At 44.7% G+C, this 55,866-nt stretch overlaps 3 protein-coding genes and 1 non-coding gene across 7 annotated transcripts; 2 read left to right on the top strand and 2 right to left on the bottom strand.

Annotated features, from left to right (window-relative positions):
- Positions 1 to 316: 316 nt before the first annotated feature.
- Positions 317 to 40,305, bottom strand: LOC139413048 (CLIP-associating protein 1-B-like). 3 transcript variants are annotated; one of them, XM_071160061.1, is made up of 41 exons: positions 39,975 to 40,305; positions 38,641 to 39,227; positions 35,560 to 35,638; positions 35,314 to 35,417; positions 35,117 to 35,208; positions 34,934 to 35,009; positions 33,654 to 33,751; positions 33,421 to 33,491; positions 25,376 to 25,510; positions 24,357 to 24,442; positions 24,117 to 24,209; positions 23,722 to 23,867; positions 23,340 to 23,475; positions 22,934 to 23,004; positions 22,773 to 22,832; positions 22,060 to 22,137; positions 21,691 to 21,858; positions 21,351 to 21,397; positions 16,852 to 17,031; positions 15,680 to 15,709; positions 14,753 to 14,860; positions 14,284 to 14,439; positions 13,876 to 13,980; positions 13,108 to 13,170; positions 12,530 to 12,660; positions 12,000 to 12,244; positions 11,780 to 11,843; positions 11,290 to 11,453; positions 10,449 to 10,671; positions 10,081 to 10,182; positions 8,833 to 8,976; positions 8,145 to 8,257; positions 7,817 to 7,936; positions 7,321 to 7,462; positions 6,813 to 7,044; positions 6,362 to 6,435; positions 6,036 to 6,203; positions 5,724 to 5,852; positions 3,803 to 4,009; positions 3,494 to 3,610; positions 317 to 3,266 (listed from the first exon to the last, which is right to left on the bottom strand). In XM_071160061.1, the coding sequence occupies exons 2-41, from the start codon at positions 38,833 to 38,835 to the stop codon at positions 3,183 to 3,185; spliced, it is 4,836 nt and encodes a 1,611-aa protein (XP_071016162.1). In that variant the 5' UTR covers positions 38,836 to 39,227; positions 39,975 to 40,305; the 3' UTR covers positions 317 to 3,182. The 3 variants fall into 3 exon arrangements, with proteins under 3 accessions (XP_071016162.1, XP_071016163.1, XP_071016164.1); XM_071160062.1 differs by lacking the exon at positions 7,817 to 7,936; XM_071160063.1 differs by lacking the exons at positions 7,817 to 7,936; positions 10,081 to 10,182; positions 13,108 to 13,170; positions 13,876 to 13,980; positions 15,680 to 15,709.
- On the top strand, positions 36,000 to 36,125 carry LOC139414531 (U4atac minor spliceosomal RNA). The gene has a single exon (XR_011634907.1). It is a non-coding gene; the product is annotated as a U4atac minor spliceosomal RNA (small nuclear RNA).
- A 477-nt stretch (positions 40,306 to 40,782) lies between the features above and the next one.
- LOC139413046 (H(+)/Cl(-) exchange transporter 4-like) lies at positions 40,783 to 51,855 on the bottom strand. 2 transcript variants are annotated; one of them, XR_011634759.1, is made up of 15 exons: positions 51,705 to 51,855; positions 50,858 to 51,018; positions 50,513 to 50,612; positions 50,076 to 50,263; positions 49,713 to 49,835; positions 49,341 to 49,547; positions 49,141 to 49,221; positions 48,703 to 48,975; positions 48,168 to 48,440; positions 46,081 to 46,267; positions 45,740 to 45,941; positions 45,283 to 45,479; positions 44,363 to 44,582; positions 42,983 to 43,739; positions 40,783 to 41,503 (listed from the first exon to the last, which is right to left on the bottom strand). XR_011634759.1 is itself a non-coding variant. In XM_071160059.1 (14 exons), exons 1-14 carry the CDS (start codon positions 51,715 to 51,717, stop codon positions 43,649 to 43,651), a joined length of 2,316 nt encoding a protein of 771 aa, XP_071016160.1. In that variant the 5' UTR covers positions 51,718 to 51,855; the 3' UTR covers positions 40,783 to 43,648. The 2 variants fall into 2 exon arrangements, 1 of the variants encoding a protein (XP_071016160.1); XM_071160059.1 differs by having other exon boundaries at positions 40,783 to 43,739.
- A 1,875-nt stretch (positions 51,856 to 53,730) lies between these two features.
- LOC139413047 (putative claudin-24) lies at positions 53,731 to 54,570 on the top strand. Its single transcript, XM_071160060.1, has one exon. It carries the CDS (start codon positions 53,786 to 53,788, stop codon positions 54,467 to 54,469), a length of 684 nt encoding a protein of 227 aa, XP_071016161.1. The 5' UTR covers positions 53,731 to 53,785; the 3' UTR covers positions 54,470 to 54,570.
- Positions 54,571 to 55,866: the final 1,296 nt, after the last annotated feature.

Genomic DNA, 55,866 nt, shown 5'->3' with positions numbered 1-55,866 from the left:
TAAATGCCCCGTGTACAATGGCACGCGGTGCCGCGCGGTGAAACACCGCTTCCCATTCATTTTCAACGGAAGGAAAGCGGTGAGAAGCAGAGAGGGCGGGTAACGTGGTAGCCTACTTTTGCTGCTAAAATGATTTCCAAAATATATATTAAATACACAGAGGATGCTTTTTTCCTCTCAAGAAAATGCAAAGAGCGCCATCTGCTGCTATTCCCATGTCCTGCAGGAGATGTTTCCTCCCACATTCTCGAGAAGATACTGTATGTCTGCTCTCAATTTATACTTCAAATATACAACACATGTGATTACATGCTTCGGACAGGGACTGAAGTTGGTTTATTTCAAGTTTAAATTTCTACTAATTCTATCACGTGAGAAAGAAGTGAACAAAACATGAAATATGTACAGCTGTCATAATACACAGAAAATATAACAGACTGCATATAAATATAGGTACGGGAGGGATAAAACAATGACTGAAGCGAAACAAAAGAAGCATGCATTGTAAGTGGTTCACAAGGAATAGAACAGCTGTGGAGTAGTTACATCTGTGGAAAATACTGCCATTAAACTATTGGCTTTATTTACAGCAGCCTTGGGATGCATCCCAAATGGAACTTTATGCCCTATATAGGACACTACTTTTGACAGAGTCCCATAAGACTGGTCAGATGTAGGGCACTAGCTAGGGAATAGGGTGCAACTTGGGAAATAACCTTGGTCTTCAACGCAACACATTTCCTGTATAATTCATGACATATAATACAGTATTTCAAAATGTGGGCAAAAAGAACAATTCAAAAGCAGTATTCAGAAGCTATTAGTATTGATTAATATTGCCAGGTGTACTGTAAAAAAACAAACAAGGCACAAGCAAATACACGCTCAAGATACATGGCTTGAGGATAATAGGGTTTGGTTTTTGATACAGGCCAATGTGTGCACACAGCATACAGTTACAGTATAGTATACAATGTTTGGTCTGTTAAATCAGCCCTAGCTTGGTAGCTGTAATGGATATCAATAGTGTGTGTGTGTGTGTGTGTGTGTGTGTGATATAATACAAGCTGACCAGACATTCATAGATTAGAAGCAACGTTTCTTCAACATAAAGTCGCAGTTGGGAATGTTAGTTAATCATTGAGGTTGCTGGGTATAATATTGCATGTTCCCTAGCATGCAAATGAGGTCTCTCTCTGACTCTCTTTTAATAACAAGTTTGTGAATCAATGATTAAAAGTACTGTACAAAACACTAATTTTGAGTTTCATTTTTGATTCAATTGCAACAGGCAGGTCTAACAAAAGAAATACTGTGTTTTGTATTTGACAACATTTTGGACTTGGTCATAGCCAATGTTCCATCTAGTCTGTAGCTGATAAAATTGCTAAGAGTTCTCACATTTGAGAAAAAAATAAATCATTGTGCACTGTTACAGTACATTTTAACAGTCAATGTAGTGAAACTATACTACAGAAACAGTAAGGCCCGATAGTGTTCTCAGTAACACGCCACCTTGATCTGGACTTTTAACAAGGTTGGGCTCAATTCCTTTCAATCAAATCAGGAAGTAAACTGAAATTCCAATTTCATTTTTTTTATCCCCATTGACAAGCATTGAGGAAAATAGGGAAATTAAATTTCTGAATGGATTGAATTGAAATGGAATTGACCCAAACTCTGAATTCTAGTTCTAACTGAAACTGTAACCTTTAACATTCATAATAAGGAGAGTAAAATACATTAGGTTTAACGCCATGATTAGTATTTCTAAAGCAGCAGTAACATTTCATAGGAGCTAAAAAATGGCATCTATACATTTCAAACAAGGACGGTTAACTTACAATGGTCATTTACAGTGCTTTGACAAAAAAGGTTCATCCAAGTAGTTGGATTTTATGTTACTAATTCATTATTGCTGGATTCAATTCAAAAGACAATTTCTTTATTTTTTTGCCTCATATGTCTTTAAATGGTAAAGATTTTTTGTTGAGCACTGGCACTTACAATGTCCTTAGATTATCGACTAATATGTCAGATTGTCAAGGTCTTTATACTATATGACAAATAGGTATTGCCCATATTTTGTTCTTAGACAAAAATATTTCACATTTGAAAATTCTAGGACTCGTCATTACGGTTTTACATTGCAAGAATACTTCAGATCCCAGTAGTTTTGACTCATTACAACGTGCCCGAATGTTAAAGCACAAAAACCAGCAGACTCAAACCTCGACCAACTCTACCAATAACTCCCCTTTCATAATAACATATTGTAATCCTTGTGAAAATTGAAAATATTCCTTCACAAGTTGTTGGGGCCCAAACCACACAGTCAACACAGGTGTAACACATAGGCAGTTTACAGAGGCTTATTCAATACAGCTTTTCACTGCATGTACTAATCATTGGCCAGCCAAATGATCTTCTCCCTCTAACGGAAATGAACGTTTTTAGATTCTCACTAACTGAGAAATTCTACAAGGAGTATTCTTTAAATACAGGCTTAAAAACATAGCATCGTCACCAAGAACAAATTATTCAGGCGCCAAATACTATGGAATAATTACTATCAAAATCGCCATTTTTAAATTGCCCCTTTACAAATAACCAAACACGTTTCCAAATAAGCCTCTCTGTCCATTGCGAGAAGGAACACTAGAGGCAATGAGGCGGTCGTGTACAGAGCGACACTCGGCTTCCATCAACATTAAAACCTTTCAGACGGTTTAAAAAGGACTCAGGTTTCCTTCAAAGCTCTTTACATTCATTTGACTAGGTGTGAAGTAGTGTTGCATTCAAATCTTAATAAAATGTGGAATTAAAAGTATTTACAAGACGACAAAACAGAGGGAAATAAAACGTTGATTGCGACAGGCATAGGGTTTCCCAACCAGGAACAGCCTACAGCCTTTATTAGAATACATTAAAACCACAAGGAGGTCTGGAAAGAAAGATTGAGGCACAACTGTTTCCCTATCTGGGTCGCGTTCATTAGGGCACGCCATGGAAAATATTTCAAAACGGTAAAAATATAATACAATTAGTGTTTCTTTTTGGACCAGTAGTCCACGCAGTCCCTTCCTGTTTCAGTCTGTTTTGCACCGTTTGGTGCCCTATGAACACAACCCTGTACTGTATGTACCTGCACACACACGGATGGAGCTGGAGGGTAATGTTCATTAGTATGAGGAGATGTCTGAGGAGCTGCTACTGTTGCTGGTGGACGTCTGGGCTCTCTTTATGTACAGGTTCAGCAGCTTCATCTGGTGGGATAGTATAGACGCTGAATGAAACCAACCCATCCTAACACAACGTTTCAAGACATTGAAAAACATTCTGCAACCTGTAGATCTTGGAAAAAAACCAGAAGGGAATTAAAAGACATTGTCTGCATCCCAAATTGCGCCCTATTTCCTAGTGCACCACGTAGGGAATAGGGTGCCATTTGAGAGCGACCCAGACAGGGTGCTGAGATGAGACGGTAGTGTACCTTGCTTCCTGTGAGCTGGGCCAGGTAGGGCTTCAGCTCTTCACCAATGACAGAGTAGACAGCCACCAGACAGAACACACTGGCCTTCCTCACACTGCTCTCTGTGTTGTCATATCCCTGTACACAGAGAGACATCAGAACAATATTAGACAAACATTAGGAACACCTTCCTAATTTTGAGTAATTTTGAGCTTCTATTGGAAGTAGATACATTCCAAGTGATTCCACGTCAACCAATCAGTAAGTACATCAATAAATCAACCAATGGACTAACCAATCAGTCAACTTGATCTATAAAGCCCTTTTTACCTGCAGTAGTCCTGGTATGATGTCAGGCAGCAGCTGGTGCAGGGACTCCTTGGTGATGCGTTCGATCACCTTGGTCTGCATCTTGATGGAAGCCAGGTTGATGGGGTAGTCAGCCGTCTGGACGATGGGACACAGCACCTTGATACACTGTTCTGGGTGGATGGAGCCGGCCAGGGTGGAGGCGGACTCCTCTGCTGCCCGCACAACCTGGGTAGTGAGGGAAGGGTGGAGTGAGGGGGGTGAAATGTTTGATCATGGAATGGGATCATTTTGGTTTACTGACAGAGAAGGGTACATGTACAGTACCAGTCAAAAGTTTGGACACGGCTACTCATTCAAGGGTTTTTCTTTATTTTTTACTATTTTCTACATTGTAGAATAATACTGAAGGCATCAAAACTATGAAATCATGTAGTAACCAAGACAGTGTTAAACAAATCAAAATATGTTTTATGTTTGAGATTCTTCAAAGTAGCCACCTTTTGCCTTGATGACAGCTTTGTGCAAGGTTGGCATTCTCTCAACCAGCTTCCTGAGGTAGTCACCTGGAATGCATTTCAATTAACAGGTGTGCCTTGTTAAAAGTTCATTTATGGAATTTCTGTCCTTCTTCATGCATTTGAGCCAATCAGTTGTGTTGTGACAAGGTAGGGGTGGTATACAGAAGATAGACCTATTTGGTAAAACACCAAATAGGGCAGTCGCAAAAACCATCAAAGTGCTATGATGAAACTGTCTCTCATGAGGACCGCCACAGGAAAGGAAGACCCATAGTTACCTCTGCTGCAGAGGATAAGTTAATTAGAGTTAAATGCACCTAAGATTGCAGCCCAAAGAAATGCTTCACAGTTCAAGTAACAGACAGATCTCAACATCAACTGTTCAGAGGAGACTGCATGAATCAGGCCTTCATGGTCGAATTGCTGCAAAGAAACCACTACTAAAGGACACCAATACGAAGAAGAGACTTGCTTGGCCTAAGAAACACGAGCAATGGACATTAGACCAGTGGAACTCTGTCCTTTGGTCTGATGAGTACAAATTTCAGATTTTAGGTTCCAACCACCGTGTCTTTGTGAGACGCAGAGTAGAATGATCTCCACTTATGGTTCCCACTGTGATGCATGGAGGAGGTGTGAGTGTGCTTTGCTGGTGACACTGACTGTGATTTATTTAGAATTCAAGGCACACTTAACCAGCATGGCTACCACAGCATTCTGCAGCGATACGCCATCCCATCTGGTTTGCGCTTAGTGGGATTATCATTTGTTTTTCAATAGGACAATGACCCAAAACACACCTCCAGGCTGTGTAGGGGCTATTTGACCAAGGAGAGTGATGGAGTGCTGCAACAGATGACCTGGCCTCCACAATCACCAGACCGTAACCCAATTGAGATGGTTTGGGATGAGTTGGACCGCAGAGTGAAGGAAAAGCAGCCAACGAGTGCTCAGCATATGTGGGAACTCCTTCAAGACGGTTGGAAAAGCATTCCTCGTGAAGCTGGTTGAGAGAATGCCAAGTGTGTGCAAAGCTGTCATCAAGGCAAAGGGTGGCTACTTTGAAGAATCTCAAATATAAAAATATTTGATTTGTTTAACACTTTCTTGTTTACTACATGATTCCATACGTGTTATTTCATAGTTTTGATGTCTTCACTATTATTCTACAATGTAGAAAATAGTAAAAATAAAAACCCTTGAATGAGTTGGTGTCCAAATTTTTGACTGGTACTGTACATCCACAGGCAAGACTACACTTCATCCCAACAGTCTTTTCATAATTTTATTTCAAGAGCTATCATCTCCATAAAAAAACTAACACATCATCACAGATTTGAAAGCTGTTAATTCAAGAAGTGTAGACTTAGCATGTCCTCTAAAGCAGAGCCTCATAGACGGAGAGAGCCAGTGAGAGCTACCTCTTTGTGGGAGTCTTTGTGTAGCTCCAGGGTCTTCATGATGGTGAGTTCTGCGTAGTTCTTGAAGCGGGCCGGCTGGTTGCGTAAGATCTCCTTCAGCACTCGTAGCGCCAGTGCCCGAATGGTGTGCTGCAGGTTGGGGGAAAAGGACACGACATGCTCAGAGACAGTGGAAGGAAGAACAGTGGATTCAAGCATCAGATTGTGGCATTGCTCCTAAAACAGAGTTAACTTGGTTGATTGCCGTTTTTAAAGTCGTTTTTCTTCCTCTCTCTCTATCCATCCATTTATCCATTCATCCAGAGTCCTTACATCTTGGTCTGACAGAGTCTCTAGCAGCAGGAGCAGCATGGTTTTGAAGTGTTCCTCCCACACTGCCAGGCTGTCCTCCCGGGCTATCTTCAGCAGCTCCACCAGGGCTCCCCTCCTCTCCTCTGGCCTCTCACTGGGGTTAGACAGCTCCTTCAGCAGCTCACCCACCTTTCAACGACCACAATAGATATTAGTCAGTGTCCATAGAATTACATATAGATCACTAAATGGAATTTAATAGGACCTCCATGTCCGTGACTTCAAAGTGTTATTATGTAGCTATCATAAAACATAGAAAACATTGTCAAATTAATTCAGTCAATCACCAGTCCCAGCTGCTCCGCAGGGGAACTGTTCTTGGTGTGCAGCATCTTGTTTTCTCCACCACACTCTTGGCGGCCTGCGAGGAAGAGGGGGGGGTCTCCCTTACAGTTAATATATAGCTTATTATAAACAGGGTGGTTCAAGCCCCGAATGCTGATTGGCTGACAACCGTATACCACGGGTATGACAAAACGTGTATTTTTACAGCTCTAATTACGTTGGTAACCAGTTTATAACAGAAATAAGGCACCTCAGGTGTTTATGTTATATACCACACCTGGGCCTTATTGATTAAATGTATTATGACCATCCAAAATGGCTCACTACTTTTGACCAGAGCTATGAAAGGAATAGGGTGGTCAAAAGTAGTGCACTATATAGGGAATAAGGTGCCATTTCAGAAAAGTAGCATAGGGAACAGGGTGCCATTTCAGACCCTTGAGACAGCCTCACCATCTCGAAGCTGCTCCACGTCGTCCTCGTACACCGTCTCTCTCAGGGCAGCCTTGTCGTAGGCGCTGATGGTGTCAGAGTAGTTGTAGGGGTTGTAGTCGCGGGCCCGGGGGCCGGAGAAGGAACGGGGGGAGGGGGTGTTGAGTAGAGAGGTCTTGTTGTCCAGGGCCGTGCGACCCCCGGGCCCCTCCACCACGTCGGCACCAGAGAGTGATGCTGTTCCAACACCCGGCTGAGGAGAAACAAGACAATTGTTAAAACGTGACATAACAAACCTACAGTTTTATAAAAATAACTAAACGTATATCCATGTCCATTCTAGAGAAAATACATATATTGACCAGAGAACAGTTGCCAAACAAGTGCACTTGTTCAATCCCCCTCTGGATTTAAAATGAATGGGCTGTTGGAAGATACTCCCTCTAGTCCATTCTAACAATCCAAATCTTTTAAATCAACGAGGGAGGGAGTGAGTGGAGAATAGTAGGGAATTGCCCAAGCCTCTCACCGTGTCCTCTCTCTTGCCTCTGCCCGGCTCCATGAGGTCCTCCTGACTGCGGAAGCTGAAGTTCTGGATGGCCTCAGTGACGCCTCGCAGGGAGCTATAGATCTGATCGGTGTTCAGGTTCTCTGTGTCGTACTCCAACATGCTTCAGGTCACACCGGGAGGGGAGGGTTATTATTCAAGTAGGACACCAACACGGGACGAAGACGTCTACCCAGTGGGAAAAACTGGTTGAAACGACACCATTTTATTTACCTAGTATGTAAAGATGTCATTTCAAGCAGTTTATCCCGCTACACGACCATCCTTTTCATATAAAAGATCAACCGTGCTTAACAGTACGTGTTGACAGAGAGAGTGGAACAGGCTGGTGAGTCAAGGTGTTAATGTGGTGAACTGTTGCTGCAGAATGGAGGAAAAAAAAGGAAGTGAAAGGAAAAACAAACTAGACCGTGGGGTAGGGACAAACCAAGGGTGACACAGCTATGTGACATTGTACCTGGGAGAGTAAGCACTCCGTAGGGTCTTGAGGGAGGGGGCAGCAGGGGTGGAGGAGAGAGGAGAAGGGAAGGGAGGGGGGTACTTTGACAGGCCATCAGCACTCCAACCCCATAGCCGGCTGTAACGTACACAGAGCACGGCAAGGGAGGGTAAGAGGGAGGAAGGGAGGGAGGGAAAGAAAAGGGGGAATAGAGTCGCAAGGGAGAAAAAGAGAAACGTGAGGAGGGAACAGTGTGGAGAAGGGGGACTGCTTGTTGTCGTTGTTAGTAGCGATGTAACTAACTTCTATGGTGTGTTGGGGAACAGGTATTAAAGGTCAGACCTACCTGGGAGAGAGCCCCCCATGGGAGCAGTTGGTGGGAGAGGTGAGGGGGCTGCTGCGACTGCTGGGGTGGCGAGGTGGGGGAGGAGTACGTCCCATGGTGCTACTGGGAGAAGCCTGCGGATCACACAGAAATCGGAGAAAGTACAATACATTATAACCTGGGTGGTTCGAGCCCTGAATGGTGATTGGCTGACAGCTGTAGTACATCAGACCGTATACCACGGGTAAGACAAAACATGTATTTTTACTGCTCTAATTACGTTGGTAACCAATAGCAATAAGGCACCTCAGGGGTTTGTGGTATATGGCCAATATACCACGGCTAAGGGCTGCATCCAGGCACTCTAAGAACAGCCCATAACCGTGGTATATTGGCCATATAACACACCTCCTCTGTCTTTATTGCTTAATTATATAATGCTATCCCAGTATATTTAGATTACAATACAACTATTGTCCATGTGACAGCAAACAAAGTTCAGGTTGCTGGCTAACACTACCAGTGAGAAGATATTCAGCGTATTCGAGAGGACCTTCCTGAGCAAATGCGCTATTCAAGTTGCCCTGTGTAAATTCACTGCTCATCTTCTCATGGCGAGTAGATATTTGGGACACCGCCATTTTATCCCTGCTCAGTCTCATCCTCTCGACGACGTTGACTAGGCGTGAACGTCAGAGTCAGGTCTCACCACTCTGGTGTTGCTGGAGTTCCGCAGGTGGCTATGCAGCAGTTTAGTGGCTCCGTCCTGGAAGGTCTTGGGCAGGGCCCCCAGCAGCATGGTGAACTCTGGGGTGTTCAGCTCAAACAAGGCGATCAGAACCACCTGAGCCGCCTGGGGATTAAAGGGTCACAGAGAGGTCAATGGCTAGAGGTCATCAAAGAGGGCGTTCACTTTTTCCCATTAACATCGACATATGATATCACGCGATAATGTGCATTTCAAGGTAATATCTGACGCTTAGAGAAGCGACGGAACATTCGACAAGCCCATTCTGCTCTTACGGAACCATCAGTCAATGGATTTACAAATACATGAGCCAATAAACATTGCACAGAAATACAGTATCACATATTTGTTTAGGTTCCGTTAGCATTCAGTTAGTCAGGCGAGGTAAAACCATTGTCAGTTCTTGTAAAACAGTTAAAAACACGTATCAATGTTTCTCTCGTGTGAATCCCATGCAGGTCGGTCAACCAAACCTGGTCACCGCAGATAAACAAGACAAGAACCATGAGGAACAAGTAACAGCAGCACAGGCTACTATCAAAACGCAATATTACCACACATTCAGAGCCATTATGTTGCCCATTCCCACCCCGTCTCTTAAAGGGGCAATCTGCAGTTGCTAGATGAATGTTTTGACTTCTACGTGAATTGTATATGCACCCATTGATTCTTGAACTTATAAATGCCTCATGAGCTCAGCTCAACTGTCGTACCCCCATCAGAATCCTAAATGTAAACTTGTTCAACGCCTCCGTTTGTAAACAAAGTCAATGTAAACAAACCCGGTATAGCCTCAAAACATAGTTAAAACTATCATCTTGATATCATGCATGGCCAGTCCCTTGCATCCCTCGCTCTGTCTATGAATTGGAGAGTGGTTGCATTTCTCCAGCCCAATCGCTCAGCTTTTTAGCGAAACAGTGGTGGGGTCCACACCTTCGTTATCATTTCAACTGCTGATTGCCACTTTAACATTCACTCATTATGAAGAAACCTTTGAAAGTAGAAACAACTTATGGCTCATTCAGAGCCAATTCAGTCCCCAATCCCACCCCTGCACTGTCCTTTACATTCAGTTATAAAGCAGAAACAACTCTGTGTGCCAGCAAGGCGAAGTTGGGTTAGAGACAGAGAGCCCAGGCTTGAGGAAGTTATGTGAGGCAGACTGCAGACCGTGCAGCTGACTGATGGGTCGGGGGGCTCAACTACCTGCTTGCACCTCTCCTCCACGTTCCCCTCTCCAGGTAGAGAGGCTACGGTGGTGCTGGGCCTGCCTGACAACTCCTCACCTGCCCAGCTATGGTGGAAGCTCTGGGGTTGGGGGTTGACCGACAGGTAGGTTGGGGAAATTAGCAGTTTAAAATAAAAAAAATGTAAAAACAACCAAAAATGGATGAAGCCAGCAAACAATAGTTATTTTGGAGCTTTGGCTGATCAGTTGAAAATTGGCCGGCTGGTTAAATCTGGGACATTTACAGAAACGCTGATTAATGTGCATTGTCCCTGTGAAATATAAAGCCAATTAAAAGAAAAGTGCCTGACGCTGTTGCTATGGAAACAAACCCAACTCTGCCCACCTTCCGGACGTCGGAGCTCTTTGGTTCCGTGGTCCAGGTGATGATGCGGGAGACGGCCAGGCGCGTCTCGCTGGAGTTGACAAAGTCTGCGGGGTCCATTTGACGGGCCAGGCACTCAATGTACCTCAGGATGGCCACCTTGACCTTCAGGTTGGGGGTCTGGGTCTGGTCCACGATGAAACGCATCAGGATGTTAAACTGCTGGTCGAATGGGAACGAGTCCCTGGGAAAGAGAGAGGAAAATAAAGAGAAAAAGGCATGAGATGAGAGGGATTGATCCACTAGAACAAGGATCATCATCTAGATTCAGGCACGGGACGGTTTCTTTTGCTGAGTGGATTTTCAGGGGAGCCGATACATAATTACAAATCACTTGTAGACTGCAAATTGACTGCAAGAAGACCAAACAGATATAATATTTGACTAAAACATAATCATTTCAAACCTTGCTTACATTTGTATATGATCATGTATCATCTATTATGCGTGGAAATACTTGGGAACAAATTTACAAAAATAAAATCAGCTGGACCTGATTTCCTGGTGTTTAATTTGAACATTGAAAATGCAAAAAAAATGAAGATATTTTTGGTATTCTTATTTTTTTGCTCAGAAAACATGGGGGGTGTCAGTGGGCCGTCAGTTGGGGAACCCCGGACTAAAAACTCCACAAACAGCCAAAAGCAACATCTAAGGGCTTTTCACACTACCAAGCCGAGCCAAACCAAGCTGTACTGAGCTGCCCTGGTTATACATCCACCATAGTTGGTGGAATTGTGCTGAAAAGTGGGGAAAAAGACCTGTGTGAGAACAGGAACAGAGATGAAGCCTTAGTTCTGACCTGGTGACGTCCAGAGCCTTCTGGACCTTGGCCTGTACTGAACCCAGGAGGTCAGCTCCCATCTTCTTCAGCAGCTGGGTGAGCAGGACAAACAGCCAGTCCTGCACGTCCTCTCTGTGCAGGGTGATGAAGTCTACCAGGGTCTCCAGAAACATGCTGAACACCTGAGATCAGACACAGTGACCACCCAGTCAGTCACTCAATAATAGGCTATAGGTATTTACATCACTGTTAATGATTATTACAGTAGGACAACATACAGAACAACAATAATTAATCAATCAACTATCTGAATAGTCGGAATCGATTGCATTACTATTCAAAAAGGTGACGGACAAAACCAAAAACACTTACTCGCTGATGTTACAAGTCCACCGCAAAGACCACCATGCGACACAAAAACAGACAGTTAGTTAGTACAGTAACTACATTAGCTTCACGTCAGAACACAGGTTATATCAGACATGGGGTGTTTCTATTGTGGGCTCACCTTGCTGTGTGGGTCAGCAAACATCCTTGTGAAGATCTCACACAATCGCTTCAGCTCCACACGACTGAGAAACACGAGCGAGGGGAAGAAAGTAAGGCGATCAATCGTACAAAACACTTTTGGTTTCAGCCAGATTTTTCATCTAGAGGACAGTTGTCTCGGTGACGGCCTCAAATGCATCACATTACAAAAGTTCAAAAACAGATGGTCTCTATCCCACCTGAGAATTCTCTGGCTAACGAGCAGGTTCTGTAGTCCCAGCAGCCCCTCCTTCCTCTCAGACCAGTTGGAACTGGCACAGTGGTTCAGCACCTCGGCCACGTCCTCCGTCTGTCTCATGTAGTGGGGCGGGCCGCCGTTCCGCGAGCCATATGAGCGCTCAGAGCAGGCGCTGCTGGCATCGCTGTTAGCGTCGTCGTCTGAGTAGATCCCCGGGGACTCGTACCGCCGTCTGACTGGCCGCCGCTGGAGGGGTCAAGGGTTAAGAGGTCAAATGTTCGTGCGGGTACATACACAGCGTGCTCACTAAGTCATGCCACCGAGTGAAGAGAAATCGATGACACTTCCTGTTCAACAAGCTGCCATAAGACTGCATTCGAGAGGCAAATACGAGTCAACATAGACGTAAATCCAACAAAATGTCCCTCCGAGAGAAAAAGCCGTCAAAGCTATTATGGTCAGCATACGCTATGATTCAGATGGTAAAGAGGTTAGAGAATCTAAGTCGCACGTGACGAGGTAAACATCCACCTTGTTGTTCCTCGCGTCGCCTAGTAACAGGGCGTCGGCTACAGCTGCCTCCACCTCGGTACCGGTGTTGAGGATCCTCATGGCGTTGACAGAGGCTGAGATACGGGCCTGGTGGGCCAGACCTAGACGCTCTGGAGGAAACACAGAGATATTATAATACTTTTAGAATAGTATTGTAGTATTATTAGGAGCACAGTAATACAGTATTACAAAGGAAAAGCAGTCGACCTATAAACTAAAATGGGGAGTAAAAGTCATGGGGGGAAAACAAATGAAGCAAATTACATCAGCAGGTCATGAGAAACTCAAGAGAAGATACAGTGTATAGCACAAAATAATATGATGAATTTAAGTTTTATTTTACAGCACAGTATAAGGACCAATAAAAACAAACGCGTACTAACAAAAACAGTGAAACAAAACAACACAGATTGACTTGAAAAATAAGACGCATCCAAACTGAAATAAGGAGGATGCTCAGCTCTCCGTCGCCCCCTGTGGGTGATTGAGGTGAACTGCACCATGGAACACTGACATGCCATTTGTCTGGTCTAATAGAGACATGCAGGACAGGTCACCTGAGTGGCCCACAGACTCAGCCGAGTGGAGAGCACTGGTGGAGCGGGAGACACGTCTGGATGCTAGAGGAGGAACATGGGAGGGAGTGGGGGGGGGTGATACTTTATTTGGATAGTCCATCTACTAACCCTAACCCCTACCCTAACCCTTACCCTAACGCTTATTCTAAATCTAATCGTAACCTTAGCAACCAGTTGCTTATCAATAGATAGTATGACCATCTATAGAGCTACAGATGGAAAACCCGGACTATCCAAATAAAGTGTGACCAGGAAGTGAAGTTAGACACTTCTACAACTCATACAGTACATGCCTGTCAACCTGAGGAGGAGGTATTCTACCATGTGACAACGCTAACTGGCTTCATGCTAACATTGGCGCCAAGAATGCTGAGAGGCATCCCGGCATTGGACACAAAGGCTCTGATCGCAAGTCTATAAGCTGACAGCGGACAACAGTTTAGCGTCAACTCATCCCATGCCATGTCATCAATGACTCAGGCATGATTAGTAAAAAAAAAATGGTTGTTGAGGAAAATGTTGTTGTCACTCAGGAGTGAAAGAGGAAATTTGAAAGACACAAGTAAAAGGCATGCAGAAGATGGAAGCAGAAGAGGTTCGTTTCAGTTGGTTTTCTTGTGGTCTGATGATGGCCTTTGCGTTCTACTCTAGATAGGGCTAGTCAGGGTTCAGGCCCCCGGCAACCAGCCATTGAGGGTCATGGTGGCTATGGTCTCTGGGCTGGGCACGTTACTATACTGTACTCACCCAGAGGAGAGAATCCCCGAGCGGGGCTGGTATCTCGGCTGCTCTCTCTAGAGGTGTCCCTGCTGCAGCCCTGACTCATGCTGGGCCGGGGGATACGACTCCTCGCTAGCATAGTGGTGGTGGGGGGGGGGGGGGGGGACACAGCGAGAGAGAGCAGCAGGAGGAAGAAAGAGCTTTATAACACACAGCCAGATAGACAGTCCAACACACTCAGAGAGAGAGAGCTCAGCGGAGGTAGAGGAGGAGTTGAGTTAGCCAGGACAGAGGAGGAGACAAGGTTGCACTCAGTGACAGACAGGAGATTTAGGTGGTTCAGAGAGCAGAGAGGTTGGAGACTCGGAGTACAGCTGTAGAGGGCTGTTTTCTGTCTTCCGTGTGTCTGTGTGTGTCGTCCTTCCTGGTCCTTACCCAGGCCTGATCTGTCTGGACTGGTGTCTCGGCTGCAGCCATGGCTGCGGGGGACTTTAGGCCTCCTTTCTGCTGGCGTTGTCCCTGCAGTGGCCCTGGAGATCCTGCCGTATGTATGGCTCAGGAGACGACCAGGGGAGCCAGAACGACTGCCAGCTGCAACATGACATAGCATGGTGTACTTATAAAGGGAGAAGAATGCATACCCACACAATGCTGAAAAGGTGGTAAAAATGTCAAACAATTGCTCCAGATCAGTGTTTCTTGATCCCGGGGACCCATATGTGCACATATTTGTTTTTGCCCTGGCACTACACACCTGATTAAAAGTTTGATGACTTGATTAGTGGAATCAGGGCAAAATCAAATATGTGCACCTATGGGTCCCCGGGATCAAGAAACACTGATCCAGAAACCGTGTTTTTTTTAATTCCGGCATGATGCACATATCTCGGGGGAAGATACTCACGTTGAGACACTGACACCATTTTGGCTCGACTCCTCCCCCTACTGTCTATGACAGAGGGACTCGCCCCCACGCCGCTCCCCGAACTCGTTCTCCTGGTACGCACACGGCCTGGAAGTGAGAGAGACAGAGAGAGACAGAGGGAGAGAGACGGTGATAGAGAGAGAGGTCAGGGAGGGAGAAAGAGGTCAGGGAGGGAGAAAACAGACTTCAACTTCACGTGGGCACGGACCCATTCAACCGCAGACACACCCAGCTCGGCGACACCAGCCCTCATCACCTACAGTCAGACTTCATACATAGACCACACAGAAACAGAGACACACTCGCTAGTCTATACTTGCAGGTTGCTACCAGCCATTACAACAGACACATGCACTCAAATCTCGATTAAGCTGGTTCGAGAAATCTCAAGTCACAAATGTCTCATCCTCTATAAAAAATGTTTCATCTCAAACATATTCCCTCACCACAATAGAAACATAATTCACAACAAGTATAATTCAGTATTCTGTTCTAGATAGGACAATGGATCATTCAGGGGAAAAGGAGAGTACAGCACAACATGACTTCATGAAATTACAGTTAAACAGGCAACGATAAAGGTCAATAACCCGACAGACACTGAGGCTGCCTGTCTTTACAGTCACGTGAGTTGGGACAGGTCTATTTGTGGACACAATCAATGTCTCGGTCTCCTCTCCCTGGCTACCAACCCCAGTCCTGATGACCCAGTTCAACGTAGTTCTACCATGCAGACAGTCCATGCAGAGTTCCACAGATGAGCACCGTATTCAACGACGTAGCACACCACAAAGACGACCACTGTAAACATGGTGCAGTACATTACACAGACCAAAAGGGGACAGAGAAATCTGGATGAAGTCCTCCAGCTCCCACACAAACACACAGTTAGCCATCTCATCTTACCCACTGGTCTAAAGTTACCAGGTGTGTTGTCTAAGGGCAAAAACAAGAGGAGGAGAGTCCAGGAGAGAAAGGTTAGCAGAAGTTAGCAGGATAATCCCCATATGGAAGACTGAGGGGGGTTACAAGAATTTGGAAAGGCCTTAAGATGTATTTTAAATCATCATATTTAATTAATAATAAAAAATAAAAAAGTTAAATAGAAATGAGGGTTAAATCATGCTAATCATGCTATGGTCCTATATCCCTCGTAGTCAGTAAAAGCGTCTGCGAGGGTATGAGGCTCATAGAAAGAGTATTATAAACGGGGTATGAGGCTCATAGAAAGAGTATTATAAACAGGGTATGAGGCTCATAGAAAGAGTATTATAAACGGGGTATGAGGCTCATAGAAAGAGTATTATAAACGGGGTATGAGGCTCATCGAAAGAGTATTATAAACGGGGTATGAGGCTCATAGAAATAGTATTATAAACAGGGTATGAGGCTCATAGAAAGAGTATTATAAACGGGGTATGAGGCTCATAGAAAGAGTATTATAATATAAACGAGTATGAGGCTCATAGAAAGAGTATTATAAACGAGGTATGACGCTCATAGAAAGAGTATTATAAACAGGGTATGAGGCTCATAGAAAGAGTATTATAAACGGGGTATGAGGCTCATAGAAAGAGTATTATAAACGGGGTATGAGGCTCATCGAAAGAGTATTATAAACGGGGTATGAGGCTCATAGAAATAGTATTATAAACAGGGTATGAGGCTCATAGAAAGAGTATTATAAACGGGGTATGAGGCTCATAGAAAGAGTATTATAATATAAACGAGTATGAGGCTCATAGAAAGAGTATTATAAACGAGGTATGAGGCTCATAGAAATAGTATTATAAACAGGGTGGTTCAAGCCCTGAATGCTGATTGGCTGACAGCCGTGATACATCAGACCCTATACCACATTGAATGACAAAACATTTATTTTCTACTGTTCAAATTACGTTGGTAAGTTTATAATAGCAATACGGCACCTCGGGGGTTTGTGATATATGACCAATATACCACGGCTAAGGGCTGTATCCAGGGACACATAAGAACAGCCCTTAGCCGTGGTATATTGGCCATATACCACACACCCCTCGGACCTTACTGTTTAATTAGAACACATGTTTTTGGCTCACCTAGAGAGGCATAGGAGCCGGGTGGCAGAGCCGAGGCAGCGCTGAAGGGGGCGGGCGATGCGGGCACGGGAGTCATCCTGGTTTTGGCACTAGCGGTGGCAGCAGCGTTCACGTCCACGTCGCTACGGGAACGCTGGAGAGAGCCCGGGGTGGAGGGACCTCTGGAGGGAGCCGCTTTCGCTTCGGGGAGAGGAGTGAAGGGAAGAGAGGGAGGGATGAGAGGAACAACGGTTAACAGCCAAGCTCTCCACCCAAACGTATTTCATGAAGAGAGAGGAAAGAGGGCGAGAAAAGAGGGAAAGTTAACAGTCATTAACCAAACTCACGTTGTAAGTCGTAACGTCACGTGCACAAGTACAGTGAAATGCCTTTCTTGCAAACTCTAAACCCAACAATGCAGTGATCAACATCAATGTAGTACCACAAATAACACGGAGGTAGAACCAAAACAAGAAGAACGCCAGAAAGTAAGACGCTACATATAAGGTCAGTTCCAATACTAGATTTACAATGTGCAGGGATACTGGATAGATTAGCTGTTGTTGTCTCACCTGTTGTTTTAGCTAACTCTCCCAATCAACACCTGCGATTACTGTATGCCTCGCTATGTGTCTCTCTCAAATGTCAATATGCCTTGTACACTGTTGTTCAGGTTAGTTATCATTGTTTTAGTTTACAATGGAGCCCCTAGTTCCACTCTTCATACCTCTGATACCTCCGTTGTCCCACCTCCCACACATGCGGTGACCTCACCCATTACAACCAGCATGTCCAGAGATACAACCTCTCTTATCATCACCCAGTGCCTGGGCTTACCTCCGCTGTACCCGCACCCCACCATACCCCTGTCTGCGCATTATGCCCTGAATATATTCTACCATGCCCAGAAATCTGCTCCTTTTATTCTTTGTCCCCAACGCTCTAGGCGACTAGTTGATAGCCTTCAGCCGCACCCTCATACTACTCCTCCTCTGTTCCGCGGGTGATGTGGAGGCAAACCCAGGCCCTGCATGTCCCCAGGCACCCTCATTTGTTGACTTCTGTGATCGAAAAAGTATTGGTTTCATGCATGTCAACATCAGAAGCCTCCTCCCTAAGTTTGTTTTACTCACTGCTTTAGCACACTCTGCCAACCCTGATGTCCTTACCGTGTCTGAATCCTGGCTTAGGAAGGCCACCAAAAATTCTGAGATTTCCATACCCAACTATAACATTTTCCGTCAAGATAGAACTGCCAAAGGGGGAGGAGTTGCAGTCTACTGCAGAGATAGCCTGCAAAGTAATGTCATACTTTCCAGGTCCATACCCAAACAGTTCAAACTACTAATTTTAAAAATGACTCTTTCCAGAAATGAGTCTCTCACTGTTGCCGCCTGCTACCGACCCCCCTCAGCTCCCAGCTGTGCCCTGGACACCATTTGTGAATTGATCGCCCCCCATCTAGCTTCAGAGTTTGTTCTGTTAGGTGACCTAAACTGGGATATGCTTAACACCCCGGCAGTCCTACAATCTAAGCTAGATGCACCCTAACTCACACAAATCATCAAGGAACCCACCAGGTACAACCCCTCATAGACGTTATCCTGACCAACTGGCCCTCCAAATACACCTCCACTGTCTTCAACCAGGATCTCAGCGATCACTGTCTCATTGCCTGTATCCGCTACGGGTCCGCAGTCAAACGACCACCCCTCATCACTGTCAAACGCTCCCTAAAACACTTCTGTGAGCAGGCCTTTCTAATCGACCTGGCCCGGGTATCCTGGAAGGATATTGACCTCATCCCGTCAGTTGAGGATGCCTGGTCATTCTTTAAAAGTAACTTCCTCACCATCTCAGATAAGCATGCTCCGTTCAAAAAATGCAGAACGAAGAACAGATATAGCCCTTGGTTCACTCCAGACCTGACTGCCCTCGACCAGCACAAAAACATCCTGTGGCGGACTGCAATAGCATCGAATAGTCCCCGCGATATGCAACTGTTCAGGGAAGTCAGGAACCAATACATGCAGTCAGTCAGGAAAGCAAAGGCCAGCTTCTTCAAGCAGAAATTTGCATCCTGTAGCTCTAACTCCAAAAAGTTCTGGGACACTGTAAAGTCCATGGAGAACAAGAGCACCTCTTCCCAGCTGCCCACTGCACTGAGGCTAGGTAGCACGGTCACCACCGATAAATTCATGATTATCGAAAACTTAAACAAGCATTTCTCAACGGCTGGCCATGTCTTCCTCCTGGCTACTCCAACCTCGGCCAACAGCTCCGCCCCCCCCACAGCTACTCGCCCAAGCCTCCCCAGCTTCTCCTTTACCCAAATCCAGATAGCAGATGTTCTGAAAGAGCTTCAAAACCTGGACCCGTACAAATCAGCTGGGCTTGACAATCTGGACCCTCTATTTCTGAAACTTTCCGCCGCCATTGAGTTCAGTGTGTCAAATTGGAGGGCATGTTGTCCGGTCCTCTGGCAGTCTCTATGGAGGTGCCACAGGGTTCAATTCTCGGGCCGACTCTTTTCTCTGTATATATCAATGATGTTGCTCTTGCTGCGGGCGATTCCCTGATCCACCTCTACGCAGACGACACCATTCTGTATACTTCTGACCCTTCCTTGGACACTGTGCTATCTAACCTCCAAACGAGCTTCAATGCCATACAACACTCCTTCTGTGGCCTCCAACTGCTCTTAAACGCTAGTAAAACCAAATGCATGCTTTTCAACCGTTCACTGCCTGCACCCACACGCCCGCCTAGCATCACCACCCTGGATGGTTTCGACCTAGAATATGTGGACATCTATAAGTACCTAGGTGTCTGGCTAGACTGTAAACTCTCCTTCCAGACTCATATCAAACATCTCCAATCTAAAATCAAATCTAGAGTCAAGCTTTCTATTCTGCAACAAAGCCTCCTTCACTCACGCTGCCAAACTTACCCTAGTAAAACTGACTATCCTACCGATCCTCGACTTCGGCGATGTCATCTACAAAATAGCTTCCAATACTCTACTCAGCAAACTGGATGCAGTTTATCACAGTGCCATCCGTTTTGTTACTAAAGCACCTTATACCACCCACCACTGCGACCTGTATGCTGTAGTCGGCTGGCCCTCGCTGCATATTCGTCGCCAGAACCACTGGCTCCAGGTCATCTACAAGTCCATGCTAGGTAAAGCTCCGCCTTATCACAGTTCACTGGTCACGATGGCACCCACCCGTAGCACGCGCTCCAGCAGGTGTATCTCACTGATCATCCCTAAAGCCAACACCTAATTTGGCCGCCTTTCCTTCCAGTTCTCTGCTGCCTGTGACTGGAATGAATTGCAAAAATCGTTGTAGTTGGAGACTTTCATCTCCCTCACCAACTTCAAACATCTGCTATCTGAGCAGCTAACCGATCGCTGCAGCTGTACATAGTCCGTCGGTAAACAGCCCACCCAATTTACCTACCTCATCCCCATACTGTTTATATTTATTTACTTTTCTGCTCTTTTGCACACCAGTATCTCTACCTGCACATGACCATCTGATCATTTATCACTCCAGTGTTAATCTGCAAAATTGTAATTATTCGCCTACCTCCTCATGCCTTTTGCACACAATGTATATACTATTTTTTTCTTTCCACTGTGTTATTGACTTGTTTATTGTTTACTCCATGTGTAACTCTGTGTTGTTCACACTGCTATGCTTTATCTTGGCCAGGTCGCAGTTGTAAATGAGAACTTGTTCTCAACTAGCCTACCTGGTTAAATAAAGGTGAAATAAAAATTTAATTAAAAATAAAAAAATTACAAAAAATTCAGCCAGTAGATGTGACGGACATTGTTGCTGTGCTTGAAAATATGTCTATATGAAAAATATATCTTCTGGAGTCTGATTATATCCAGAGCCGTGGATCATTTAAACGATAGAAGAGATCGGATACATGTTCTCCAGTGTGCGGTAGTAGTGTCTGTGGTAGTCGTGTCTGTGGTAGCAGTGTCTGTGGTAGCAGTGTCTGTGGTAGCAGTGTCAGTGGTAGTAGTGTCAGTGGTAGTAGTGTCAGTGGTAGTAGTGTCAGTGGTAGTAGTGTCAGTGGTAGTAGTGTCAGTGGTAGTAGTGTCAGTGGTAGTAGTGTCAGTGGTAGTAGTGTCAGTGGTAGTAGTGTCTGTGGTAGTAGTGTCTGTGGTAGTAGTGTCTGTGGTAGTAGTGTCAGTGGTAGTAGTGTCAGTGGTAGTAATGTCTGTGGTAGTAGTGTCAGTGGTAGTAGTGTCAGTGGTAGTAGTGTCTGTGGTAGTAGTGTCTGTGGTAGTAGTGTCTGTGGTAGTAGTGTCTGTGGTAGTAGTGCCAGTGGTAGTAGTGTCAGTGGTAGTAGTGTCTGTGGTAGTAGTGTCTGTGGTAGTAGTGTCTGTGGTAGTAGTGTCTGTGGTAGTAGTGTCTGTGGTAGTAGTGTCTGCGGTAATAATGTCTGTGGTAGTAATATCTGTGGTAGTAACGGCAGTCATGTAATGCCAGTGTCCTTACTCCTGGTCACGGTGTTTCCCATGGAGCTCTTGGCAGACTGAGGGCGGCTGTGGAGACAGAGATAGACTGTGATTAATCTGACTGACTAAGGTCAATTCTCCTTCAATACTACTACTTCTCATATCACAGACAGACCTAGAGGGAGAGAGAAACTGAGACAGAAAGATAAACTCTCTACTAGAGAGAGAAAAAACTGAAACAAACAGACATAAGGAGACAGAGAGACAGAAAATGAGAGAAAGACAGAAAGGGGGCCATGTAAAAGAGACGTGGAGAGAAAGAGGGAGACAGGAAGACAGAGGGGGAGAAGGAGAAGGATAGAAAGGGTGGAGCGTCTCACTTGAGGCTCTCCTGTGAGGAGGAGGAGGAGCGGTCTGAGGCAGGGAGGGACAGGATGCTGTCAGAACTCTTCATGTGGGACTGGAGAGCCTTCTGATAGGACGACTCTAGAGCCTGGAACAGCCGCTCCGCCTCCCGGCTGAAGTGGCCGTGGAACGTCCAGTAGCACCTGCACAAGTCAAGAGAGAGGACAGAGGCCCAGAAACAGTGAGACAGCCTGTCGTCAGCGGGGCAACGTTTCAGGTTGGCGGATAAAATATCAAACGTGGAGGAAAAGTTGTTGCCGTGACAACATGCGATGTTGGTGAACTCATATTTTCAAATAGAAACATGGTTCATGCATGTCCGACATAGTGTGAGAGCGACTTACTTCCTGGCCACTGATCTGGCCTCGGAGTCTGCATCATGGACTCCTTTCTTGATGGTCTCTGTCAGAACAGCTACATTCCTGTGAGGGATCAAGAAGAGTAGGAACACCAGCTTCATTCTCCCTGCATGCAGCATGACAATACCCCCCTCTCCACCAAAACCACCGCAACATAAAAAGCTACACTTACGTCCCAAATACCAACACTATTCCCTATATAGTGCACTACTTTTGTCCAGAGCCCTATGGCACCCTATTCCCTATATAGTGCACTGCTTTCGACCAGGGCCAACAGGGCTCTGGTCAAATGTAGTGCACTATACAGGGAATAGGGTGCCATTTGGGGCATACAGGGAATAGGGTGCCATTTGGGGCGCAACGTAAATCAATGAGAAGGGGACCCGAGAGCTCCCCTGGCCTCCCGGTTAGAGATTTGGTTTCACGTCAATGATGAAGCACAGTGTGCTTTTATGGGATAGATATCCCTCCCTGTCATTGCCATGGAAACTGCTGAGATGAGGAGCCACTCACTGACAACAACGTTGTTTCATATTACCCAGACGGGCTCATCACAAACTCACTGGACAGTAGCTAGAAAATATGTTTACAGTACAGTACATCTACAACACGACAGTACAATATTGTGTTGTTGAGGAGGGGGGACAACTCTAAGTATGAGTCTATAGGCCTGTCTAGTAGCAGCCATTTAAACATACCTCTCTAGAGAGTTGGTCTGCCACTCCTGCAGCAAGAGGTCCAAAAACTCAAAACAGCGCCTGGAAATAGAACAAGAAGACTGTCAGGGAAAACAAACAGACGCTCAGCTGGCGTGCGATCAGGGATAAGTCTTTCTGAGGCTATTTCTTTGTTTGTTTACCTTCTTACGGCCACAGATTTCGACTGGCAGCTGCTGGTCACGATAGGAATGAGACGAGGGTAGTGTGTATGCTGGAAGACAGAGAGAGGACAGAAATATAGTGATCGTCATGTCGCAGGTCCAGTTTACACTCCTTACGTTACTAGCTGTTCTAGGATAGAAGTGTGAGGAACACACAAGGCATCTTTGGGGAACAAATCGCAAGCAACCACCAACAACGAATGCCCACATGGGAATGCGGTGAAATGTCATTTGCAGCCATTCGGGAAGGAGAAATGTGTTTGCGTTCCAAACAAAAAAAGGCTAGCCCCATGACCATCTTGTCTGACTGACACTCAACTCAACTGAACCCCCCCAGCTCAAGTCAACTCAATTCAAAATGTAAATAACTTTATTGTTCACTCACCCTGATGATGAGTCGTATGACAGCGATGCCGGATGTGGCCATGACCTTGGCCGAGTTAGAGACCAGGGTTAGGAGAGTGGGCATGATGGACTCTGCACAGTGGTCAAACCTGTTCCCCAGGATGTAGGACAGGTGGCTGCAGGATAGAGGGACCATACGGACACAGAGACAAGTTATTATGATATCAATACTATCTTATTTCATACTGATGGGGCTGTACAATAAAGAGTGTAGGGGGGGGGATATTCTTAAAAAGTATTTTTTTAAATTGCATTGATATTGTATAACGTAATCATAGAATGGCTTTGGTGACATTAAATAAAGCTTGTTTGATTTTGAATTGATACCGTGAGTAAGAGAACAGGACGAGAGGTCTCCTTACCCCAGAGTGATACAAGCCTCTCTGACCACCTGAGAGCGCAGGTCTTTAGAGGACATCTTGAAGGCTGCCTCCGTGAGACGCAGCTGCTGGGAGAAACCGTCAAACTCCACCGCTCCCGCCAGGAGCAGAGAACGCATCTTCTTCAACTAGAGAAGAAGGAGACGCAGCGAAAACCAGCAGGCCGTCAATCGACGTCACACTTCCAATCAAATGATAGACGTGGCTGCTTCATAGAAACAGCCAGCTAATAGTCACTGGCTACAATCCAAACTCCGCACTCAGAATGCATGGCCAATACATGGCGTCACAAGTGGTACGCTAGCGTGGATACTGGAAGGCAGCCAGTGTGATGAAGTCATCTGGAGGTGAGGGCCGATTGGTTGGTCGTCTCTTACCGCAGTGACTCTGTGCTCCCAGTCTCGTTTGTCGTCAGCCAGCACCTCCCTGATCTTGGTCATGGCCTCCTCCATTTCCCTGTTAGAGAAAAGCTGAGAGGAGGAGAGAAGAAGAATCACTTAGCGGAAGCACATTCCTAATGGGTTTAATATACGACGTGTAACATAGGACCAGTTTCACGTGCCCAAGCGAGAATAGCGCAGAATGATTTTGCTATTGTGATTAAAGTGAACACGTACTTCCATAGTGGACACTTCCTCGAAGGCACGGATGAAGTCCTCCTCATCCACAGCCCCTGCAGCAGCCGCACTAGGACCATCTCTCCCTGATAGAAGCAGAGGAACACCGGGTCGAATTGTTAACTTTACCGGGAAGCTATTCTAGTAGGCTATTATTCACACAAATGTTAAACTTGGATTGGCTGCAGCCTTATGGAGTTCATGCCGGGTATATCACGCTCAATGCTCATTATCCCATGTTTCTATCAATTTGTATTCTGTTTCTCTCTGTGTTCTGATTCCATTACATCATCCTCACCATCTGCACTGTTCCAAGGGTACAGATAGACACTAGACAGCTCCACAGTCTCTATAACCCAGTGACTGGGTTATAGAGACACTATCTCTGTTATAGACAGCTCCACAGGGACTGGGTTATAGACACTATCTCTGTTATAGACAGCTCCACAGCTCCACAGTGACTTGGTTATAGAGACACTATCTCTGTTATAGATAGCAGACAGCTCCACAGTGACTGGGTTATAGACACTATCCAGTGTCTAGCTCCACAGTGAATTATCTTCCATACAAATCCTGGACAGAGGTCATTATTCAAGGCTCTACGCTGACCTTTTTTACAAAAAGTTGAAAAATGTTTGCGCACACAAACAAATTTAGGAGCACAATGAAAAGTATTTGAGATATTAAAGCTAGAATCATTCATTTTTCGAGGCGCACTGGTGCTCCTAAATTAAAATTCCATGTGCATACGCGAGTCAAATGGTTGCAATGCAGAGCCCTGTTATTACCCGTTGCCAAATAAAGGCTTATCTCGATAATCTAGTCATCATAATGTCTAAAAAACAGAAACAACGCACGCAGACAAGGATTCTCGAGGAAGCAAATGAAAGGAATACTGTGGTAGGAGAAAGAACAAATCCCATTTGACAGTGTTAAAATACACATGGCTCGACGTAACATCACTTATACTGCTGGCATACTGCTGGTTCTGCTGGTGCGAACCGGAAGGGGCGTCTCACCTGTTGATTTGGTGCTGGAAGCAGAGCTGGGCCTACGGAACGACCCCATGCTCACTGCCTTCTTCCCTGACGAGGGGCCCTTAGAAGAGGAGGACCGCCCCCCGTCCACCGAATCATCATCATCATAGTTCTTATCTGGGAGGGAAGGCAAAACAGAAGATTAGAGTTATTTACAGTCCGGCACAATTTGAATGCCGACTGTACTAAACAAACTAAGAACGTTTTATATCAGCACCATGTGCTCAATCCCATCCTCTCCTACAACAACACAGAAGCCTGCATAACCTTTTGGCATTTACACACATTGGGGGGAGGGGTCATCAGAGTTCATTCTGTAGGTAATTGTCTCGGTCTGATTCCGGTAACCGGTGGTTGCGCCCTCATGCTGTGGAAGTGAAGTGACTACCCCCCCAAACGGTAGTGTACTGAACACGTCAGTCCCGGTCAGTCGGCCCGGAGGGAGCAGAGTAATCTGCCGGACCAGCGATCAATAAAACACAACCCTGTGCATTATTCAGAGGTCCACACAACACAGGGGCAGCACACCAACACATCAGTTATGTGCCATCTACCTCACATTGTTTCTCTCCCCCATTGCAATATTAAAACGAGGCACGCTGTCAATATCACAACAAGGTGAGTGTCGAATAAACCAGCCTCATATAAAATCATATAAAACCCAGCGCTGAGCATACCGCTGTCATCAACACCAGCTGTGATGAGCGTAGCTCATAAAATCCAGACATTGTTACCGATAGCCTTCAGATTGTCTGAGCCTTCAGTCTTTATAGTGCATACTGTGTACCCAGCTGTCCTCTCCGGTCTGTCACTCCTCAGCTGAAAATGTCTGTCTCCCCAATCTTCATCTTAGTGACAGGTGACTCCCTCCCACACTTTTGACCTGACCTACATTCCTCCACGGCGCTCATTAATATTAATACAATGGGCCTCTCCTCTCCTCTACCCCCACCCCCCACCACGTGTCAAGAAGAAAGAGAAGCAGAGCTTACAGGCACAGATCTTCCTGCAGACGAGCTTCCTCAGCATGTCGACAGACAGTCCACTCCAGACCCCCTCCTCTCATAGTCTCCGGTCTCCACAGGTCTCCCAGCTAGCTCCCTCGCTGCAGGCAGCTAGCAGTACCAGCTACACTCTCCCTTCCCTGGTGCGTGAGCACCCGTGGCTCAGGCTATGGCTTCCCTCCTGATGCACAGTTCACACTCTCTCCCAGTAACACACAAGCGCTTGATGTGCTGTGATGCTAGGTGCCCCTCCATACTGAGCGCAGTGAGCCGGCCCGTGGAGCAGGGACGACAGAGAAAGCAGATGGACAGCTCCACCTCCCACAGTAGGGAGAGGAGGCAAGGGCACACCCTCTCTATCACCATGATATGACACCCAGCCTGGGAGTGGGAGGAGCCAGACAGAAAGTGATGAGCGGTGAATTCAATCGCTCAGGTCAGTGAGCCTAGCGCCATCACTGGTGAGTGATGAGAGAGACATGAGGGAATATCATATAAAAAGGGCCTTAGTTGGTGGGTGTGGCCATGGGAGTGGCCAATGGTGCAGTCACAGTCCAAAAACTTCAGAAGCTGTTTTAAAGCAAATTTCCTGCAATTATTTTGTCATGGCTTATGCTATCTGAGTGACTCAAACGTTATAACAAAATCAATGGGGGCCCCATGCCAAGACAAAAATACTCAATTTTTTTTTATTTTCCCTGACTCTCTAGCTTTTATTTAGGTGATTGTTAGTTTTACTTCCTTTAAGTTTACACTGAAAACGTTCCATCCGAGAAAAATAACACTTAGGCGCCCCGCCCAATACTTTTCTATGCAGAAAAACCCTGGCCCTTGTGTGTGCAAGGGCAGTACAACTGGTCTGAATATAAAACATCCTGTCTCGTTAAAGAACATAGACAACAGTGTTTGGAAAGACAATTTTAGACACATAACCTATGGTTCCAAGTCAAAATGCATTAGTGCATCCTAAAAGAATACAACAAAATCAGCAAGGAATCATTAGCACATGAGACCTACTTTATAATGCAGTAATGTCACGCAAACCAGACGTTCACTAATTCATCCCCTAGATGGCAGTGCCCCCTGATAAATGCACCAGTTGTTTGAGAAGAGAGCAAAGACAGCTTCAACCTGAAAGTGATACTCTGGAATTCAACCTACAGTGCCTCTGAGGAAAAGGCTCCATTATTCTCCACGGTACCGGAGGACAACGGCTATCAACACACAGCTAGCTCTTCCTCTTCACCATCCGATACCTTGAACACAAACCAGCCATTCTCTCACACAGAGACTTTCTCACCGGGGAGCTACTCAAGCACCGGACAACACAGGAGCAGCACAATTCAACAGCCCCATTCGTTTCAAGCATGAACGCAATTTCTGCAAGGAAACGCATACATTTCAGGAGTCATTTCTCACAATCAACGAGACAAATAGGAGTGAAAAAAAGCCAGCATCAAAACAATCCATCCGGTGTGGCCTGAATGAATGAATGTTGAATAGGCTTACATGTGCACATAACCCATCCCATGCATCCCATCTCTTCACTCTGGTTAGATCTCCATAACAATTATGAAAGAAAAACGATGTAAATTAACATAAAATAAAACAAATCTATCATAGAGGTGAACAAATTGTTTCTGGCCAGTAACTTTAATAATGAGAAACCACCTGGTATTGACAATTTAGATGGAAAGCTACTGAGGATAGTAGCAGAGTATGTTGCAGCTCCTATTTCTCATATCTTCAATCTGAGCTTGGAGAAACATTCTTTCCCTCAGACATGGAAGGAAGCTAAAGTCATTCTGCTTCCCAAGAACGGTAAACCATCGTGATCAATTTCATTTTATTGACCATAATCTGTTAGCGGAAAAACGTATATGTTATGGCACGAGCTACACATTTTTTCTAGCTTTCAAATAGGAACCCCAGTTCCATACTGTACGAGAGAAAGTAGTGCACTGTTTTGTCAATATACCTGGTAAAATAATGGTTAATAACTGGGGCCATGATTAAGAGGGACGGCCGGGGGCATTCGTATTGTGCATTAAGAGGGACGGCCGGGGGGCTCTATAAAAATAGATTTTTTTATTTGTATTCTCCCTGGGTTTTAGATTTTCTTTTGTTTTTCACTCTCAAAAATCTAATTGTTCATAGAGAAACAACGGAATTAGATGTTCTGAGTCGGAATGTCATTGGTTAAATCACATTTTTTTTTTTAGGTCTGGAAGAAAACAAACAAATATTTTTCGGGGTGCAATTCCCTTTAATTGCGCATCTGGCCCTTTCATTCGAGTGACGAATGTGCCGGTCCAGTGACAATTCTGCACTCCTGCTTCTCATTTCATGGAAAAGTTTGAAAATAACAAATAATATGATACAAAGGATATAATTCTGCCAGGTAAGCCTACTTTGTATATAACATTTAATTGAGATGGTTTTGGGGAAAGTATTTCTGTCAACCCACAAGATGGTCATCACATCAACTGGCTACACACAAAGTGATAGACAAACATGCGCAACACCCAGACAGTTGGGCAATATTGCTGGAAATGAATTGGCGGACATTGTGTTAGGTTTGGCTTTTTAAGCCAATAGCGGCTAACCAGGGGTGGGATAAATGTCAATGTTGAGTTGATTAAACAGTAGCTGTGAGCTTGCGGTGTCTGATACTTATGAGATTTGTTTATGACAGTTTGCAGCAGAACACGTGAAAATTACATCTACTTTCAGAATTGTTTGGCGAGATACTGATAAGTGGCCTGCGAGCGACTGGTAGCTGGCGATCAATCTGTTGGAGACCCCTGCTGTAAACCTAAGCTGGATCTGGTTATGACAGATGTGGTTATAGAACAAGTTGAGGAAACTAAACTTCTTGGTGTCACCTTAAGACTGTAAACTGTCAGGACTAGGTTACCACAACTGATCAAACAAGTCCTACAGGCTCAATTTGATGGTATCTTGACTTCTGCCCGGTAATATGGTCAGGTGCCGCGAAGAAAGACATACTAAAGCTACAGCTTTCTTGTCCTGCAATGTTCCAAGAGCGCTAAGGTCAACAGCATGTTGACGTTTCCTGGCTCATAGTAGGGAAGAAAATTGTCACTTCTCGTTTTTGTTACTCCCAAACTGTCTATTCAATCAGCTAACGCACAGCTCTGGCAGACATTCATAGTCCACAAGGCAAGCAACTAAAAGTATCTTCTTATTCCCTAAAGCCCAAAACTAATTCAAGGCAATGCACCCTAACATATAGAGCCATGATACTTGTAGCGTGGAACTCCCTGCCATCTCAAATCACTCAAACAAGCAGCAAAAGTAGCTTCAAAAAACAAAGAAAACAGCACACCACGGCACCTCTGACCTAAAGAGCTGTAAGCATCTCCCTCGCAAGGACATTTGGTGTTTGGGTTCAAGTTATAGCTAGGGTGTGCCCTTGGTCTCAAGCAAAGCCTCAGTAAGAGTAAGAATGCACTGCTCCAAATGACATGATAGTCTGGTCAGCTTACAGACGTTAGTCAGTAGAGTTTTATGAGAGCGAATTCTTATCGTGTGTGGATCCTACTGGGTGTGAGTGTGGCGCGGGAATGAAAGTGGACATGCAAAACAAGTTGATGAGAACAGGAGGAAACTCCATATCAAGGGGACTTTGTTAATTTGATGAATAAGTCCAAAGGCCACGCACTAAACCTTAGCTAAGCCTTTACGGGTAGACTAACACGGCAAATGTTGGGTTTAGCTCATTTCTATGCACCTGACAAGGCGAAGGAGGTAGATGAAGCCCATCTGATGATGACGACGACTCTGTTCCAATTTATTGAACGGACTGGAGTGATGGATCTCTAAAAGGTAGCTAAAGTACGTCGCTAAAGTGAAGGATTCCATTGAGACTTTAGCTGGAGAAAACTCCGACACGGTGGCTGAGGTGAAGGATTCCATTGAGACTTTAGCTGGAGAAAACTCCGACACGGTGGCTGAGGTGAAGGATTCCATTGAGACTTTAGCTGGAGAAAATTCCAACACGGTGGCTGAGGTGAAGGATTCCATTGAGACTTTAGCTGGAGAAAACTCCGACACGGTGGCTAAGGTGAAGGATTCAATTGAAGCCTTTAACGGGGAGGAAACTCCACCTGTAGCTCATTTAAGAGCTGAACGGCACAGTTGCTGGGGTGAAAAACTGTGGTCGAAGCCCTTGGCTGGATGAATTGTCGCATTTCCATTGTCGTTTTCGGGTGCACTTGCATTCAGGAGAATCTAGGAATCACATTATTGTTATGAATAGTATTGACTTCAAAAGGGAGAACCTAATGTGAGATTCTCGCTAGTGTTTGCAGAACATCTGGTTCTCAGACATTAGGATCAGGGTCTGCAATTGTAAGAGTAAGAAACAAATGGATGACTGCAGTGTAGCTGTTATTAGGAGTACATGCTGCATGGATTGCTAAGGCATAACAATATGAAAGTGTGTAATCTTACTATAAAATGTATGTACTTCATGTCTATTAATGCTATGTATTGTAATGTATTTTCATTTATTTAGTTCTGCACCCGTCTATTAATGTTATGTAATATGTTGTTTAATGTAGTTCTGTAGTTCAGCTGTAATTGTCTATTAATGTTCTGTATTATGTCATGTTTTATGTTTTGTGTGGACCCCAGGAAGAGTAGCTGCAGGTTTGCCTGTAGCTAATTGGGGAGCCTAATAACATACAAAAATGACTAAATACTATGAAAGCACTACCTAGCTGTAACTCTACCCAAACGACAGAAAGCACCTCTGCCAGTCATTCAGTGGCCCCAATTCCTAATTTGTGCGTCACAAGTGCACTGGGCGGAGAGCTACTCACAGAGCACAGTGGGCACCTTAATTGACTACTGTCTACTGGCAACAAGGAAGTAGACAGGAAGTAACACTCAGTCCTCCTCTCTTTCTTCTGACCAAAACATGTGTCCAAGTTATCCAAAGGGGAGGAATAGGAGTTAAAATGAACCAAGCCTAATTTGCCTTGTATCTAACATCATCTTAGTACAATGTCAAACACAGTAACATAAATAGCCCAAACTATTTCCTTTATAAGAAATGAAAGAAAGATACATCCTGCATGAAATCTCCTGCAGTTCTCAACAACATCGCTTCCTTTCATTTACCTACGGAGGCCACCTGTAAACACCATATTCATAACATAGGCTAATAATCCCAACGCAAACACGACTATAGCTCATCTACCTATGCAGTAGCTATAAAAGGCCTTTGTAGAGAGGAAAGAGATCCATACCTTCTCCTGTGGTCATAGCAGGGCTGTTGATTCCACACACTAAACAGAGCTAAGTAACAGTGAGCAACAAGGACAAACACTGCCGTAGGTCTGTCTCTTCTCTATTGTGTCTACCTACCGTACTCCGGGCTACTCCTTCCCCTCCCCTCTAGCTAGGTCTTGTGACTGCACGGATGGCAAAATGACACCACTCTCTTCTCCAAAATAAGAGCCTGCAGCAGAGTCCCTGGTGTTGCTACCTCTTCCTAGGCTAATCCTCTCTGTCTCTCCCTTTCCCGTCACCAGCCCAACAGCCCAGATACAAATACAGTATTAGGGCTATGCCGTTAAAAGAAAATAAGAAAAGTGTTTCTCATTGGACAAATTCAGATGTAATACCTCCCTGTTTCAATCGGGTTGGTACCAAATGAATAGGACATAGGATTCCTGGGCAGAGAGAGAGAAGTTCTTTCCACTTGCTTGGACAGTTGACATTCATGAGCTGTCAGCTGCACAGGAGAGGGAGCCCTTTGATGTATCTGGTGTGGTAGAGGCAAGGCCAAGGCATTGCCTTTATGCCTGGTTAACCTTCGAGCCGCACGGGGGGGGGACTGTGTTAACAGCAAAGGGTTTTCCCCTTTCTTTGGCCCACTAGGTGAATAGAAAACTTCAATGAGATGTCGGGCAATGACGTCATTGAGGCATTACCATAAACTAACTAGCATGACACCTTGCTTTGGCCAAGTTGCTCAGGTTTGATATGAAGTCGTTCAGCCTTCTAAATGAAAGCAGAGATTACAGCAGCTCCAGTCTAATCTCTACAGTGTGAACTCATGTGATGAAAGTGAAGCCTCGCGACCACAGCAATTACACCCTTTTTGTCCCAGACTTAACAGGCCCGAGGAGAGGAAAATGAGACGGCCGCAGCAACAAAGATAAAAGATACACAGCTCCGATATCAGTCGGTCCTGCTTCAATACTGCTGCGTCAGGGTAAGGCCCTACTCCGTGTGCAGAATACCAAGAACATGTCCAATAGAGAGCAGCTGAAAGGAGAATCTGACCCCCTGCCTGCAGCCCTGCATTGCTGCAGAGAGACTGCTCAATGCATACTAACTGTTCTCTTCTGAAAGAGCATGGACACAGAACTGGTTTCTCTGTTGTTGGTTTTCTGTCCAGCTCTAAGTGGTCTGAGCCCAGGTTCTGTATCTACAAAGCGCCTCAGAGTAGGAGTGCTGACCTAGGATCAGGTCCCACCTGTACATACATCTCATCTTAATTTGACCAGTTTCACACAGCAGGAAAATAACCCTGCAGCAACAGGAAATGTGAATTACTATGTGCATTATAATTAATAGAAATGTTCGTAGGTGTTGATCCATTTTTCCGTTAGGGCAAATTACAAACTTTAGAAGCCTTTTTAAACTTCAAATACACTATAAGTTACATTTCATGCTGGGCAGGAAAATTCTCTGCACGAACAGTGATCAAATGAAGATAGCAGCTGTGTAAAATTTGATGCATTGTGATCTAAAAGCCAAAACTGATCCTAGATCAGCAATAATGCTCAGATGCTTTATTGATATGGGCCCAGATTGGATATGAGATCCCCATCACTCCCTAAGCATAGTCATAATCCCAGGGTGCTGCTTGCACTACACCTAAACTTTTCAATATAACATAGCTCAATGGAAAGGGATGAATATCTCCATGTGTTGTTGGACAGAAGGAAAGTACAACAGTGAGAGCAAAGGAAGTACTGTGCTTACCTGAGACTGGGGACAGGATCATGTTCCCCGATCGTTGAACTTCATCAAATTTACTGAAAATGACATTCAACCTGGAAAGACAAAAGACAGTATATTGTTTTAAAGGCATCATCATACAATTATGAGGAGGCGCAAGCCTAAAAGCAGACAGTCGGGCTCCCTGGGGATACCAGAGAACTGGGTCATGGTGATTGCTCTTCCAACAGAAAGCCTTGGTATCAGGATGAAGGTACCGTGACTGTGGCAGTCCCTTTTTCCCCAGGTCCATCCGCACCCTCTCCCCGACGTGTCTGTAGATTTCAACAAGACAGTTCATGGCCCCGTCTCGCACCTGTGTGTCAGGAAATAAAACAGAGCAGATTAACACGGCTTCACTCATCTGTCTGTCCACTAACCGCTCGACATAATAATTTGTCTGGATTGAACATAAAATGAGATCCCCTCTTATTGACTGTAATAGTCAATTTAGTTGTGCATATGACAATGATAAAAGATGGCTGGCACTATATCAGTACAGGAAGAGAGGTCCATGGACACAGCTTCCGGTTCCCGACAGGAAGTGGGAAATGCTGTTGAAGTGCGTGATGACAGGAGAAAGAGCAAAGCCTTTTTGAAAAAGTCTACAAAACAGGCTAATTGCAAGGAATAAACAGACAAGAGATATCAGGAAAGTACTGAAGTCTGACGAGTTCACATGGAATCTGTAACACCGTTGGTCAACCACCAGAGTTCTAAAACACCAATAATGCTGGCGTCAAAGTCAAATCCCGTTTAACACCACAATGTATACTGAACAAATATATAAACGCAACATGTAAAGTGTTGGTCCCATGTTTCATGAGCTGAAATAAAATATCCCAGATTTTTTCCACATGCACAAAAAGCATATTTCTCTCAAATTGTGTGCACAAATTTGTTTACAGCCCTGTTAATAAAAGGCCAGTCTAAAATGTTCACTTTTGTCACACAACACAATGCCACAGATGTCTCAAATTTTTAGGGAGCATGCAATTGGCAAGCTGACTGCAGGAATGTCCACCAAAGCTGTTGCCAGAGCATTAAATGTGAATTTCTCTACCATAAGCCACCTCGAATATAACTTTAGAGAACTTGGCAGTACGTCCAACCGGCCTCACAACCGCAGACCACGTGTGACCAAACCAGCCCAGAACCTACACATCCTGCTTCTTCACCTGCGGGATCGTCTGAGACCAGCCGCTCAGACAGCTGATGAAACCGGGGAGTATTTGTCTGTAATAAAGCTGTTTTGTGGGGAAAAACTGATTCTGATTGCCTGGGCCTGGCTCCCAGGTGGGTGGGCCTATTGCCTTCCAGGCCCACCCATTGGCTGAACCCCTGCTCAGTCATGTGAAATCCATAGATTAAGGCCTAATGAACTTATATAAATTGACTGATTTCCTTATATGAACTGTAACTCAGTAAAATCGTTAAAATGGTTGCGGTTATATTTTTGTTCAGTATAGTTTAATAGCCTAAAATAATATAACTATACCTGGCTTGTAGGGTCTCCTAAAAGATTACATATGTGGGGGACAATTTTGCTGAGGGTCAAGCCTTGAGCTCCATATCTGTAAGGAAAAAAAAATTATAATAATAATTAAATCACGCAAAGAATGTGTAAGACAAAACAGATTAAATGGTACGTTTAAACCATTACTGGCTATTATGAACTTACACATTTAACGTGGCGATAAGGCAAATGCAGACACTCTCCCGGGTCCTGTTGTTCTTGTGTTTGAATCCTCCTAACATTCGGTCCCATACATACTGCAAATAAATACATTTATTATAGTCCGTTTTTTACTATTATAATGAAACGGTTTATTTTCTATACTAACATGTAGGTGAGTCTACGGTACGTGCTGACATTACCTGTGGGTTAGCAGCTTGGTCCATGATCTTTAGCAGAAGAGCTTGGTCCTGGTCTCGGACTTGGTCCTTTGAGTCGCCTAGTCGATCTATCAAACTCGGCAAAACTAACATGAGGGAGGGAGAAGGCAAGAACAAAGATATGAATTGTGTGACAACAACTCAAGGTGACGAGGACTCAAGAAAACTATGAATCATAAAGATGTGTTGTAATGCATACAATGCATACAGTTGCCAGGGATAGCTTACCAGTTCCAATCTGTGTCCTAAACCGTTCCTGTAGTCTTGTTACCAAAGCTGTCAGTATTTCCATTCCCAACAAAGCCACCTAAGAATGAAGATCAAAATATAAAAAAATGTAATACTTACATTTTTATCTAAATAACATAGGCTATTCAACAAAAGCATAAATGTTAGACATTTTGAGAGAGAAGAATGCATAACATAAAAAAATAATCCTTTGAAATACAAGCTCCATTGCAAAGGATTGTGGGTAATGTGATAAATCTTGGTTTTGTTCCCTTTATAAAAAGCAAAGTAAACCCTCAAACACATATAATATATATATATATATATATATTGTAACAACCTACTGATGCTGCTGTAGGACTATAGTAGAAAATAAAATACTAACCATGTCGGAAACCACTTCGAGATTGGATTAGTTATTGGCTGGCACTAAGGAAGGCATCTTCCATTGGGGTGGCAAAGGACACTCAATGAACGTGTAGTGAGAGCATCCCTGCTAACGCCATAATCAACACGGTTGCATCACCTGAGCTTCTTGCTTGGGCTATGGTGCAATTTTTAGAACCCCAGGGTTTATATTTGTAGAAAGAGAACAATTTCTCAACAGTTTCCTGCTGTCTAAAGTTCCCTAGTAGATAAGTTCACATCGCACATTCATTATTGCTGGTTGTAAACGCAAATTCATAATTGCTGCTTATCAAAAAATGTGTCTGTGTAAATAGCTTTAATTGCTGAAGACTATTCAGAAGTGACAGAATACAAAAACACACCATTTCAGAACAGGTTGTATGTCAACAGCTGTGTAGAGCTGTGAGCCTGCTGCAGTGCCCCCTCCCTCTGAAAGTCCTGCAGTGTTTGACTAGTCCTGCCTTCCTTTCCTTCTTCATTCCCATCTGATGCCAAAACAAAAACACAGCACTTCTGGCGCTGATAATAAAAACTAACTGGTCTTTACAAGTAGGGCAATGACAGAAGCTAGAGAAAAGAGAAAATTAACTAAATCCTGATCATTCTTCACGTAGGGGTTTAGCCTATTCATTGATTCCTAGCCATTCATATGTGGCATTCTCCCCTCTACTTGTGGGGGCCAGCCCAGGTAGATAATACCCAGTTTGCCCTGGTGTCTATCTGGGGTAGCCTAATGACAGTTTGTAAAATAAGCTCACCACTATCGCCGTGGGAGTCCATGTCCCCATTACTCTACTGTTCTCTCGGAGCAATCACTCTGATTGGAGGGGACACCATTTCTAGAGCAGCACAGGGTGCAGCATTTTGATTCGCTGCGAGAGAGGTAAGCTGTTTTCTATGCGTGTGAGTGCGCGCGCGTGTGTGTGTCTGTGTGTGTGGCAGCAGAGTTGTTGCCATGGCTTCTCCCTTCATCACACACAGAGTTCATAGGTCAGCTCCAGCCTGAAAGCACAGACAAATCAAAGCAGCGAACCCCTTGCTTGAGTTCAGTCAATAGATTACTCAACATCAGAGCTGGACAAAAACAAGCTGTGATACTGTCGATAGTGTCCCGCTCCGCCACCTCAATGGAAGAAGCCGTTAGAGACCACTGACAGTCCGGCTGGACATTTGTGGAGTTTGAATAGCTGTCATAAACAGTCTGGGGAATTGTATCAGCTAGGATAATAGCCTAAAGCTTGGGTAGGGGGCCGAAATGGTCTGCTCTGCTGATAACATTAGAGTCCCATATTATACTATGGCCTTTCAGCAGTACAGTGATTGTGTAGTTAGCTAGTGTTCGCAGGACAAATGTCCCTAGGGGAACACCGTCTCGAGTGGATACAGATCAAACACAAAGGATTCAGGCCACCAAAACAGATAACCGTCCCCTCAGTGAAGAATGAATTCCTTACTGCTCAGCCATCATCTTGTGAAGACCTAATAGTGAAAGAATGGGTGGGTGATGTAATGTTTTGGGGTGCTGGACATGTAGGCTAGCTAGGCTTAGGCTACATCTGATGTATCACAATCACACATTTTCTAGGACTGGCAAGGTGAGATCTACTCTGGTGGGATCTGGGGGTCAAGGAGACCTTCAAATTAACAGAGTACTAGGATACACAGGGATCACAGACACCAAAGGGTTTAGAGTCCATCCACCTCATTCTGCCCGGTTCTTTATGACAACTAGCTATTAAAAGCCCCATGCTAGTGAGCGGCCATCAACGGTCGTCAGGATCTAACCCACTGGTCATTTACAAAATAGCCTCCAACACTCTACTCAGCAAACTGGATGCAGTCTATCACAGTGCCATCCGTTTTGTCACCAAAGCCCCCTATACCACCCACCACTGCGACCTGCATGCTCTCGTCGGCTGGCCCTCGCTACATATTCATCACCAGACCCACTGGCTCCAGGTCATCTCTATATCAATGCTAGGTAAAGCTCCACCTTATCTCAGCTCACTGGTCACGATAACATCACCCGTAGCACGCGCTCCAGCAGGTATATCTCACTGGTCATCCCCAAAGCCAACATCTACTTTGGCCACCTTTCCTTCCAGTTCTCTGCTGCCAATGACTGGAACGAATTGCAAAAATCGCTAAATTTGGAAACTTATATTTCCCTCTAACTTTAAACATCAGCTATCTGAGCAGCTAACCAATTGCTGCAGCTGTACATAGCCCATCCAATCTAATAGCCAATCTAATCTACCTTTATCCCATGTGTAACTCTGTTTTGTTGTTTGTGTCGCACTGCTTTGCTTTATCTTGGCCAGGTCGCAGTTGTAATTGAGAACTTGTTCTCAACTGGCCTACCTGGTTAAATAAAGGTGAAATAAATACAAATGAAAAATACTGGTCAGCTCATTACTGCAGTACACATGAAGAAGGCCTATAAAGCAATTCACCTAATAGTGTGCACAACGAGCCTTTGTGTGAAGTTTGAAGCCACAGGGCCTGTAGGTTATATTCTCCCCCCAGGTGACAGTCTCACACACCCTTACTGAATTATGTCCCAGTGAATGACAGATTCTTTCCTACACTTGTTACACCAGTCACTTTCAGCTTGTGATTATTGCGCAGAGTTTTTGGCTGCCTGTGACAGTGCCATCCTATGGTATACAATACCTTGAAATTGCTGGAGTTGACCCAGTTGGTAGCGACACCATCCACCATTCTGTCCAGCATGGTCTGGTCCTGCTCCAGGTCCTGGGACTTGTCCTTGTCCAGGATGGAGTCTATGATGTCTTGGCCCACCTGTAGTCTCCGACCCAGGTCCTTCTGCATAACCTGCTCCATACAGTACTCCATATTCCACTCCATAGTGGTCTCACCAAAGGAATAACACCACAATATCACGAGACAAGGAAAAATGTATAGGCCTAGTCTGCTCACAGAGAAGATCTCAACTGTAGTGTAGGCCTATATCCCAGATATATTACACACTTTCCTATATCCCAGAAAGTGTGTAATGTTTATCCCAAAAGGTTGACCCTTTATTTCAAGGGTATGCTGTGGAGATGAAATCACGGGGAAGGCGAGAATGCAGAGGTAACAGCAGTCCAGTCAGGAACTGTCCAGAGGTTTTAGGTCACTCGTGTTCCAGATCAAACTACAAATATGATCAGTCGTGGACAAGAGGACTGAGGATGAAGAAGAGGATTGCTGAAATGATTGTACTTCATTCTTCAGTAACTCTTCGCTTTCTTGTGGACCTAAAATCCCAAGGGAATACAGAATTATTATAACAAGTACGCCAAACAATAGGCCTCATTGTAACACAAACTAAGCAACACAGTGTAATTACAGTCAGGGTAACAATGAGTAGCTAGTTAATAACAATAGTATTTAGGTGAACTACTGAACTGAGAATTACACACTGACGTTACACAGCAATAAAGCCCCGTGTTTATTGAAGCATTGATACACAATTTATTTAGTTGACTTTAGTTACCTAGCTAGTTAGCTAGCTACTGCACACGTTGTGAAAGTTGCTAGCTGGTGTTATTGGTTTAGCCAAGCTAGCTGGCTAGCTTAGTATATTAGATAGCTAGCTAGATAGCTTTTGTGCTAAACAAAACGGACAGCTAGCCAACTTGAAATATGACGAATTATTTGCTATACAGACAAATAACTATCGAGCTAGTGAAAACATTCCTGATAAATAGTTAGCTAGCTAACGTTAGAGTAAACGCAGCTAACGTTAGAAACCAACACTGAGTCAAGGAGAGCAAACGTAGCTGACGTTAACTAGCTAGATGAAGCTAACTAGCTAGCACGCCAATCTGGTTCACTGTCTCCTCCAGCTAGCCAGCTTCCGTTGGCTAACTGTCTCTAGCAGCTACCAGCAAACACTGACATGATGCTAACAAATATCAGCGGTCAATTAATTTACACTACTATTAAACAATTATGGTCACTAATTCATCAAGGGATTATTAACTAGCAAGTTATCCAATTACCAATCATCTGCATCCAGCCGCTCGTCTCAGTTCAGAATCGTTCGGGGAAAAAATCAAGAGCCAGGACACTGGACTTCCAGCGGTACTACTAGTAAGTTAGCAGACGACGAACCCGTACGTACTGTATGCGTGGAGCCAAGTACAGTACTCACAGCGAACGTCATGTAGCCTGCTAGCTAGCTCGATCCAATGTGTGATGATTTCATCTAGCTAGCAACAGTTACTTAAAAAATATATTCTGCTAGCTACGTTAGCTATTTGGTTTACAGTAATAGTTCCCAATGAACGTCATACATTTGTAGCTTGCTTGTGCACGCCAACAGTGCCCTCTGCTGTCTATTACCCGAAAGCTCACACTCACTTTCAAATATTTTATTGCAAAACAGTAAACACTGACAATTAAGAGTTTGTACAGTGTGTTGTTTTGCATCTCAAATGGTTGATCTTATTTTATAATAAAACATGTATTTACACTGTGTGTATATAACCCTATTTCACTTTGTAGAACTAGCCTTTGAATTTTAAAACAGCGCAGGTGTCAAACGCAGGCTATTATGGGGCGACCTTATCTTAGAACTTGGTCATCTCTTTTAAAATAATGTGACCATAACCTGTTTGTCAGTAGAACCTCGAAATAATATTATAGCAACCCTCAATTATTCCTTTTTTCCACATGGTTCATTGTGTTTCAACATCACATATGACAAAGATATTACTAGCATGTGACGAGTATCATATGCCTCCTGCAATTTAATTATGTCTTAAACTTTGTATCTATGTTATATAATACAATTACATAAATATCATCTCATTTTTGTTGACACAACGCCCCTTTTATTTAATGTCAGAACCTTGTACATTGCAAATAGTATATATTGTGCATCACTTACACGTTATTTACAAACACCAACAAAAGTGCAAATATCCGTTTTCTGTACCAGTTCCAAGTTACAGTAATGTTGAACAGCTCATATTAGAATAATACATATAAAACAACTACAGTAGTGTTCAATTGCTCGAGATAATGACAAATCGATAGTTTCTCAATACAGTAGTAAAAATGGATGGATGGATGGATTTGAAAAAAAAGATGAATAAATATGGAATTATCTTTCAGTATGAAATGACAAAGAAGGAGAACCTAGTGTGGCTAAATCCACACAACCACTGTGGCTCTTGTCTGGACTGATATGTATCAAATTAAACAAAAAGAACTGAAGTGAGGCAGGTTCAATATTTCCAACAATACATTCCCTCAGCATATTAAAACAAAACCTATGAAACTGGTGAGGGACAGCATGGAGTGAGAACTATACAAGAAAATCATTGGACTTGGTGGCTCTTTCTGGTTCAGCTATTTCTCTTCCAAAAGTCCATTCTTCATTGCAAAAAAAAAAAAAAAAAGTCTGGATAAACTAAATCAATTGACATTATATGCTGTCTTCTAGTAAATACATACAGTGGGGCAAAAAAGTATTTAGTCAGCCACCAATTGTGCAAGTTTTCCCACTTAAAAAGATGAGAGAGGCCTGTAATTTTCATCATAGGTACACTTCAACTATGACAGACAAAATGAGAAAAAAAATCCAGAAAATCACATTGTAGGATTTTTAATTAATTTATTTGCAAATTATGGTGGAAAATAAGTATTTGGTCACCTACAAACAAGCAAGATTTCTGGCTCTCACAGACCTGTAACTTCTTCTTTAAGAGGCTCCTCTGTCCTCCACTCGTTACCTGTATTAATGGCACCTGTTTGAACTTGTTATCAGTATAAAAGACACCTGTCCACAACCTCAAACAGTCACACTCCAAACTCCACTATGGCCAAGACCAAAGAGCTGTCAAAGGACACCAGAGACAAAATTGTAGACCTGCACCAGGCTGGGAAGACTGAATCTGCAATAGGTAAGCAGCTTGGTTTGAGGAAATCAACTGTTGGGAGCAATTATTAGGAAATGGAAGACATACAAGACCACTGATAATCTTCCTAGATCTGGGGCTCCACGCAAGATCTCACCCCGTGGGGTCAAAATGATCACAAGAACGGTGAGCAAAAATCCCAGAACCACACGGGGGGACCTAGAGAGCTGAGACCAAAGTAACAAAGTCTACCATCAGTAACACACTACGCCGCTAGGGACTCAAATCCTGCAGTGCCAGACGTGTCCCCCTGCTTAAGCCAGTACATGTCCAGGCCCGTCTGAAGTTTGCTAGAGAGCATTTGGATGATCCAGAAGAAGATTGGGAGAATGTCATATGGTCAGATGAAACCAAAAAATAACTTTTTGGTAAAAACTCAACTCGTCGTGTTTGGAGGACAAAGAATGCTGAGTTGCATCCAAAGAACACCATACCTACTGTGAAGCATGGGGGTGGAAACATCATCCTTTGGGGCTGTTTTTCTGCAAAGGACCAGGACGACTGATCCGTGTAAAGGAAAGAATGAATGGGGCCATGTATCGTGAGATTTTGAGTGAAAACCTCCTTCCATCAGCAAGGGCATTGAAGATGAAACGTGGCTAGGTCTTTCAGCATGACAATGATCCAAAACACACCGCCCGGTCAACAAAGGAGTGGCTTCGTAAGAAGCATTTCAAGGTCCTGGAGAGGCCTAGCCAGTCTCCAGATCTCAACCCCATAGAAAATCTTTGGAGGGAGTTGAAAGTCTGTGTTGCCCAGCAACAGCCCCAAAACATCACTGCTCTAGAGGAGAGCTGCATGGAGGAATGGGCCAAAATACCAGCAACAGTGTGTGAAAACCTTGTGAAGACTTACAGAAAACGTTTGACCTCTGTCATTGCCAACAAAGGGTATATAACAAAGTATTGAGATAATCTTTTGTTATTGACCAAATACTTATTTTCCACCATAATTTGCAAATAAATTCATTAAAAATCCTGCAATGTGATTTTCTGGATTTTTTTTCTTCTCATTTTGTCTGTCATAGTTGAGGTGTACCTATGATGAAAATTACAGGCCTCTCTCATCTTTTTAAGTGGGAGAACTTTCACAATTGGTGGCTGACTAAATACTTTTTTGCCCCACTGTACATTACCAGTGTTAACTATGTTATTACAGTTCAATATTAAGAAACATTTGAGAAGCCGCAAATGTCAAAGTAACATCAACATGTGAAATATACCCTGGGAACAATGGGTTCTAAGGGCCTCCAACTTAACATTGACAACTTAGACTCAAGTCAGTTACAGCAGGCGTTGAAGCGTCACTGAAAACATAAATATGGCGTCAGCGGCACATCAAACTAAAACAACTCATCATCCCAGACATAAGGTGCTTCCCTCCTTGCCATGATTGACTCCTCTCTCCCTTCATCTCTCCATCCTGGTCCTCACACCCCTATTCTTCCTCCCCTCCCTCTTGGTCCCCTTTTCCTGGTCCTCACACCCTCTTCTTTGATCTTCCTTCCTTGTCCTTACACCCCTCTTTATTCATCCTTCCATTCTGGTCCACACACCCTTCATTTATCCATCTTAGTCCTGATCCCCCTCTTTCTTCATCCCTCTTTCTCCACCCTACATTCTAAACACTGGGGGCCTGTATTTGAGGAGTGACTCTTCTTCATTACAGGTTACAGTAGCGTTTCACTATTTACAATCTGAGGGAGGGGCAGAGAGGTCCTTGGGATAATAATGCTTTGTCTTCTTGGGCCACTAGTTAAACATGATGGATTCTGGGTCCTGGTTCATCATCTGGGCCATGTGACGGAGGACATCCTTCTTAGTGATGATGCCCAACAGACGCCTAGAGGGGAGGGGGGGGACAAAACAAAACGCAAATCATTCCACCATCCAATAAACCTCAGAATGACTATAGAATGAATCTATAGTCTTCATAAATCTAACACCAAAGTAAAATGTGCCTATTTTAGAATAATGGGCCCGTTTTACCCAAAAGCATGTTAAAGCTAAGTTTATTGTTAGAACCTTCATTAGGAGCATACTTAAATCTCCGAGCAGTTTCCCAAAACCGTCGTTACTATGGCTGCACTTGATTAAGAGCATTGTTATAGGGTAAGCATTAGAACTAGACCCTTCTGTAGTTGTAGCCATAGGTGATAATATCTCATAAGAGCTGATCTGTCGTCAGTATCATGGAATAATTCTGACCTTAAGGCAAGATTTGAAAGGGAGAACGCTGATCCGAGAGCAGCGCTGTCTTTCTTTCGATCCTGTTATTGTCGCCACATGCATCAACAACGCATTTAGCCGAACCGTCTGTCTGCGTGGCGTTTCGGGAAACGCACGTTACATCTTCAGCCGTCGTAGGAAAGGGCCGTTGTTAAAACAGTAGTTAGCCTAAATCCCACCGCTATCGGGAAACCGGGCCCTGGACTGTATTGGTTAATTGACTGATGACAGACTCACCCGCTTCTGGTGACCAGACACTGTCGGAGGCCCAGCTTTCTGAAGATGTCCACCACGGTCTCCATGGGGGTGTGGTCGGTGACGGTGAAGGGGCTGAGGTTGAGGATGCGCCGCAGCTTCAGGGGCTGGGGGTCGCAGGCCTCAGCCACCTGGGGGTTGTCCTCCGTGAAGTAGACCACAGAGCTGCTCACCACCCCGTCCTGCTTCTGACGGGCAGTCTCTGAGAGGGAGAAATATCAGCTGTGGCTCCTCAGACACGATAGATAATAATCAACCGACACATTAAATACAGTAATGTTCAACACATGCTGATGGTTTTATACGGGACTGACAGCAGCTATGTTCACAACTTGCTATTCATGTTCTCCAAACAAAATGTTGAATATTTAGCTAATAATTTCACGGTGAAAACAACCTAATGGTACAGTCCCACTATTCTGTTAAACGGAAGCAGGACTTTTAGCACGTCAGATGTTGACGTCGTAGAGGGAGACCAGAGAGAGGTCGTTTTGGAAGTGGGTTGCTCATTTGACTGTTGGAAGGAGTGGGCCTTTGCCGAAAAGCTTCTCAAATACAAGCCCCTCATACCACGCTTGTACAGCCTCGGATATGAGTGCAAGTCGGGTAGCACTGATATTTGGCAGCCTCGGCCACGTTACATAGGCTCACAGTACATGGCCTTCAGATTGTGGGCCCGCCTAAGACTTGAAGCAATTAGCAAGGTGCAGTTCTCTACCAGCTGTTATGGGCATCCTAGCTGTATGAAGAAGGTGCTTTTTTGTATCCTTAAGTGTCTATGCATCCAAGACTTTCGAAATATCTGAATCCTTCTTGATTGTAATGTGATTTGTATCAAGTATTTCAAATGTGTGTGTGTGTGTGTGTGTATGTGAGAGAGAGAGCCAGGGTTAACGTCTTACTGATGGCCACAGTGAGTTCCCTGCGCTGGACGAAGCCGATGAGGCGCTCTGACTCTCGGGACACGACCACAGGGAAGCCGTTGTAGTCGGTGTCCTTGATGAGTGTCTCCACGTCCTCCACCGTGGTGCTGTCCTGGGTCAACACGGCCAGGGGGGGCTCACTGCGCCTGGGACGCATCACATCCGTGGCCAGGGTCCTGTGTACGGATCACATATTGGGAATTCTTAGGGTCTGTTTCTCAGTCACAGATGAATACAACTCCTGGAAGCAAAAGCATGGAGAGTCTCCATTGAAATATATTTTTAGTTCAGGATGCTTCATTTGTGTAAAACCAGCCCTTAGAAAAGGGGTGACTCCTGACTACTGCAGGGTTGAGACCTGACTAGGGGAGGGGTGAGGTTCCTCCCCTGAGGAGGAGGAGGAATGACAAAGTTTCTAATATGTATCCCATAATACCTGTGTGTGAACTCGTCCCTGACGTCCAGATAGGGGTAGCCGTTGAGTTGGATGTGGGACTCGTAGATACCCTCCTTCCCAAAGGCGTCCGCTACCCACTTACTGGTGACGGCTGCGGCCATGAGGGGGACGATGTACTCCAGACCACCGGTCAGCTCAAACATAATGACCACCAGGGACACGGTCATCCGGGTCACACCTCCTATAACGACAAAACAAAAAAAAGGTGTCAACCTAATGACTTGAGTGTTTATTTAATAGAGTGGGAAGTAATCCCTTCCTGTTTCAGTCCGTTTCCTTCCGTTTGGTGCCTAACGAACACAACCCTAATGACGACTCACCCAGACATGCGGCAGCGCCCACCATAGCGTAGAGACCTGGGGTAACACAGTCGGCTCCGGGACGACACCAGTTCTTAAAGATGATCCAGTCGTGGTGATGGTAGGCCATCTGCTCCACAGCGATGCCCACGATTCGCCCAGCGATGGCCCCCACAGCCATACTGGGGATAAACAGCCCAGACGGGATCTGAACACAACACAGAGGACATAAAACAACACGGTTGAGAAGTGATCTGAAGACAACACACAGGACATAAAACAACACGGTTGAGAGGTGATCTGAAGACAACACAGAGGACATAAAACAACACGGTTGAGAAGTGATCTGAAGACAACATGGTTGAGAGGTGATCTGAAGACAACACAGAGGACATAAAACAACACGGTTGAGAGGTGATCTGAAGAAAACACAGAGGACATAAAACAACACGGTTGAGAGGTGATCTGAAGACAACACAGAGGACATAAAACAACACGGTTGAGAGGTGATCTGAAGACAACACAGAGGACATAAAACAACACAGTTGAGAGGTGATCTGAACACAACACAGAGGACATAAAACAACATGGTTGAGAGGTGATCTGAAGACAACACAGAGGACATAAAACAACACAGTTGAGAAGTGATCTGAAGACAACACAGAGGACATAAAACAACACGGTTGAGAGGTGATCTGAAGACAACACAGAGGACATAAAACAACACGGTTGAGAAGTGATCTGAAGACAACACAGAGGACATAAAACAACACGGTTGAGAGGTGATCTGAAGACAACACAGAGGACATAAAACAACATGGTTGAGAGGTGATCTGAAGACAACACAGAGGACATAAAACAACACGGTTGAGAGGTGATCTGAAGACAACATGGTTGAGAGGTGATCTGAAGACAACACAGAGGACATAAAACAACACGGTTGAGAGGTGATCTGAAGACAACACAGAGGACATAAAACAACACGGTTGAGAGGTGATCTGAAGACAACACGGTTGAGAGGTGATCTGAAGACAACACAGAGGACATAAAAGAACATGGTTGAGAGGTGATCTGAAGACAACACGGTTGAGAGGTGATCTGAAGACAACACAGAGGACATAAAACAACATGGTTGAGAGGTGATCTGAAGACAACACGGTTGAGAGGTGATCTGAAGACAACACAGAGGACATAAAACAACATGGTTGAGAGGTGATCTGAAAACAACACAGAGGACATAAAACAACACAGTTGAGAGGTGATCTGAAAACAACACAGAGGACATAAAACAACACAGTTGAGAGGTGATCTGAAGACAACACAGAGGACATAAAACAACATGGTTGAGAGGTGATCTGAAAAGAACACAGAGGACATAAAACAACACAGTTGAGAGGTGATCTGAAGACAACACAGAGGACATAAAACAACATGGTTGAGAGGTGATCTGAAGACAACACAGAGGACATAAAACAACATGGTTGAGAGGTGATCTGAAGACAACACAGAGGACATAAAACAACACAGTTGAGAGGTGATCTGAAAACAACACAGAGGACATAAAACAACACAGTTGAGAGGTGATCTGAAGACAACACAGAGGACATAAAACAACATGGTTGAGAGGTGATCTGAAGACAACACAGAGGACATAAAACAACATGGTTGAGAGGTGATCTGAAAACAACACAGAGGACATAAAACAACACAGTTGAGAGGTGATCTAAAAACAACACAGAGGACATAAAACAACACAGTTGAGAGGTGATCTGAAGACAACACAGAGGACATAAAACAACACGGTTGAGAGGTGATCTGAAAACAACACAGAGGACATAAAACAACACAGTTGAGAGGTGATCTGAACACAACACAGAGGACATAAAACAACACGGTTGAGAGGTGATCTGAACACAACAATCACCCAAAGAGCACGGTTATCCTACTCAAAACTTGGTAACACTTTATTTGAAGGGTACCTACATAAAATGACCTTTTCATATTTCATAGCCCATACATAACGCATTCATAAGCAGCTCAGTAACACTTCATAACTGCTTACGTCAGCTATCATAACCCTATCTAGCCATGCGGTACAGCAAACTGACCTTCATGCCAAAGGTGAAGATAGTTATTACAATCTTAAAGATAAGAGCCAGGGCCAGCTGCCACAGAGCGCTGTAGACCCCGGGTCCAGCAGGGCGGTCTGGGATGTCGTCCACCGGACGGCTCATGTTGGGGTTATTAACGTAGTCACACAGCTGAGAGGACTCCAGGGCACCGCAGTCGTTGAACAGCTCGGAGATGAGCTCGCTGGTGCTGCGCCGCGTGTACGGGTTAGGGAACGCCAGGACCGCGGTAATACCCGTTATCACGATCACCTTAAATCAATCAAATCAATCACGTTTATTAATAAAGCCCTTGTTTACTTCAGCAGTTCTCACAAAGTGCTTTACAGTAAACCTTGCAAAGATCCCAAAAAGCAAGCAAGAAGCAGAACCTGGCATTATGCTCGAGTCATTTAGCAGTTGGCTCTTATCCAGAGCAACTTAGTCAGTGCATTCAACTAAGATGGGCCAAATCACAATCATTGCATTAAAACATTCTTCTGAACAGCTACTATCCGCTAAATCAGTTAGTTACCTCTAGGACTGGGTACTTCCCCAGCAGAGTGGTCTTCCTCCTCCTACACCAGGCGATGTTCCCCCGGATGAAGAGGGCTCCCCAGAGGCCCCCGAACACCCCCAGCAGGATGAAGGGGACCAGCTCAGCCATGTACCAGGGGGTGTGGTACTCCACGTAGAACAGGACCAGACGGCTGTTGCCGAACGGGTTGATGGCGCGCAGGGTGAAGGCCGCCACCAACGCAGCGAAGAAGGAGCGCCACAGAGTCTTCAGAGGGAAGTAGTAACTCACCTGAAGAGGACAGAGGTTACATAGCGACGGCACTTCGACCGCAAACACTTTAGCGTTTCAAAGGTAATGGATAGGAAAAATAAACGCCGACATATCTGGGTGTGAGATGGCATTTGATTGAATGGACACAGCAGGTGATTTATAACGGACTTAAGTTTACAACACCTCCTCCAGGCTGAAGAGAACTCCTCCAATCGGAGCCCCAAAAGCCACGGACACCCCAGCAGCAGCAGCAGCCGATAACACCTGCACAACAGACCAGCCGAGTTACATACAGGCTACACGAAATACTTGGATAAATTGTTTAATTTCCCCAACTTATATTATTTCCGCAAAAATGGGAGCGTAATGGGCTATTACTGTACCTCTCTGCGCTTGCCCTCGTTCTTGCTGTACTTGGAGAACAGGGAGCAGAAGAGGTTACCACAGCAGCAGGCCACGTGGACCAGGGGCCCCTCCTTCCCCAGGCTGAGCCCGGAGGACACAGCCAGGACCAGGGTCACCGTCTTGATCAGCAGGGTCCACTTCCCCAGGTACCCCCGGATGATGAACCCACTCAGGATGGTCTTGATCTACCCAAGACGACACACAGCAGCCCCCTCGTTGGTATAACCTTTGCAACTGCGCAGTTGTCGGAAATGAACGCACACTCTTTTCAGCCAATGAAAACGCAGTATTTAAAATACTATCGTATGGTTATTCTCTATTAGTGAACGGTACCATTTCGAAACACTCACCTCAGGAATACCTGACCCACAGGCGTAGGGGGCAAAGACCCTTACTAGAGACACGGCCAAGAAAGAGAATAACAGCGCCCACAACACATACAGGAAGTAATTCAACACATACGCCCCGGCACCCTGGAGAAACAAGAACAGGTGGAATGTATGGGTTTAAGGACCTGATGCACAATCATCCCTCCCTCTATCGCAACAAACACCAAGTTAAACCTCAGAAACTGAGAGAGGTTACACTCCCCCAAGCCACACCCCTAAATCTAGCCACGTGACGGCTGCCATTCGTCGGGCTAAAAACACAGACTCAGCATTGTGGCTTTAAATCAAGAGGATGTCTGGTTAGCGGTTTAGTGATCTGCTAACCTCAGAGTGACCGGTCATCAGCTCGGCCCACTTCTGCCACTGCGGACACTTGTCTCTGTCGTCGAAGGTGGTCTCGTTGGAGGTCCAGCAGCACTGCTCACGGCTGTAGTACAAAGCAGACAGACACACCCCTTCTTTCAGGTCGGTCATCCAGTCCACAGCCAGGTCGATCACTCCAGCCAGCGTGCCTACACGGGAGGACACGCAGCACGAGATCACAGATCACACTACGTAAGGGAACAACGGGCAAGCCTGTCAAAAGGATTCAGGACCAGACGTGGCATTTCACAACCTCCGGCTGCGTGACTTCGGATTGGCTGTTAAGAGAGCCACGTGTCACGTCATGTGCGTGCAGCACGAATCCCGGCGGCCAGAAGCAAATCTCATGTGCGCCACACTACAAGAGACTAGCGCGGCACCAAAGGTGTAAGACCTACCTGTGAGCATTCCTATGAGCAGCATCACCACCCATCCTGACCAGGCATCCAGAAGACTCTTAATCAGCTCCCAGTAAGACTCCTTACTCTTGGTGGTGATCTAGAACAAGCATCAATCAACCATCAGCGGCAGATTCAACGGATCATCAGGTTAACATAATCAGGTGGACATCAAGAGTTTTTCTATGGTGATTATGAAGAAGAAGAAGAGGATGAAGAAGACGAATTATGTCCTCTGGGGATGAAGAAGAACATGCTTAGAGTGTAGAGCTGTGTGTGTGTGTGTGTGTGTGTGTGTGTGTGTGTGTGTGTGTGTGTGTGTGTGTGTGTGTGTGCTCCCCTCACCTTCCTATGGCGGTCTGTGTCGCGCGACTTCTCCCGGAGCCAGTCAATGGTGTGAAAGTCTTCGTAGGTGCCTACGTCTGGGAAGGGCTCGTCCAGGAAGTCCATCAGGTTCCCAGTACCATTCATCTCCTCTGAGGGAGTGGCCCCAGTACTGCTGGCCCCTGGACAGAGAGACAAAATAAGATTTTTTGTCATTGTCTAATGATGGTCTTCACACATGTACAACGGCGATAAGCTTCTTCTTTATCCCAACACCTCTAAAAGACACACACAGACAGAGGTTGAAGAGACCGCAAACCCAGACAAGTCAGGTCTCTGATTCTCAACACTGTATGAAGCCCAATAATGCCCATGAGATGTATGAAATTGTAATTCTTGGTATTCGGATCACCAGACAGACCTTTGTGATACTGTGTCCAAGTTTTAGCTTCAGTTCGGACAATTGTCCTGGGCAGAGACAGTGGGCCCTAATTTTATGTTCTTACAAGCATTTTATTGCACATAACTACATTAGCAGCTTACTTGGATACATGGTCGCTATAATGCTGTGATGTTATTTCCTCTGAAGGTAGCTACGTCATGCAGAGGCAGTGAAAACAGTAACGTTACTGAGCAGTCAAGAATACAAGAGTAGACTAGCTACTTGCGGGCCATGCATGAATACTGAATTACAAATCATTGATCAGTGACAGATGCCTTCATGGAGCTATTAGATATAGCTAGCTATAGTAAGTAGATATGGATCTAATGAGACCGATAATGTTAATGCTAGTTAAGATTTGGCCAGATATGCTTCTCCCTTTATTAATTATGGCACTATTAAACATGCAATGAAATTCATGCTTACCGTCTCCGTCCATTGTTCACACGATCCGACTCCTCAAAATAAAGACATCTATATCTCTTAGCTATATAATCACCACTATTGAATGCATGTTGATGCTGTGTTAGATCGTCACCAGCCAAACATGTTTAGAAAATACAGAGAAGATGACGTCATAGGTTTCTGCTTCCCACAATGCTTTTGCTCAACCTGTCAATGCATGAAGGTGGAATTGTGAGTAGTGAAATGGCGACGCCTTGTGGCTGAAATAAATTTTAAAAAACATTTTTTTTTATCCGTTTATTCATCTGTGCGTAGGCTACTGTTCACTCAGAGAGACCACCAGACCACTCAACTGCCTCTATAAAGAGTGTTACTTGTGTACTATGGTGTGCTGAAATTTTTTGTTCTTCTCTCCTTGACATGGCCTGCATATTCAGCCTCCTACTTGGGTCACAAGCTCTGTATGTCAGAGATCTGATACAGGAAAAAGGAATGTATCACCGGATGTTGTTCCAAATCAAAGAAATGCACCACTTCGAGTACCTCTGTATACTAAAACAATCACTTGATTTCTTTAAATAGCACTCAATAGACAGGCTATTGAATGTATTTGATCAATTCAGAGTCTCGTAAATCTATAGATGACATGTCAATGCCCAAGTAGCAGCATAGCTTGTTTTGTCTTTTCAGTTGCAACCAAAGGATCGGATGTCTTATCCCATTTCCATCAGCCTTATTTGAAAAGGTACACACGGTAAGTTTTATTCTTATTTAATCTCATCTCCCTGGCAACACTCCGTGGGTCCCCACAGTTCTAAAGAAACAAAGCTAGTATTGAGAGAAAGAAGTAATTCCGTAAACTTAAATAGCATTTTCACCCTGTTTGTGTGTGTTCAGTGGTGTCATGCCCATAAAGGGCACATTAACCGCCTCCAACGTCGTTTAAGAAAATGTGTCAATACGTCCAACCGGCCTCACAAGCACAGACCACGTGTAACCACGCCAGCCCAGGACCTCCACATCCAGCTTCTTCACCTGCGGGATCGTCTGAGACCAGCCACCCGGACGGCTGAGGAAACTGATTAGTATTTCTGTCTGTAATAAAGCCCCTTTGTGGGGGGAAAACTCATTCTGATTGGCTCGGCTTGGCTCCCCAGTGGATGGGCCTGGCTTCCAAGTGGATGGGCCTTTGCCCTCCCAGGCCTATCCACGGCTACGCCCCTGCCCAGTCATGTGAAATCCATAGATTAGGGCCTAATTTATTTATTTTAATTGACAAATTCCCTTATATGAACTGTAACTTTGTAAAATCGATGAAATTGTTGCATGTTGTGTTTATGTTTTTGTTCGGTATAATTTGGCCAAGCTATGTAGCCTATTGATTCCTTCTTGATGAATAAATCAAACGAAAATATTTAGTTGTTTCTCTGTAATATTGTTGGCATTATGATTATGGTTCTAGATTGCAGGGGAAAATGTTATTTCGGGGGTTTGAAAAATGCTAAATTCTTCCAGAGGAGAAACATTATGCCCCCCCATATCCCCATATCCCCCCATACTCACAACACCCCTTTGTGTGTGTGTGTGTGTGTGTGTATGTTTTGTGAAATAAATCAGCATCTTTATAACATCCTGTCTGCATTTTAAAAGCATCCTGCGTTAGGCTACAACCTCCTCACTGTGTGTGTGGAAATGGGCATCACCATAGATCTGAATGATGCTGTTGTTCAATGCGTCTGACTCTCACTCAGTCACTCTCTCCTGACCACTGAGCAAAGCCGCGTCGGAAGCGAGCCTCCAAGGGGAGGGCAACATGTCAGCAAGCCGCTACTTTCCTCCTCTCAACTGCAGATGATGTGTGCATGTTTTGAGTGAGCTACTGATCGTTTGAAGAAGTTACTCCCTCCCAGCCCATGCTGGTAGTTGTAAACCCTAATTGGGCGTACGGTCTTTTGAACAAATTGAGCCTCGATCGGAACCTACTGGCCGTAGCTTCCTCTCGCTTCAACTGGCTGCAGTTCAGAAGGACAGGAGTAGAGAGAAGCAGTCGGGAGCCAGAGCTGAGCTGAGCCAGAGAGTGGCCTCTCAGAGTGGGCAGCACTATGGATCCGGGGGTGTGCGTTCTGGAACTCCTCGGGATCCTCTTCTCTATTGGTGCCTGGATCTGCTCGCTGGCCACCACCATCATGTCCACCTGGCTGACCCTGTCCACCGACCTGCTGCCCGCGGAGAGCTACGAGCTGGGCCTGTGGGAGACGTGTGTGGTGCAGGACCTTGGAATTCTGGAGTGCAGACCCTATGACAGTCTCCTCGGCCTGCCTCCGGACATCAAACTAGCCCGGATCCTCATGTGTGTAACAGTGGCCACGGGCCTCCTGGGTCTCCTGCTAGCCATTCCTGGAATCTACTGGATCAACAGCTGCAACCAGGGGCCTGAGGGGTTGAGGGTGAAGAGATTGATGAAGATGCTGGGGGGGATATTGTGCTTGGTCGCAGGGATACTGGGTCTCATACCTGTGTCTTACATCGCTCACCTGACGGTCATGCGGTTCTTCGATGAGGCCGTGCCGGCAATCGTGCCACGCTGGGAGTTTGGAGATGCCCTATTCTGTGGCTGGACGGCGGGGTTTCTACACCTGGTGGCTGGCTCTCTGCTGGTCACCTCCTGCGTGTGCCTACAAGAGGAGCCCTGCACCTTACAAATGCCTATACCGCTACAGAGAAGACATACACACGTACACAGTACCAATACCCCACATAGGAAGAGGTCCATGGAATATGTTTGATAAGCTATTGAGAAGTGAGAACAGTATTCTCAGTAGCCTCTGCCCTGTCTCTATCAATGGTGAATAAAACTGCTTACCTAAAGCTTTTTCATGCTTATTTACATTAGCTATAGTTATTGAGTACACTTGCTGGGACAAATCTTTCCCCATATATTGAGACAGAATGCTGGTACTTATTTCAATCACTCAAACAGGGTTTTGTGCATGTCATGTTTGCAAAAATATCACCTACTGTACATTTATCAAACAGAAATTCTTTATGGAACCAAAGAGACTACAGCTTTAAAAGCTGCCATTTCGTCCTAATACGTCGCTGTGCCTACTGTTGGTACTGTGGAAGAGATAGTGTGTGCAACGGTGCCAGAGAATTTGATGACGAGCAGTATATCGTCTGTGAAAGGACTGTGAAAACTACAATTCTGACCAAGGTTGATCATTCTGTATGTCAATGTCAATGATTGCCTTGGATATCATATCTTATCACAATACCAATTATTTTTTACAGCATCTATTATCCTTTTTGTCCAATAACTAAATGAAACCGGTTTGAATAGTGCATAAAAAATGTATCCCTTCTTGATATTCTACACAGTTACTCAATCAACAATGCATTATGGGAATAATTAATCATACAAATTGTAAATAGAACAAAGAGAAAAAGTATAACGTTATATTGTAGAAAGCTAATAATAATTAATGTGAGGAATGTACTAAGTATTTGGGAATGTGTGTTTCAAATGGCGAAAGATCAGGACTTGCTTGCAACAACTGGACAAGACAATGACTTCATGGATATTTGAGGATCTGATTGTATTTGTTTCATTTCTGCTGAAATTTCCACTATAGATTCTCTCTAGTTAGAGGCCAATATTACTGATTTACCACATACATTATATCAGATATATACCAATATACATTATATTGTATATTGGTCTGTAGAGGTTTTCTGACTCTGAATTGATCAGACATTATAGTGCCACAAGGCTACATATCCTACATCAGTTATATCCATACCGTGGAGAAATCTGAAAATTTAAAAAAAGTTGATATTATCAAATAAAGAAAAGAAACGGACAAAAACCTGACCATGATTCATTCCTAAGCATCACAAACCGCCTGCTTGTGTTACACAAGCTCAAACTGTTGCTAGACAACGATGAGGAAGTGAGTTTAAGTAAGGTGAGGTGACAGACCAAGTCCAGTGGAAACGGAGCTTAAGTCTAATTCCCGCTGATTTCGGTCTTGGCTCCTGGGCTAAGATGTAGTTAATGAACATCAGAATAATGATACGTAATGTGAGGATTGTCAGATTTCCTGGACATTGCCCATTACACACAAGCTTGCTCAGGCAGGTCAGGTTCTTATACTACATTTTTAAAATTCAATGTCTCCTTTAT

Source organism: Oncorhynchus clarkii, chromosome 7 (assembly GCF_045791955.1).
Source record: "Oncorhynchus clarkii lewisi isolate Uvic-CL-2024 chromosome 7, UVic_Ocla_1.0, whole genome shotgun sequence".
Lineage (NCBI taxonomy): Eukaryota > Metazoa > Chordata > Actinopteri > Salmoniformes > Salmonidae > Oncorhynchus > Oncorhynchus clarkii.
Note: the sequence above shows the minus strand (reverse complement) of the source record. Positions and strands in the feature narration are given on the sequence as shown.

Bases quoted from the DNA above. Each gene is read 5' to 3' on its own strand.
- LOC139413048 (XM_071160061.1), bottom strand. From the start codon at position 38,835: ATGGAGTGGAATATGGAGTACTGTATGGAGCAGGTTATGCAGAAGGAC. The intron at 11,844-11,999 runs GTGGGATAGAGA...CGTGTTTCTCAG, and splicing joins GTTAGCCAGAGAATTCTCAG to TCGTGTGGAGCTGAAGCGAT. The intron at 3,611-3,802 runs GTAAAAAGGGCT...CTCTGTGTACAG, and splicing joins TCATACCAGGACTACTGCAG to GGATATGACAACACAGAGAG.
- LOC139413046 (XM_071160059.1), bottom strand. The intron at 49,548-49,712 runs GTGAGTGTTTCG...CGTCTTGGGTAG, and splicing joins GTGGGTCAGGTATTCCTGAG to ATCAAGACCATCCTGAGTGG. The intron at 45,480-45,739 runs GTATTATGGGAT...ATCCGTACACAG, and splicing joins AGGGACGAGTTCACACACAG to GACCCTGGCCACGGATGTGA.
- LOC139413047 (XM_071160060.1), top strand. From the start codon at position 53,786: ATGGATCCGGGGGTGTGCGTTCTGGAACTCCTCGGGATCCTCTTCTCT.